Source organism: Enhydra lutris, unplaced genomic scaffold, assembly GCF_002288905.1.
Source record: "Enhydra lutris kenyoni isolate GAN:26980312 unplaced genomic scaffold, ASM228890v2 scaffoldscaffold2, whole genome shotgun sequence".
Lineage (NCBI taxonomy): Eukaryota > Metazoa > Chordata > Mammalia > Carnivora > Mustelidae > Enhydra > Enhydra lutris.
The window spans coordinates 88882037-88954125 of NW_019154086.1; the positions used below are offsets into that span (position 1 = coordinate 88882037).

The 72089-nt window shown below is 39.7% G+C and overlaps 2 protein-coding genes across 3 annotated transcripts in view; one reads left to right on the forward strand and one right to left on the reverse strand.

The window, feature by feature from the left end:
• The first annotated feature begins 12985 nt into the window (after window positions 1-12985).
• Window positions 12986-52558, forward strand: LOC111149410 (CXADR, Ig-like cell adhesion molecule). The gene is made up of 7 exons (XM_022506451.1): window positions 12986-13142; window positions 36446-36612; window positions 40721-40925; window positions 47532-47687; window positions 49183-49305; window positions 49849-49987; window positions 51069-52558. Exons 1-7 carry the CDS (start codon window positions 13100-13102, stop codon window positions 51331-51333), a joined length of 1098 nt encoding a protein of 365 aa, XP_022362159.1. The 5' UTR covers window positions 12986-13099; the 3' UTR covers window positions 51334-52558.
• Window positions 52559-70632: 18074 nt separating this feature from the next.
• The window catches only part of LOC111150024 (BTG anti-proliferation factor 3), a 19655-nt gene continuing 18198 nt past the window's right edge, over window positions 70633-72089 (reverse strand). For both annotated transcript variants that reach the window (XM_022507344.1, XM_022507350.1), the window contains exon 5: window positions 70633-71304. In XM_022507344.1, coding sequence (XP_022363052.1) covers window positions 71065-71304 — 240 coding nt within the window. In that variant the 3' untranslated portion in view covers window positions 70633-71064. The remainder of the gene's footprint in view (window positions 71305-72089) is intronic.

Sequence of the window (72089 nt, forward strand, 5' to 3'; positions counted from 1 at the left end):
CATAATGTTCAGTGACAAGAATGCTTTTTAATGATGGAACTTCTTCAATCTTTTAAGTGCTTTTGAATCAGGAATGAGTAACAGACTTTTTAAACATATAAAAGTAAGGGCAGGTAAGATTACCTTGATAGCAAGTAACCATCTACACAATAGTAAAATTCTTCCTTTATTGAAAATTTACAAGTTTCCTAGTCCTTTAGAGCTTGAGTTTTGAATTGGGATATGTTTGCACTACTAGCGATCTGAAATTAGAAACATCCAATGTACCTGTGAAAGGCTGTCCTAGACAGGGAGTCACCTGGTAGCCCAAAGAATACCCTTTCCTCGCCCACTGCCACTGCCCCTGGGGACCCCCTCAATTTCATCCTCCTTCTCTTCTTCACCACTGATTAGCAAAATGCATGGCTGATAAAGGTTCTGCTCCCCAATTTTTTTTAAAAGATGATTTCTTTACTTTCTAGTTTTTTTTTAATGTTAATCTCTACTCTCAAGATTAAGAATCACATGTTCTGACTGAGCCAGCAAGTCACCCCTTCTGTTCCCCAATTTAAATGTGTGTATGGGGGAGTGGTTCTATACCATGAAACAATTCTCCAACACCAGCAGGTGTCCTACAATTCAGCCTAATTCTGACTCCCTCTACCCAGAGACTGCATCAGATTCCACAGGTTGAGGGCTCAGTTCTACACTCCTCCCCCACCTTATCATCTATGCTCTGACCAACTAGCTATAGATTGGGGGTTCCAATAACTTCCTCCTTGGGCTTAATTTACTAGCGTGGACCTCTGACACCAGGTTTTGAGTCCAGGTTGTCATCTGTGCTTCTGACTAGACAGCTATAGACCAGAGGTTCCCACAACTCCCTCTTTGGGTTCGATTAATTTGCTAGAGCTGCTCACAGAACTCAGGAAACCCATGTATCCACTCGAGTAGGAGTATATTACAAAAGATATTAAAGGATAGAGATCAATAGGCAGATGAAGAGATACAGAGGGCAAGGACACAAACAAAGGGGTCATTGTGGAACAAGGGGCCCGGCATGGTGGCACATGGAAGCGTTCTGGTTCACCAACAAGGAAGCTCTCTGATCCTACCTTTTGGATTTTTATGAAGGTCATTACATAGGCATGACTGACTGAAGCACTGGCCACTAGTGACTGAGTCAACACCCAGCTCCTCTCCCCTCCCCCAAAATCAGAGGGTGGAACTGAAAACTCAGGTTAGTTCTCTTGGCAACAAACCCCCCAAAGTTAGGGAATTTCCAAAAATTACCTCATTAACAAACCTAGTGGTGATGGAAAGGGGTTGGTTATAACAAAACATCCATTTCATCTTTATGGCTCTGTAGCATTTTTGTGAAACGAAAAGACCAAATATTATAACAAAAGAAGTTCCCATTGCTCTTATTGCTCTAGAAATTCCAAGAGTTTTGGCAGCTATGGGCCAGGAACTATACATGAAGATCAAATATATATGAGAAATATTTCTCATATATATTTTGTCATTCAGATGAACAAAATACATATTTTTTAAAGCCTTTATTCATTTGACAGAGAGAGGGAGAGAGAGTATGCACAAGCAGGGAGAGCAGCAGGCAGGAGAGGGAGAAGCTTGATCAATGCTTGATCTTAGAACTGTGGGATCAGGACCTGAGCTTAACTGCTTAACTGACTGAGCCACCTAGGTGCCCCTAAAATATCTTTTTTTCCCAAATGACCAAATACATATATATATATGTATATGTGTATATTTATATCACACATCTTATAAATCACAATATCACAGCTGATACCTTCCCAAACTTATTAGTAAGGTTGCCAAAGTTATCTGGGATCTGTGGTCCAAGATTTCTTTCTTGTTGATTCAGCACATCTGCTACTCACTCACTCTTTCAACTCTAACCAGGGTCCTTTATTCCAAATTTTCCACTGTATCCCCACCAGCATCTATCTAGATCACTGAATAATCTACCAATTCTCCCCTTCACTTCTTGTATACTCCCTTCTCTCTAAAACTATAAACAATATTAGTCCTGTACCCCAAATATATACAACTTGCCCTCCAACATTCTGTGCTCCATTGTTCCTGGGAAAAGAATAAGGTTTGGCAAAGAAGTCTTGGCTCCCAATCTCTGTCTGATGGACAGAAGTTGCTTTACTGGAGTGCAGAGCTGGCCTTGTGAAGGCAAGTCCCTAAAGAAACATTCTTATGAAGGACATTTCATCATGTTGTCAGGAAGCCCATAGGCTACAGGTGTTTGTCTGCTTCCTTGGGAAATATACATTTACAGCATGGCTGCTATGAGATTTGCAACTGATACAAAAAACAAACTAATTCCTCAAAGGAGTGTAATCTAGGTTCCAAAATCTGGCTCTCCAGCCAGGTTGTCTCTCTTTCTGGCATCTTCACTTGGATGTCCCCAGGTGCCAAAAACCTAACATTTATACTCCACTAAACCTGCTTGTCCTCTATTCCCTATTTAGTTAATAGCACCCTTATCCACTGATTGCCCAAACCTAGAAACCTGAGCCGGCTTTGTTTCCTGTTCTTCACAGCCCACATCCAACTGGGCTCAAATCCTCCTAGTCTGGTCTCTAAAATGTCTACGATTCCTTCACCACAACTGGAGTTCAGACCCCATCAGTTTTTATTGTAACTATGACAATAACTGTCATATCAATTGTCAGGTCAATGATCTCCCCCCTTGTTTCTTCCTACTCTCTTCAGATCTAGCTTTGTACTGCCTCTAGAATTTCTTTCCAAAACAAAGACAGAACTATGAAAAGCCCTCTTTATTTTTTTTATTGTGTTATGTTAGTCAACATAAATACATCATTAGTTTTTGAAGCAGTGTTCCAAGATTCACTGTTTATGTACAACACCCAGCGCTCCACGCAATACATACCCTCCTTTATACCCACCACCAGCTCACCCATCCCCCCACCCCTCTCCTCTCTAAAACCCTGTTTGTTTCAGAGTCCACAGTCTCTCATGGTTCGTCTCCCCCCTCCAATTTCCCCGATTCACTTTTCCTTTCCTTCTTCTAATGCCCTCCATGTTATTCCTTATGTTCCACAAGTAAGTGAAAACATATAATTGATTCTCTCAGTTTGACTTATTTCACTCGGCATAATCTCCTCCAGTCCTGTCCATGTTGATGCAAAAGTTGCGTATTCATCCTTTCTGATGGCTGAGTACTATTGAAAGGCCCTCTTTAAAACACAACAAAATAACAACAACCAACACATACACACACCCACCTCTTGGATTGCTCTTCCTGCTAAATCAGAAAAATCTAACTTCAAAAGAAGAGAGATTATGGCCTACTGGGTGTTACACTCAAGCAACTGGTCAGTACATCTCAGGCTTCTGCCAGCAGGAATTCTACAAGTCTCACACGTGAGCACTTCTGTAAGGCCCGGGAAGAGACAACCTGAATACAGCTGTTCTTCTATCAGTCTTCATCCTCAGGTGTCCTAGAAAAATCTACAGTCAGCCCCTCCTAACGACTCAGATTAACATGTGAAGATGACTGGAAGCTAAAGAGAAATAGAGAAGTCCATTTTCTCAAGTTCAAGTGGGGACTCTTGCTATAGAAAAAGTCCATGGGCTTTCTGTCTAATCTCAGACTTCCAAATTCCAGAGAAAAATTCTGTTTCAAATTGTGGTAGCTCCCCCTAATCACATCTCTAATGAGCACCTGGCATTTCCCCATTTTCCTAATTGGTCTCTTGTCATCGTACTAGTTTAATAGTTTTAGCCTGAATTAAGTTGTTGAGGCATTCTAAGTATTTTCCTATTCAAACACTAGAATAGTCTATTTTTTTAATTAAAGATTTTATTTATTTATTTGACAGAGAGAGAGACAGGGAGAGAGGGAACACAAGCAGGGGGAGTGGGAGAGGGAGAAGCAGGTTTCCCATTGAGCAGGGAGCCCGATGTGGGGCTTGATCCCAGGACCCTGGAATCATGACCTGACCTGAAGGCAGATGCTTAATGACTGAGCTAGCAACCAAGGTGCCCCTAAATATTAGAAAAATAGTTTAGAATGCGAATTATTTCCTTACTGATTATAATTCCAAACCAAAGTTTCAGGATCTGGGTTCAAATTTTGAAAGAACACTTCTCCTAAAATCTAAAGTAATTCAGTCGGGGCACCTGGGTGGCTCAGCGGGTTGGGCCGCTGCCTTCGGCTCAGGTCATGATCTCAGGGTTCTGGGATCGAGCCCCGCATCGGGCTCTCTGCTCGGCAGGGAGCCTGCTTCCTCCTCTCTCTCTGCCTGCCTCTCTGCCAATTTGTGATCTCTGTCAAATAAATAAATAAAATCTTTAAAAAAAAAAAAAGGAAAGAAAAATAGTTTAGAATGCGAATTATTTCCTTACTGATTATAATTCCAAACCAAAGTTTCAGGATCTGGGTTCAAATTCTGAAAGAACACTTCTCCTAAAATCTAAAGTAATTCAGTTACCAAATATATTTTGAGCCCATATTTAGCACAAGCACTAAACTAAGTGTTGGGGCTAAAATAGTTCAGAAGAAACGGACATGTTCCCTGTGCTCATGGAGCCTACAGCTGCATGAGTGGGATAGGTATCAATCAATCAAATAATTTACACATTTAAGTATACAATCATAACTATGGCAAGTGCTCTAAAGGGGCGGTGCTTGGTAGTTTGGGAAACTATTTTTCTGGAATTTCATTTAATCAGGGGGTCTTTTTAGGAGGAGACACTTAACTCTAAAATGGGAATGATGACTAGGGGCTACTTGATAGGTCAGATGTTCTGGTTACAGTGACAGTATCGCAGAGTGGCTACAGCTATGGGAGGGGTCTAGGAAGGGTAGGGATAAGGAGATGAGCTTGGAGAAGGAAGTAAGTAAGATCTAAAATCTTCACAGTTGAGAAGTATTATCTCTAAAAAAAGGAAGTATTATCTTTACCATAAATACAACTGAAGTCCTTGTAGAGCTTACCTTTATGGGGATGGAATGTTAAGGTCTAATCAAAGAAAGGGGGACTTACCTGAATTCTATCTCTGACTCCTGAAACAACTTGTTAACACGTTCATGCCTCCATGACTCTAGTTTCTTTATCTCAGTAATCAGTGTACCTCAAAGCATGTCATCTCAAGTTTTGTAGCCATATTTTAAGGAACAATGAATCATAATTGCTGAGTTCTTTGAACTCCTTGGATGAAAGATGTTATATGGTCTATAAATGTAAAGCATTGCTATTATCTATCAGACAGAGAGCTGTCTCCAGCCAAAAAGAAACCGGCAAAATACAAAGTATGAGTCTCCGTCCACTTCTGTCAGAGTTAAATATAGAATCTGGGTATAAATTAAATGGGCTTAATGCTGGGTAAGCTCAGCATCTTTGATCTAAAATGCCCAGAGCATTGTGTAAACATTAAGTCATCTGTTCTCAAAATGCCCCATGTACATGTCATAAACACCAGCCATTAGACTTCTTCCTAGGATTATGATAGAGTTCACAAAGTTTAATTTTCTTCCCAAAGGTCACTAGCAAAGTTAGTGTAAAATCCCAGAAAGAGGATGTAAGCTCCTGATTTATTCTGCCAGTCCTACTTATTTTTACCCAAACAAGCAAACAAACATAAACACCTCAAAGCCAAAATATAAACTACAGAACATGGAGATGCATAAAGAGCTTAAATAAAACAAGCAACATATTTTTATTCTTAGGTAAATATTGTATCTCTTTCTTATCTTTAGCACAGGACAAATTTAGTACTTGGTGGATTGTTTTGGCATAGAAAAAGTAGAGAAAAGGGACTGAAGATTAAGACACTTTAAGGGACTTTCGGCAAGAGATGAAAAGAGACAGGGATGGGGCACCTGAGTGGCTCAGTTGGTTAAGCATCTACCTTCAGCTCAGGTCATGATCCCAGGGTCCTGGAATCAAGTCCCATATCAGGCTCCCTGCTCAGTGGGAAGCCTGCTTCTCCCTCTCCTCCCCGCGGGTGCTTTCTCTCTCTTACTCTCTCTTTCAAATAAATAAATAAAATCTAAAAAAAAAAAAAAAAAAAAAGAATGCTTTAAAAAAAAAAGAGACAGGGATGAGAGGAAAATGTGTAAGTTCACCCTTTTCCTTCCCTTTCCCATTAAATCTTTAATATTACTGGTACAAAACAGGGGAATTGTGAGGGAGAGACAAGCAATGCTCAGATCTAGTTTATCTAGGGTCTTTTTTTTTTTTTTTAAAGATTTTATTTATTTATTTGACTGAGATCATAAGTAGGCAGAGAGGCAGGCAGAGAGGCAGACAGAGAGCGGGAAGCAGGCTCCCTACTGAGCAGAGAACCCGATGTGGGGTTCGATCCCAGGACCCTGAGACCATGACTACCCAAGCGGAAGGCAGAGGCTTTAATCCGCTGAGCCACCCAGGAACCCCTATCCAGTGTCTTTAAAAATATTGTCATTTCTTTTAAAATCAGATGAAATAATGCCACAATCCAGGCTGGATTAAATGTCTTTATACCACCAGAGTTGTAAAAGATAATTTTTATTTTTTAAATTCTTTTTTATTTTAAGTTTTTATTTAAATTCTAGTTAATATATATGGTAAAATTGGTTTCAGGTGTAGAAAAGACAATTTTAATGATCTTTTATGGTGGGAGGGACCCACAAAGACAAAAATAAAAAAGCACACCCAGGGCCCCTGATGGTCAGAATGTGGCCCTGGAAACTTGGATATTTTGAGGAAAACCTGCTGAGGAAATGCTTGATTTGTTTACTCCACCCGGACAGTAGAGAATCTTGCAGAAGCAACTAAATAGAATGTTTTTCAAGTGATTCAACAAACTGACCTGGAGCAAGCTAAATGAAAAACCCTGGGGGGCTATCAACACAGGAAGACGTGGTTTGATTTCTTCATATAGCCCGCCATCTATAGAGCACAGAAATGTTGTTTTATTTAAAAGGACTAATGAAGATTTGAGAATGATGAGCCTCCTCTGAGCATTTATAATGACTAGTATCCTCTCATGCTGGTTTCTGATCCAAATTTATATTAACTGTGTCATTTGGGAACTTAATCCCAAAAATTATTTTTAAAGTCTTCCTGTATTGGTAGTGCCCCTGGATCCTGGCAGAAGCTAATACAAACTGTCTCTCAAGGAAAATACTTAAAAGTCTCAAATACTTCGCACAGAGAAAGTTCCACAAAATGCACTTGCAATTAAAAAATAGTCATAAAACATGAAAAAGGAAACCTAATGTTAAGAATCTGTATAAACGACAAAACACAAAATATGAGGGGTGCCTGGGTGGCTTTGTTGACTGAATGACTAAATACTGGTTTCAGCTCAGGTCATGATCTCAGGGTCCTGGGATCAAATCCTAAGGGAACTCTGCACAAAGCCAGAAATGAGCTTGGAATTCTGCCTCTGCCTCTGCCCCTCCCCTGGCTCGCATAAGCAGTCACTCACTCTCTCAAATAAATAAATCAGGGTTTGATAGCATCAGGCATATCTGAGAATGGATGAGGGGAACCAAAACAGGGTGATTGGTTCAAAGTTAGTTTAAGAAAAAGTTAAAAACTGAGATTCCCACCTTCACCCCTTCTGCTAGCTGGCCTAAGACTGGGTGAGTAAAAATGGATCTTTGGAGAGGGGGTATCAAACAGATATACTAAACTGTAGTTATATATGAAAGTTGATGCCCTCCGTGCTATTCCAGTCATCCTTCCAGAAAGCTGGCCCAGGGGTGCCTGGCGGGCTCAGTGAGTAGGGCATGCGACTCTGGATCTCAGAGTTGTGAGATGAAGCCTCACGTTGGGCCTGGGGCCAGTTTTAATTTAAAAAGAGAAGAAGGGGGCACCTGGGTGGCTCAGTGGGTTAAAGCCTCTGCCTTCTGCTCAGGTCATGATCCCAGAGTTCTGGGATCCAGCCCCACATTGGACTCTCTGCTCAGCAGGGAGCCTGCTTCCCCCTTTCTCTGGGCCTGCCTCTCTGTCTACTTGTGATCTCTGTCTGTCAAATAAATAAATAAAATCTTAAAAAAAAAATGTTTAAAAAAAAAAAGAAAAGAAAAAAAGCTGATCCACCATGTGTTTACACTCAAGTGCTAGATAGCAGGTTGATTGGTTTGTTTGTTTCTAAAAGTAGGGGCGCCTGGGTGTCTCAGGCAGTTAAGTGTCCAACTTTGGCTCAGGTCATAATCTCAGGGTCCTAGGATCACGCCCTGCAAAAGGCTCCCTGCTCGGCAAGGAGTCTGCTTCTCCCTCTTCTTCTGCCCCCCAACCACTTGTGCACACTCATGACCTCTCTCACTCTCAAATAAAATCTCTAAAAAGAAAAGCAATTATATACTGGTGATCGCCTGTGACTGACCCAATCACCAGCAAGCCCAGAACTTTCAATATGCTTCTTTTTCTCAGCCCAATTTTAACCTTTGAGCAGAAAACAACGAACTAGCAGAAATCGGAGGAAAGCAAATAGTATGAAGTGACAGAGACGAAAACAAAGAAACAATCAGAACAAATACAGACTGCTCTTGGATAAAAAAGCTAAAAGGCCATCAATAAAATCTTCAGTTTTGGCCTGTATAAACTATTCATTTTTTAAAAGATTTTATTTTATTTTTTTTAAGATTTTATTTATTTGACAGAGAGAGATCACAAGTAGGTAGAGAGGCAGGCAGAGAGATGGGGAAGCAGGCTCCCCTCTGAGCAGAGCCTGGTGCCTGGCTTGATCCCAGGACCCTTAGATCATGACCTGAGCCCAAGGCAGAGGCTAAACCATGAGCCACCCAGGGGCCCCTAAGATTTTATTTTTAAGTCATTTCTACACGCAATGTGGGGACTGAACCCACGATGCTGAGAGCAAGTCGCCAGCTCCACTGACTGAGCCAGCCAGGCACCCCTAAACTTATCACTTTTGTGTATTCATTCTGGAATCACATTATTAGCGATAAAGGATAATTGGAAGGAAGGCAGACAGGGACAAAGTGCCACCCCCACAACCAAGATGAAGCCACCCTTAAAAGATTTTTACACCACCCTGGAAGGTGCCCTCCAACCTATTCCATGTGATAGATGACGAAAACCTGATTGGATGACAGGCAAAGGAAGGGTTAGATTAAAACAGCCCTTCAACAAACCCATAAAATTCCCTAGATATAGAAACCCGATGGTAACCCTCTACAGTCCCCTCCTTCCTTGGGAGCCTTGTACTATCACTTTACTATCACTCAGTAAACCTTGCTTTGCTGCCCACCACTCTTTCTGGTCTACCTCTTCATTCTTCAAAGTGGCGTGACCAAGAACCATGGGCACTGGCGGAGAAAAAAATCCTATAATATTAGGAATCTAAAAAAATTCTAGGTCACTGCCTGAGAGTTGATTCTAAATATTATATACACGGCATAAAACTAAAGTACTTATAAAATCACTTGCACAGGAGTAAATAGATGACTTCGATGGTATTAACCCATGAAACCCATGCTCTTGGTATTGTAAGTAGAATACATTGTGAGAAACCTTCTTCTTCCCTTCCCTACTTTTAAGTAGGCTCCATGCCCAACATGGGGCTTGAACTCATGACCCTGAGATCAAGAGTCACATGCTCTACTGACTAAGCCAGGCAGGCACCCCAGAAACTGTCATTTCTTTCTTTTTTTTTTTTTTTTAAAGATTTTATTTATTTATTTGACAGAGAGAGATCACAAGTAGATGGAGAGGCAGGCAGAGAGAGAGAGAGAGGGAAGCAGGCTCTCTGCTGAGCAGAGAGCCCGATGGGGACTCGATCCCAGGGACCTGAGATCATGACCTGAGCCGAAGGCAGCGGCTTAACCCACTGAGCCACCCAGGCGCCCGAAACTGTCATTTCTTAAGAACAGCATTATCATTTTCCAGAAAGTATAAAAATCAGCAGCGTCACCTATGGAAAAAAGCTTCCTGCTTTACATGCCTTTATATGCCAGGCTGTGAAGAGGTAAAAATCCTTTAATTTTTAAGAATTCTTGAGAATAAGTCAATCTCTGAATGTGATCACAAGATTTTAATCATCTCTTGGTGTATTAACAAATTCATTACTGCTGAGAAATCCTTGTAAGAACAAATGCTATATTAACCATTGTTGTTCGTGTCTCTAAGAGTATCACCTTCCTGACAGACCAAGATCACCTTTCTGCTAGTTTAGAAGCTATACAATGTGGAGTGCTTGATGCTTTACTAAGATAGGACAATTCATTTAAAGGCTGTGTACTGGGGCACCTGGGTGGCTCAGTGGGTTAAGCCTCTGCCTTCGGCTCAGGTCATGATCCCAGGGTCCTGGGATCGAGCCCCACATCGGGCTCTCTGCTCAGCGGGGAGTCTGCTTCCTCCTCTCTCTCTGCCTGCCTCTCTGCCTACTTGTGATCTCTCTCTCTGTGAAATAAATAAATAAAATATTAAAAAAAAAATAAAGGCTGTGTACTACTGTTAGCTTGGTTTGAAAATATCAATCAATTTGCAGGATCCAGAATTAATGGGATTATTTCATTACAGCTTTCAGGAGACTTAATTTCCAAGCTAACTATAGTCACAAAGGCTTTTTAAGGTATCATTAAGGAGTTTCAGAAATTTGCATAATTTTAGCTGCTGTTTATACGAAATAATGTAGTTACAAACCAAAATCTAAAGATGACTCCATTTATTTTTTTTCCTTTTTCCCCCAGCTTTAATAAACCAAAATCTAACTTTAATATAACTATATAAAGAATTACTTTCCTGAAGAAGATAAATTGCTCCTTTCAAAGTTACTTAAATCTTGGAGATGATACAGTTGGAAAAATTTGTGTTCGGTAATCTAATGAAGTATAAAACATTAATTTTGTAAAATTTACATTTTTAAAAGTATATCCTAAAGAGATATACCAAGATGCAATGATTTGTTATTGTATACATATTAGATGCTTTTTAGTAATATGTCAATATATCAATATATGAATTGAATATATTCAGTTCAACAAATACTAGAGAACCTACTAAAGTTGGTTTCCAAGAGTGATGAAGAGACATAATGTGCCTTTTTGGCCTTCCAGAAATATTGAGAGTAAGGTAAGTGATTGATAGGTATGAAAATGCCTACCACAGAAGGAAGCAAAAGCTAAGGATTGCAAAAAAAAAAAAGTGCTACAAGCAAAGGGATTAAGATAAAAATCCTTTTGAATAATTTCAAAAGATTTCCTCTAGTAAGTGGTTGAGATAATCCATGAAGGTTGAGTTTAATATCTCCTAGAGGAGACACTTACAATAAATGTGTGCTGCTTTTAAGTGATTAATAGTAGAAAAATATTATGTAACAGTCTGAAATACATATGAATAACTTTAATACTTACTTTTGTCTAATTTGATGAGTTGAGTAAAAATTTAAGTTCTAAATATTTTATACCTTAAGTTATATCCGGGAGAATTTTTGTTTCCTTAATAGGAAATACCTAGCATTACTCTGGACCCTCCTTAGATCAGTCAGGATTCCATTGGAGACAAGTTAAATCAGGATTCCTGGGGTGGGGGTTCAGATACTGATATTTTGCAAAAGTCCTCTAGATAATTTTAATTTTTTAGAAAGATTTTAAGTAATCTTTATACCCAAGATGGGGCTCAAACTCCCACCCAGATATCAACAGTCCGACCCTCCACTGACTGAGCCAACAAGGCACCCCTCTAGGTAATTTTAAGGTGCGGTCAGGATAGCAGACCACCAGGCTAAATTTCAGTTGAGAGACTTTGGTCTTACTAATAACCGATTTACTTTCCTTTGCTGGTTCAATAAATAATAAGAATATTCCCAGTAACACTCTTTTATTAGCTACCACTCAACTGAGTATTTACTATGCGCCAGGCACAGTGCCAAACATTCTTTTGTGCATTATCTTATCTAGTTTTCACAGCAAGGTGTATTTCCAAATTACTTGCCCAGTTAACTGTCCCATTCCGGGACCCAAGAACTTACCCACTGCACCACACTGCTGCTCTCCTCTAATTCACTCCTGATATGGAACTGTCGAGAACACCAAAGTCTATCAGCAGTTATAAATAAATGTTATCTGCAAAGAGCGACCAAGAATGCAAATGACACAAGAACGAGTATGGAGGATACCAGGAAGTGACACTGTAGGCTGATCAGGCGATCCAAAATCTCTAATTCCCAGGTCCTCCGAACACCTCTTCCAGCCTTCAACCACCCCTAAACCCCACTTTTAAAGCTCACTGGTCCTTGATGGCCAATTTTAGGGCGAGAATAACCTTTGAATACAAAGGGTCAAAAAGGCAGCCCAGGCATTTCCCAAATCCGAAGCAGCAGTCTAGGGGTTCAGTCATTACTGGTGATGGGGAAAAGCCTTCTGGAGCCTTCCACAGCAGCCCACCGACTTAATGAAAAGGGAGGAAATATGGGGTGCGGGGAGGAGGATGGAGCGGGGGGCGGGGGGCATGGAGCGGAGGAGGCGCTGATCAGTTCGCTTTCCCCAGAGCCTTAGGTGGGACACCTCGCAGCAAACCGCCGAAGGTGGGACGCCTGGCTGGAAACTAACCACCCATTCCCCCGCCCGCATTCTCTACTACCGCGAGGGGAGAGCCGGGTGAGTGCCCGCCAGTCCCAACCATATTCGCCGCGCTTCAGAATCCCAGGGCAGGCGGGCGAGTATTGTCCTGTGCCGCACCCTGGAGCAAGGGCGCGACCGCGGTGTCAGTTGTTTGGGGAGAGGGGCTGGCCCGACCCTAGTGCACAAACCCCGATTTGACTGAAGGCACTGAAACAGGGACCCCGGCTCTTGCTTGGGGCGAAGGGCTGCCCGCTCACCCCAACGCGGAGCGCAGCTGGCGCGGGAGCTTCCTACTCGGGAGGATCCCTAGGGCAGCCCGAGCTGGTTGCCTTGGCAACCCCACGCTCCTGGCGGAGCCGGCGCGCGCCGCGGGGCTCAGTCACTACCGGAAGTGACGTGTTTCACCTGCCAAGCGAGGGTGGGGTGGGACGGGGGTGCTGAGGTGCCGCCGCCGCCAGCCAGTCGGGAGCGCGCAGGCACCGGCTGACTGAGACCCCGGGTGAGAGCCGCCTACCTTCAGTCACCGCCCACGGCCGGGCCGCCACCATGGCGCTTCTGCTGCGCTTGGTCCTCTTGTGCGGAGTCGCGGGTGAGTAGGGGGCAATTTGGTTCCAAGGGTTCCTATTGCCGGCACCGCCTTGGGGCGCTCTCTGCCTGCGGCCACCCGGGAACAATGAGGCGTGGGGGAGGGGACGGGTGCGATTTGGGGGCGCTGCGGCAGTGGTGGCTGTGCGGGCGGTATTGCACCGGGGTGGTTTTGCGGAGCCGCGCGTGCGAGCCGGGAAGGTGGAACGGCTCGGAATGGAGCCGTGCGGGGGCGTGAGGTGCGGGGGCGGGGGCAGCTGGGGGTAGTAGGGACCGATCCCCGAGATAGGGGGCGGCGGTGGAGGGGCTCCCCGGGGGGGGGGGGGGGGGGCGCGGCGTGCCGGGTGCGCCTGGCGTCTTTCCCAGACCATTCTTTGCGGCGGGTGCGAGCTTTGCTTTATTTGCTCTTGCCCTTTCTCTTGTTAGCTCGTGTCGTGTCCGCGCGGGCTTACTCGATTTCAGAAGCCTAGGGCTGCGAGTTTCCAGGTGTTGAGCAGTCCAGGCGGGGAGGCTGAATTACAAACGCCATGATTAAATAGACACTGAGCTTTTCAGTGCCGCCGTGCGTCCAGGCGATCTCTAGGAAAGAGGCGCTGAAGGAACAGTAGCTTGAGCATTCTTGGTCTCGTAGAAGAGGCGAGCCCAAGCGCGAGACGAACAGTAGTAGCTTGAGCATTCTTCATCTCGAAAGAGGCGAGCCCAAGCACGAGCTATTAACTAGACGGTAGCTCGACGAAGTAGACGGTTGGAAATCCAAACTAGGTTCCTGCAAAAATGCGGTCATATAATTTCTGCAGTCCCGGAGCAAAGTGCAAAGAGGAAATCGTAAGCTCGGTTTGCGTTTATGATGAGTTAATTCATTTTGAAGATAAGAGGGGATGACTTATACAGGGCAATTCCTGAAGGATTCGCCAAGTACATTTTTTGACTGCGCCTCTCTCAGGAGGGGAAAAAAGGCATTTAAAAAATGTGTGGACCATTAGAAGGCATAATCATTTGACGCTTTAAAAAATTGGTCAGTTTTTATGGCAGTGTTTTAACTAACTGATCTTGTTTGTCAGGATAGGCATATGGCACGTTTAGAACCAAATGGCTAATTTTTAAAAATCCAACGGCGCGACCCTCAGGAGGCACACTTTGTGTAGTCTCTGGAAGGACTTATTTTTTTTTTTTTTTAAGTGTTGGAAAGGAGCTTTTTTTTTTTTTTTTTTTTTAAGTGTTGGAAGGGAGCGGGTGGCCCTTTTTGTTGGGATGGCTCTCTGCTTCCTGTTGAAATGTTAATTTCATTGTTGATGCCACATCTGTGAGCATTACTCCCGGGATCAACATTCTATTAACAAGTCTAATCTTCGGTATATAGCACCACCTCCACCTTTTTGATACATATCATTTAGACTTGGGTGAAATTTCCAAAGTAATGCTTCTGGAAAGGACGAAGGGTCAGTAACCAGTTTACATGGTACATTCCCACCTTTGTTTTGTCAAAGACTAAACTGAAGTTGAAGTGGGTAACGCATGTGCTCTCTGGGAAAAATATTTTAAGCTACATCTAGAGCAGAAAAGTGGAATAACATAATGCCAACCCCCACCCCGGGGATGTCCAGATAATTGTATGGATTTCATTTTTTTATGGACACCTCACTTTGTTAGGAACAATCTCAACAGGATATTTTTGATAGAGTCATTCTACTCATATACGGTATACTAGGATAGTGAACTTCTCATGAAAGCACTGTTGTACTATTTTTAGGTACAGTTTTCCAGCCTAGGGAACAACTCAAAAAGCTATGTAATTGATCTATGGCTTTGAGTATTTCTTCAGATAACTCTTGCCATTTTAGGCATTCATTCCTATGAGTTTGATTTGAGTGGTAACATGATCGGCTTCTACATTTGGCAAAACAAAGTAGAGGAGGCTTACATATTAAAAATTGCAGTGCAATTTTTTTCTCTAGATCTGTTTCCATATGGGTTGTGAAGAGATTTGTCATATTTGCTAGTGGAAGTCCTTTTGATGTATTTTATTATCTGTCCAGTCAGTTTCAAGTCACACTACCAGTAGCAAAAGTGGCTGTAGTAGAACAGCTGTAGCAATGGTAGTAATATTAAAGCCTTGATTGAATAGTTATTAAATGCCAGGGCACTGTTAAGGGCTTTATATATACTCCATCTATCTAGCAATCCTGGAGGGTATGTATTGTAATGATCCCTGTTGCACATGTGAGGAAACTGAGGCACAGAGTAGTTATATAACTTAATTTGCTAAGGTCACAGATTTCCTCCTTAATCCTTGCTCTTACCACTTGCTATTTTTGCCTCTAAAACAGCCATTTTCCTCTTTGATTATCTCTAATTGACCTCCTTAATTTCTGTCACTGGTTATCTGTCACGTACGTAGTAATAACCTGCTATTGGTTTGACTATGTGCCAAATACTGAAGACTTTCATTTTAGCCCTTTATTTTCTTATCTTAGTTCATGCTCTCAGACACTATTAACAATAACACAAGGAACCAGGGCTTAGGCGGGTGTTACAAACTCATGTGGCCTGTGTATCAGCACCAGCATCACCTGAGGATCTTGTTAAAGTTTGGGGTGCTGTTGTTTCTCACACACTGTCAACATGAGTGAAGCTAGCCTCTGCCTTCAGCTCAGGTCATGATCCCAGGGTCCTGGGATGGAGCCCCGCACCGGGCTCTCTGCTCAGCTGGGAGCCTGCTTCCTCCTCTCTCTCCCTGCCTGCCTCTCTGACTAGTTGGAATCTCTGTCTATCAAATAAATAAATAAAGTCTTTAAAAAAAAAAAAAGTACTTGTCTTCCCACCACTTGTTAGCCATTTGATGGCTACAAGCCTCTGTCCTTTCTGTGTGCCTCAGTTGCTTTGTGTGTCAAGAATAGGGTTCCTACCATCTCAGAGTCATTACGGAGCAGAGTGAAATGTTTTATCATTTTGCTTGCCTGGAGTCTTCCTTTGCATAAAAAAATATGAAGATTAAATGTGAACTTGATCCCCTCCATATACCTCTCTTACTGTCTACATTTTTTATATTATACCAACCACCTAAAAAAAAGTTGCCCCTCCTCCAAGGCAAGCCACTTTTTTTTTTTTTAAGATTTTTTTATTTCTTTATTTGACAGACAAAGATCACAAGTAGGCAGAGAGGCAGGCAGAGAGAGAGGAGGAAGCAGGCTCCCTGCCAAGCAGAGAGCCCCGGTGCGGGGCTCGATCCCAGGACCCTGGGATCATGACCTGAGCTGAAGGCAGAGGCTTTAACCCACTGAGCCACCCAGGTGCCCCCAAGGCAAGCCACTTTACAATGGCTTCATACCCTGTTTGTTGTGGGGTGTCCATCAGTTACTCAGTTTATCTCATTGCACGAGGGGCATTGAGGGGCATTACTTGTGTTCTTATTATAGTCCCAGTGTTAGCTTATGGTATGTGGCAAAGAGCAAATGTTCGGCAAATGTCTTATGACTGAAGGTTTGCAGCCTTTTTAATCACTAGGCCCGTGTATATGCTGTAGCTCTCATCAGTTCCAGCTCTCTCTCCCTTCTCATCAAATAAAGACGGTCCTTGGTAGTGGTCATTCCAGTTGCCTTGTCTCATTCAGTTGTTAGTCTAAAGAAGTTCTAAGCTTTTGCTTTATCTTTGATCTAATTGTTCTATTCCACTTCAGTTGCCAGAGAGAACAGTAACCTTTTGGCAAATCCATTTATCTTTTCGGAGCTCCTTGATACCTGTTTTGGTTCTTTCCCACCCTGCTAACCCGCTCTTCATCAAATTCATAGTAGGTCCCTTAAATACCAGCCTTCCCTATGATTTGTCCCATAGTCTTCTTCTCTCAATCTTAAATGTGGGTAGACTCATTTATCCATTACTATAACCTCCAAATAGTTGCTCGTGACTTAAAAGTAGTGCCAGCTCAGCCCACCTGTCCTTTGAATCCTTCGCCACTATTTCCAGCTGCCTAACATTCACATTCATCTGAATGCACTTTAGTACCTCAGATCCTGCATGTGTGGAGCCAAATTCATCCATTAATTAATTGATTACATGATTTAGTCATTCAGGTATTTATTGCTTACTATGTTCTGTGCTGTGCTAGGTACCCTTACAGTAGTATAGAACTTCGCAAGGTGCAAATTTTGATAGGACACATCCAACAGATGATACAGGTTTTGCAAAGGCATGGAGATCTGAAAGGGTAGAATGTGTCTTGGGAGGTGAGAAATTCAGTTCATTAAAGCACCTAACCAGCACTTCTCAAACTTCTGATGTGTATCTGAATCATTCTCGTAAGAAAGTTGGGTGAGGCCCAAGATTCTGCTTTTTAGCAAGTTCCTCATCATGTCACTGCTGACCACACTCTGGGTGAGTGAAGCTCTAAGGCTGTGCCAAGAGCTTAGTAGGAGATGAAAGATGACTGACATTTGTCAAGTTATACTACTCTCCGTAGTGGCACTGAGAAGCTTGTGGAGCCATTAAAGAAGTGAGATTATACGCTGAGATTATTCGCTTAAATGATGAAATCGGCAGCAGTCCTGGAGGCAGGTGGAAACAATGGGTCTAACCTAACACAGGAAGCTATCTGGGATGGTGTACACAGAAGCAGCCCCTATGGAAAAACAGTGGTGTTGGGCCTCCTCTCTGATCTAAAAAGTTGTTTTGAGAGAAATGCACTGAAGCCTGATACCTGGTTGGTTGCAAGAATTAGTTGGAGAGGAGCAGTAGGATTCCTGGCTTTGAGTGAATGGGGAAGTCACTGACCTACAGAGGAAAATAAGAGGAACATGTTTTAGAGGGAAAAACCAGCGAGCTTGAGTTTGGACAGGTGGTGTTCGAGGCATCTGAGGGATGGAAGTAAAAAAAAAAAATGTCTAGTAGGAAGATTGAAACAAAGGTCAGGATCTTGGGAAAGACAGATTGGTGGTAGAGAATTGAGAATCGCTGCTGAGAAGTACCATCTATGTCGGGTTAACCAGGACAAGCTGGTGGGACTAGGAGAGATGGTACAAGGTGATGTTGGAGCACACCATCTAGTAAGTACACAGCAGGTGAACAGTGGGAAGTGTGGGGGATGTAAGACAACTGTGGGATGAGGGTGTCCCAGAAACTGGTGCAAAAATGAAGTCAATAGGACTTACTGTTAGGAAATTACTGGGAACATTCAGGAAGTTCTTGATTCCACAGGGAGGATGGTTTCTGTAGTGCGTAAAGCTAGATTTTCATAGATTAAAAAGAGTGGGCATCAGGTAAGTAAAGAAAGAAAAACATACCAGCATTTGCAGTTGGCTTGACAGTGAAGCGTTGCATATATGACTTTCGTCCCAAGGTACAGTAGCAGACCGAGGGGATAAAGGTAGAAGCCAGCAGATAGGGACTCCTGTAACTCACAGCCACCAGACCCAGAACCTTACTTTCCATTTTTCTTTGTGTACCCAGTTCCTCCTTGCACCTTAAATGTTGGGGTTCCTCAAGTTATGCTTCAGTTAGCATTTATGTCTTGACAGCTTCCAGTCTATTTCTAGTCTGTCTACCAAGCTTCTCCCCATCATTTGAAACTCCCACTTAGCATCCCCTGCTTATACTTCCCACAGGCACCTCCAGTTGAACCTGTCTACGTAACCACTGCTCCCTCTCCCATTAGGTGGCTTTTCAGCCATCAAAATGCCCAGGCAGAAATATGGGGACCCTACTTTCCTATTCCTCTCATCTTCTTACATCCAGTCAGTTTCTGAGTCGTTTGTATCCCTCCAGCCACCACCTAGAGCCCAGGTTGTGCCAGCATCTCTTAAGATGGTTGAAATAGCTTTGTTGGCATCTGGTAAGTGAATTTTCCCTGCTCTGAACATATTACATTACTGGAGCGTGTTCTAACGGTTATCAAGTGGGCCTTTATTATAGTTGTTTTTCCTCAATAGGCTGTACATTTCATGATGTATCAGGGATTAACTGTTTATTCCTTATTTTGTTCGCAGTGTGTGCACAGTGCCTGTTAATGATATAAAGGGGGAAAGTGTTCCAGACAGGAATTGATGTATATTGACTTGAGAAAAAGACCCAGAGGGAAAGAGCATTTGAAGGTCAAGACTAGGTATATCACAACAGCAACAAAAAAGAATAGGTACATTATGGAAGAGGTGAGCAGGGCTGGGCTCAGTATTCTGCCCAGGCCAGCTTGGTGTTTGGTGTTTGTCAGCTTTGCTCTGCATTCAGTAATGGAGTGCATTTGTGTTAACAGTCAGTCTCATTTTAATTTCCTGTCACAGCCTGTTCTCCCAGTCCCCTTGTTTCTGTCTTTCCTCTCTTACATACAAATCATTATCAGGTGTAATTAAATAAAGGCAAGAATTGTTACTGGGAACTTTTAATTTGGTTCATTTGTTCATTCAGTGGCCAGCAGGGAATGGATGTGGACTTTAAAATGATAAAGTAACCCAGACATAATTAAAAATTATCTAAGGAAAATGAACTTATGACTTTATCCTATTGTTTTTCCATCCATCTACTATTTTTTTTTTAAGAAAACTAATATTCTAGAATAATTGTTAGATTGGTATTGAAATTAGACTGGTTTCTATTAAGAGTGTGCTATGTATCAGTAAAAAGCAGTAACCTTTTCTGTTGCTGGTTCCCTATCTTATTTTCTACCCAACTCTTTTGGGGGGCTGAAATGACGAATTGTGGAATGGGGGGGAGTTGGGAAAACGTCACCCTGGCATGATGAAGTGATCTGTTGCAGAAGCTGGTTCAAAGTTCATGGTTTGGTTTGGTGATCTCTTGGGGCTCCATTATTGGTATTGTTTTGTGGTCTGTTTGCTCTGTTGAATCCATCACTGTCTCTGTGTAAAAATGTAAAGGAAGCTGAAAATGTTTTTACATTCAGTGGTGAAATGGTGACTTAAAAAGACAGTTTCTCTTTTTTGCTTTCCCACAGGCCTTTTCATTTTTTTTTAACTTTTTTTTTTTTTTAAAGATTTTATTTATTTGACAGAGAAAGAGAGAGAGAGCACAAGCAGGGGGAGCAGTAGAGGGAGAAGGAGAAGCAGGCTCCCCGCCAAGCAGGAGCCCGACGTGACTCGATCCCAGGACCCTACCCTAGGATCATGACCTGAGCTGAAAGCAGAGGCTTAACCATCTGAGCCACCCAGGCGCCCTCCCACCGGCCTTTTCTGTCACCTTTCTTCCCTCACCTCATTGACTCACTCTTCCAGGTTTCTAATAAAGAGTTAGCCAATTAGAGTTTAAGCATTAAAGGCTTTAACTTTGACTCAGGAGTATTTGCAATGTATTTTAATTAGCAGTGTGCTGTAGAAGAGAAGACTGTGGCCTGTCCTGTTGACAAAGAGAAGGTAGGCTAAGGGAGGAAGATAATAACAGTCTATTTTTAGGGTAGGTGTGAGATCAATGGCATGGTTTAGTATGTCTTTTGATAGTTGGTGAGAAAAAGATTAACAGTCAAATTAACCAGTGTTAATTGGTTAACTGAGACAATGCAAATTTCCTTTGAAACTATTAAATCACTTTCATATTTCAAAGGCATTTTACAAGTTGGAATGGGAATGACTTTGATTTCATTTACTTCCAAAAAATAAAAACAAACTTCGATTACAGGTAACTAATTATGGTTACTTTTTCACCATCCCATAGTATAAATGTATGTTCTGAGTGAGTTTTAAATGTTTCTCCAGAGGACTGGTAGTTTGGCTGCACAGATCACATGCTCTCAAGGAATCTCAAGAAACACTCAGAGTGAACCAAATTCAGCCACATCTCTGTTGAATTGTTAGAGTGACTGTAGCTGACCTTTCAGTCTCACTTGGATTCCCCAGTGAACGGAGCTTTGAACTCTTGAATACCAGATGATTCCCATGGGGGTTTTTTCTGATGGGTCAGACAAAAACTTTTGAGAGTTGGTGCCCTGGGTTGTTGTACAGTAAGGATTGAGAGGAATTACTTGGTTGTACAATGTGAAATCTGATACTTTTAGAATGAACCTGGTAACTCTTGGCTAGAAAAGTGAATTGTACCTTTTTCCCCCTTAACATATATATATATAATATATATATATATATATTATATATATATATCCCCCTTAACATATATATAACATATATGTATAGTTTCAAAAAACTCAAGAACATTATACAAGTTTTAAATTTATATTTTGCCAAAAGTATCAATATATGCATTATTTATATAACTTCATCAGCGATGGAATTTGAATCATACTATAAACATGTTGCAGTCACTAAATCTAGATCATCACAGTGAACCAAAATGCACAGTTGTTACGATGTAATTTGCATGGGGTGGAGGGGGAAGCCCTCAAGTGGTGGGAGACTAGCCAAGGGACAAGCCAACTTCCCTGCTGAGATCATGATGGTAGCTGAAACCAACAGTCAGATGCTTAATAGACTGAGCCATGCAGGTGCCCCGATGTAACTTATTTTTTAAGGTAATTTTATAATTGCCTCATTTGAATCTGCTCTTCTGACAACCTCTGGGTAGGAAGGAGATTTTGTATTATTATCATTTATAGGAATTAGGGAACACAAGCACGGGCAGTGGAAGAGGGTGAAGCAGGCTTCCTGCCAAGCAGAGAGCCCAGTGTGGGGCTCGATCCCAGGACCTACGCCAAAAGCAGGTATTTAACCACTGAGCCACCCAGGCACCCCCGGGGTGATGGGATTTGATGGAATTGGAGATCTTGGGCTCCTCCGCCCCTTGTAGAAATATTTGAGTCTAGAGTTGTGAGACATTATAGTTCTTAAAGAGTATATATATATATATATATATATATATATATATATATATATATATTTTAAAGATTTTATTTATTTATTTGACAGAGAGAGATCACAAGCAGACAGAGAGGCAGGCAGAGAGAGAGGGAGGGAAGCAGGCTCCCTGCTGAGCAGAGAGCCTGATGTGGGACTCTATCCCAGGACCCTGAGATCATGACCTGAGCTGAAGGCAGCAGCTTAACCCACTGAGCCACTCAGGCGCCCAAGAGTATATTTTGTTTAGCCCAGTATATACAAAATATCATTTCTACATGTGATCAAATTAAACATTAATAAGATTAAATTTTTTCCCTCATACTAAGTCTGATTAGCCATGTTAAGTGCTCAGTAACCATGTGTGGCTGCAGCTAACCTTTTGGTCAGCAGAAGTCTAGAAATTGGAGCTTTAGTTGCAGTCACCTTCTAACATACCTAGTCTCTGAACATCCTACTAACTTAAAAAGTCATGAGTGTGATGTGCTCACGAGATAATTATAATTATTTGTATTACACAGTATTCCTGTTGGTAACAAGTTAAATAAGGTCTCTTGTTTCTTGGTTTCTTGAATTATCAGATCATTTGTTATTATGTACAAAATTATATCAGTTGCCTTTATACAAGCTCTATACATTTACATTTTAGGTGTGAGGGAGAAAAAAGAAATAGATGCACAAAAAGTCACATTTTTAACTTGCCTCTGAGGGAGATAAATGCATTTATGGGAAGGTAGAAAATAAGGACAGGGGCACCTGGGTGGCTCAGTGGATTAAGCTGCTGCCTTCGGCTCAGGTCATGATCTCAGGGTCCTGGGATCGAGTCCCGCATCGGGCTCTCTGCTCAGCGGGGTGCCTGCTTCCCTCTCTCTCTCTGCCTGCCTCTCCGTCTACTTGTGATCTCTCTCTGTCAAATGAATAAATAAAATCTTTAAAAAAAAAAAAAAGAAAATAAGGACAGACTGGTTCCTGTTGATGGTTGCTAGGGAAATTTGAATTCACTTTGGGATATTAGAAAGAAATTATTGGGAGATTGAGGCAGTCAGGTTAGACATGCTTACAACAGGGGTGATTTTCTTATTGTAATTAACCCTTTCTTTATTACCTTCAGGATTTTCCATAAGGAGGTTATATTTACTCATTTTGCTCTTATATCTATTTCTTTGCTTTCTAATTTTCTGTGATCTCATCTTTATAAGACACTTTACCTGAGTTTTGTTTTGTGTATGTGTGTTAGCTTTGCTTTTTGCCGGTTACTTTTACTATTCCATGTTAATTAAAGGAAGAGAACCTGAGGTTTTTATGAGCAAGGACCTTTGGGCCTCACCACCCTCTACCCCTCTTCTGGTTACTTTAAAACCAGAATTTCTTCTGTAATCCAGGGTTCCCTGGTCAGAGCTCAGTTCTGTTTCTGACATGGATTTATCTTACAGGCCAGTTTCTTTGCTCCTGCTCATGGACTGTGGTGTACAACTATGTACATTGGGGAGACTTTATTGTCGCAAATGTGGCTAGACTTTTTTTTTTTTTTCTTTGTAAAGTCCATTTATAAAACATTGGGACATTATATATATATTTTTTAAAGATTTTATTTATTTGTTAGAGAGAGAGAGAGCACGTGGGAGCAGAGGCAGACAGAGTGTCAGGCAGAGGCAGAGGGAGAAGCAGGCTCCCTGCCAAGCAAGGAGCCCAATGTGAGACTTGATCCCAGGACCCTGGGATCATGACCTGAGCCGAAGGCAGCTGCTTAACCAACTGAGCCACCCAGGTGTCCCGGGACATTATATTTTTAACAAAAACAGAAGTAACCTTTGTCTCTAACTGCTTCAGCTCTTTCACATTTCTTTGAAAGTAAACCTCTTAGGAGCACCTGGCTGGTTCAGTGGGTAGAGCATGCAACTCTTGATCTTAGGGTCATGAGTTTGAGCCCTAGTTTGTGGGTAGAGTTTACTTCAAAAAATTTAAGAATTAAAGAAAAGTAAACCTTTTCTCTGAAGTATGACATATTTAGAGAAGCACAAAGTTTAAAGCGTTATTTACAAGTAAACAGGTAAGAGAGTTTTCACAAAGCAGAAACATCTGTTTAATCTCACCCTGATCAGGAAATAGAATATATTCCACATTTCTCATTTGAAAACAATCCTTCAGGGGCACCTGGGTGGCTCAGTTGGTTAAGTGGCTGCCTTCGGCTTAGGTTGTGGTCCTGGGATTGAGCCCCACATCCCCACATTGGGCTCTCTGCTCCCTCACTCTACCTGCCTGCTCCCCTTGCTTGTGCACACTCTCTCTTTGTCAAATAAATAAGTGAAATCTTTAAACAAACAAAACAACCCTTCCTTGACCACACTTCACTCTTACTACTTTCCTTCTACCCTTGAGACCCAAGTTCCTCAAAACAATGGTCACTTCTGTTTCTCCTCACACATCTCAAGTTCACAGCCTTTCCTAGCTACTTCCCAACTCTCTTCTGATTTCTAACTATGTAGATTCATGTTAACACTATATAAATGGAATTATACAGTCTGTGTTTTTTGTCTTTCACTTACCACATCAGAAAGATTACTGATTTTGTGTAGCTGTAGTCTATTCATTTGCATTGCTATATGGGATTCTGTTGTGTGACTCTATCACAATTGATTTACCCATCTTACTACTAATGGACTTTTTTTTCAATTTTTTGCTATTGTGAAAAATGCTGCTTTGTCATTCTCATTCTTGTGTTTCATTGCAAATACGTACACATTTCCCTACCTATGAATGGGGTCCCAAAGGTAATACCTATGTTTAGCTTTAGTTGAAATTGCCCAGCAGGTTTCCAAAATTGGTGGTGCCAGTTGATACTCCCACCAATAGAGTATGAGAGTTTCAGTTATTCCACATCCTCCTCAGGGTCTTTTTTCATTTTGGCTGTTCTGATGGGTGTGTAGTGCCATATCATTTTTTTTTTAAACATCCTAATTATGGAAGTTTTCAAATATATAAAATGAAAAATGGTACGATAAAGCTCAGCTTCATCAACTATGAACTTGGATCGTTTGGATTCATGATCCCATTCTGTAATCCTCCACTTTCTTTCCCATTCGTCTTCACAGATATTTCAGACTTGAAACTGTCTCCAGAAACCCCCTACCTATGTTTTTTCTGCCTCTTTTATTCCAAGTAAATGTTGTATGCCTCCTTTGCCAGAGAAGAAAAATAGAGGCTATCAGTTACAAATTCCCTTAATTTCTTGTACCTCAGGATATAAGCTTATTCATAATTGTACCAGTCTCTCGTGTCCTTTCCTTCATTCTTATCTATTAATTAGTTAGTTTATTAATTTATTTTATGGTTCACTTATTTATTTATTTTGGAGAGAGAGAGAAAGCACATTTGCACATGAGCTGGGGGAGGAGCAGAGGGAGGAGAAGAGAGAGAATCTCCCGCAGACTCTCCCATGAGTGTTGAGTCCCATGCGGGGATCCATCTCACAACCCTGAGATCATTCATGACCTGAGCCAAAATTGAGTCTGACACATAACTGACTGAGCCACCCAGGCACCCCTCTCTATTCTTTTTTTTTTTTTTTTTTTTTAAGATTTTATTTTATTTTACTTATTTATTTGACAGACAGAGATCACAAGTAGGCAGAGAGGCAGGCAGAGAGAGAGGGGGAAGCAGGCTCCCCACCAAGCAGACAGCCCGATGCGGGGGCTCAATCCCAGGACCCTGAGATCACAACCAGAGCTGAAGGCAGAGGCTTAACCCACTAAGCCACCCAGGCACCCCATGGTACTAACTTTTAATTAAAACATTTGTGGGCTATTCATATCCAGTTACACCCCCACCCCCCTCTATTCTTATTTAAAGTTGTCTTGTTTCCTATTTTCTAGGCACCTTTCTTTTGTGGGATGTTGATCCTTCAGTCTCTTGAGTTTTTTGCTGTGGTTATTTTTAAACCTCTTTCACTCTATTTGCTCTTTCCCTTTGACTCATATAAACATGTGCTACATTTCTTATTTCAAAACAACCTTTCCTTGACCCCCAACCACACTGTACCACTTTCCTCCTATACCCTTGAGAGCCAAGTTCCTCAAAACAGTAGTAGCTTCTGTCTCTACTCACACATCTCAACTCTGTAGATAGATACATACCATTGCAACTCCCCAGGGCCATCACTAAATCAGATTTGACCTAGGTCACTAGTTGTGCTCTTTTTTCAAACATGGTAGATACATTTCAGAGTCATTTGTTTACGTAACATATTTTGAGTTTTTCTTGTATGGAAGGCACTGCTAAATGTGAGGGATAAAAGATTAAAAAATACCTTCTCAACAGTCAGAGCTTATGTTCTAGTAGAAGTGATAAGCTTGTAAGAGGACAGTGAATTGCCATGTTAGATACTGTTCATTGAAAGATGATACCGAGGGGCACCTGGATGGCTCAGTGGGTTAAGCCCCTGCCTTCGGCTCAGGTCATGATCCTGGGGTCCTGGGATCGAGCCCCGCATAGGGCTGTCTGCTTGGTGGGGAGCCTGCTTCGCTCTCTCTCTCTGCCTGCCTCTCTGCCTACTTGTGATCTCTGTCTGTCAAATAAATAAATAAAATCTTTAAAAAAAAAGAAAGAAAGATGATACCGAGTTGTGTTGGAACTGTTCTAAAGGCTTTTCATACATTCTTTTATTTAATTCTTACAATGGAGTAGGCATTATTACTGTTAATATTAGGAGAAAAACACTGATTTTAAAAGGCTGGAAATTTGCCTATAGCCAAGCAGTTAGTAAGCTCAATATGAATTTGAACCCAGATCTGACTTTGGAGCCCATGCTATTAATGGATAGAACTGCTTCCATAATTCAATATGCTAATGTGTCAGAAATGAATGTCTGCACGTGTAAGTGAGCTCCAGGAACTGCTGCTTACTGCCCTTGAGTTGTGGAAGAAGGGGAGGAGATGGACATCAGGGAAAGACTTCTTGTTGGTTGATTGTCTAAAATTAGGACTTACTTAGATCTGAAATAGATATTTTAGTTCAGCACCCTTAATTTATGTGTGAGCCCTAAAGTAGCAACAGCATGTCCAAAATGAGAGTGGGTTTTGTTGTTGTTGTTTGTGACAGATGACAGATTCCTAGTCTGGTACTTATTTTCCTGTTAAAAAAAGTTCGCCCAGGGGCACTTGTCTGGTTCCATCCGTAGAGCGATGCTGCAGCTCTTGCTCTTGGAGTTGTAAATTCAAGCCCCACATTGGATGTAGAGATGACCTAAAAATAAAGTTAAAAAACAAAACAAAAACAGATAAAGATTCACCCAAATTCCTGAACCATGTGCTACCTAAAATTCCTTCTCCTTAGAAGTTTAGTATAGCAGAGGAAAAGTGTGTATTCCAAACCCTCCTCCACCCACGGTGATTGGAGTAGAGTCTAAAACCTCCTGGTGATTCATAGTGCCATTTATTTATTTATTTAAAATTTTTATTTATTTATTTGTCAGAGAGAGAGTGCACAAGCTGGGAGAGCAGCAGGCAGAGGGAGAAGCAAGCTCCTCCCTACTGAGCAAGGACCCTGATATACTGGCCTAGATCCCAGGAGCTGGGATGGTGACCTGAGCAGAAGGCAGCTGCTTAACCGACTGAGCCAGGTGTCCCCATAGTGATTTTTAAAACAAGATCTCTGTGTTCAAGGGTGTTTACTGGTGAACTTCTACTTACAGGATCAATGTGGCTTGGCAGTCTTGTATCTTGCTCCCCATAGTGGCTTAGACACCTCTCAGTATCTCTTTCTTCATTGTAAAATGGGTTAATGGTCATACCTCCTTCAGAGTTACGAGAATTTAGAGTTAATATATATATACACTTTGGAAAAGTGCCTGACACATAATAAGCACCCAGTCACTGTTACTGTTTGTTGTTAAGATAATGATTTCCCCGTTTCCATCTCTGTTTACTTCCTGGACACCTGTGGGGTGTGGGGAGCTTGGAATTTGCATTTAAAAAACTGCATAGAAAAGCATAGAAGTCCACTTAATGTCATTTCTCATTCTTATTAACTTACCTAACTATAAGTATTATTTTCTTAGCTCTGAGTACATATTAACCGACTGTACTGGGTACCCCACATGGGAATTAAGCAAAACCTCTAAAGCAAAGGGCATAATTTCTACCTTCCTCTAAGTGTTTTTCATCTCTCTCCCAGCAATATTGAAAAGCCTAGTTGGAGTACTTAACTATAACATTAACATATTTAAAATGTTTTTTTTTTTCTTTTTCCTTTCTAGAAACACTCACTATTTAGGTGACTTTTATAAATTGCTAATCCCAAAGCAATTGGTGAGAAGGAAAGTTGTCTCAGGTCGAAGGGAGGGTCCAGGAAATGATCTAAATAGCATGGCAGTTGCATTTTTTAAAAGCATTTCTATTTCTATTATTTTTATTTTTTAAAGTAAACTCTGCACCCAGTAGGAGGCTCAAATTCAGACTCTGAGATCAAGAGTCACTTAACTCTACTGACTGAGCAGCCAGGTGCTCTGGCAGTTGCATTTTTGCAGTTATTGGAATATCCTAAAGACTTGATGGCTAACACAGGCATCTGTAGTATTTGTTATCAGATACACACAACAGAATTACACTTGTCCTGATCAACATGTCCCTTAAACGGATCAGTTCCTGATTTACCCAGTTTGTTTCTTAACATTAAAATATTAATTCTTATGACACTCTTTGACATTTCTCAAAAGGAATTAGTAGTAAGTAAATTATAACCACTGATGATTAAGGTTATCATAATGTAGCCCTTCCCAAGAAATCAAAGAAATATGTAAGACTTTTGGAATGTAAACTTAAATTATTTTTTTTCCCTAGTCTTTCCCCCCTTTTTTGTTAATATCTTTGGAATGACTCCAGATATTTTGAGAAACCATGCATCAGTATGTAGTATTTTTTAATTTTTGTTTCGTGTTTTCAGGGTAGATGAAAAAATAGGACAAGTAAATTTTCTTCAGCTACAGTTGTGATTTCAGAATGTTTACAAATAGGTTTCTTTTTAAATTTTTCTTGATGTCCAGTTTCTCTCATTTTAATGTAACTATATGTAAAGTTGTTTACATGTTAATTTCTTAATTAGATTTGCTAATATTTCTTGTAATGTGAGTATTAAATTAATAAACATCAGTCTTTGGTCCTATCAGTACATGATCAGGTTTGTTCAGCTTTTTCTGAGCTCTATATCCTGTATGGGATCATTGTTCCATTCCTTTGCTCTCCTGGATTCATGGTCTCCTGTGGCCCTCCTTCTTAACACTTTTCCCACAAGGACTGATGGCTTTGTGTCCCATTAATCACCACCTCTTTCATACAGTTCCTTCATCTTCCCTCTACTCTGAGCTCTGCTCTCCACTTAAAGTTTATCAGTTTTGGCCAATGCCAGGTCTAGGGTTTTTTTTGTTGTTGTTGTTTTATTTTTAATATTTTAATAAATTTAATTATTTCTTATTTTAGAGAGAGAGCGGAAGAAAGTGTGAGCAGAGGGAGGGGCAGAGGGAGAGGGAGAAAAGTTTCTAGCAAACTGCCGGCTGAGTGCAGAGCCTGCCTCTGAGGACCCTGAGATTATGACCTGAGCCAAATCAGGAGTTGGGCTATTAACCAACTGAGCCACCCAGGCTTCCCTCCAGGGGTTTATTGAATGAGGCTTGGGACATAACCCTCCAGAGATGAAGCCCTGAGACACTGACAATGGAGTGAAAGTGTGGGTGCTTAGGATGAGGCCCCATAAACATCTCCCAACAATAGAGGAACATCTTGTGCAACGGGGAGGAGGCAATTAACACTGCCTATGAAGAAAGGGGAAGCTTCACAGAGGAGGTGACAGGTAAGAGGTACTTTGAAAAGTGGCTAGAGTTGCTCTCAGTCGGAGAAAGTGGAGCAGGGGAAGAAGTGGGCAGCTGCACAAACGCAAGTACTCCACTAGCAGGACTTAAAACCTTTTTCTCCTCAGCACTTCCTCTCATTTCTTCGATTTCCTATGTTTGATTGGCTCTAGATGCTTTGTTGTAGTTCTGTCCTTTTTTTTTTTTTTAAACATTTTATTTATTTATTTGTCAGAGACACGTGAGAGAGGGAATAAATACAAGCAGGGGAGAGGGAGAAGCAGGCTTCCTGCAGAGCAAGGAGCCTGGAGCTCCATATGGGACTCGATCCCAAGACCCTGGTATCATGACCTGAGCTGAAGGCAGATGCTTAATGGCTGAGCCACCCAGGCGCCCCTTCAGTTTCATCTTTAATAGAGAAAGGTCTCAAGTGATTTTCACCTACTTTTAGCTGCATTAAAACTTGTTAATTTTTGGGACGCCTGGGTGGCTCAGTTGGTTGGACGACTGCCTTCAGCTCAGGTCATGATCCTGGAGTCCCGGGATCGAGTCCCGCGTCGGGCTCCCAGCTCCGCGGGGAGTCTGCTTCTCTCTCTGACCTTCTCCTCGCTCATGCTCTCTCTCACTGTCTCTCTCTCAAATAAATAAATAAAATCTTTAAAAAAAAAAACTTGTTAATTTTTCTCTGTTTTGAAATAGACCATCTTGCATCTGTTTTCCTTCTCTGATAAGAAGGTACTTGTGCCTATGAGTTGTGGTTTTTTTTTTTCTTTTCTTTCTCTCCTTCCTTCTGTCCTTTTTTAGCTGAGTCTTTGACTTTGAAATCAAATGTGAAATGTTCACAGGAGGTACAGAGTAGGAAGGACTCACGGTAAAGCAGGAACTTCAGTAAAGCAGGAAAAGTGCTTATGATGGAGTCCTCATCAGCTGCACGAGGTGTACATGGAGGACATCTAATTCAATTTGGGGCATGAGGAATTAATCCATGTTTGGGCACAAAGAATGGCTACCAGAAGAAGTGCCTGGACTCAGGATCTTTAAAATCCCTGTGCATATGCCGTCACTGGTCAGACTTCACATTTAGTACCTTTTGTTAGAGGTAAAAACATGAAAATAAGTTCGAGCTATTCTGTTTTGTTTCGCAAGTGATAGAACAACAGAAAACCTTCCTCTTCTCAGCAAGTTTGTTAAAAGATAGCTTCTGGTTTTCTGACCTAATACAGTTAAATTTGTGGTTTTTTTCCTCCCTAGCTTTGATGTTCTCTATTTTTAAGACTTTACTTACTCAAAACATAATTGAAACTTCTCACATTTACTTTTTTCTCTAAGTCAGCCATAAAGTTTCATGAGCACTTTCTATTTTCCAGTGATTTTAAGATTGCAAGGAGGAAAAGATACCTGAAGACCATCCAGGTCAATGGGTAACTTAAACTTAAAGGAATCTGTTAGAGAGATCAAAGCAGGTCTTCAGTTCAAAACGTTGCCTTCCTGCTAGAGGAATATAGTCTTCAGTTATCTTCATTTCTTCGTCGTTCTTAGGGCACAAACAGATCTTCCATATTTGGTAGGAGATGACAACATCAAGGCTAAAAACATACTTTGATGAGCTGATGTCATTTTGATGCTCCAGTAGAAGTCAGACTGGGCAGAAGAGAAACTCTGAAGATTCAAGTGTTTGAAATGTGAAGATTAAAAAAAAGCAAGCAGAAAACTGGGAGATGTTATTTCACTCACTGCCAAAATTAGTTGTGATTCAGTGTGTTTACTTGCATAATCCAGTGCTGAGCACTTATTAACTGGATTTTGCAGACTGGGAGTTCATGATGGTCTACATATTTTATCATACTGAATATAAGTTTAAATGAAATTATAAGATTTGTTATTTGATTTAGTTTTCAGGCCATGTTTGAACCTGCAAGTAGTTTGCAGTTTAAATTATCACTTAATTTGCTGCATAAATAAAATTGGGCAGCACCTATTAGGAAAGAATCCTCCGAGACACTGCATGGGACTGAGTGTCAGCCTTTTGTCTCCTATAATTTGTGACTGTTGCTTACTTCAACACTTGAAAAACTATGCCTCTGTGCAAAGAGCCCCTTCGGTGTTGCTAGGAAACCCAATAACTGTTTTGTATAATCTTGAGATTTTAATTCATTTCTAGTGCAACACTTTGAAGAGTAGTTGAATGTTTTAAACATTTTTTTAAAAAAAGAAATGTTGAAAGCCATTTAAAATTCCGTTTATTTATTATTATTATTATTTTTTTTTTTTAGCAGCGCACACATTAAGAAAATATCAGTATAAAGCAGAAATGGGCAGTCACCTTTCTTAAAATCTCAGTTCTCAAAAACTAACTGCTCTCAACAGTTTGGGATATAACTTTGCAGATCATTTTTATACATATGTAACTGTTTCTAAGGTAGTGTTTTAAGATAAAAGTAATTTTTATGTGTCAAGAAAGAATGAAAGATACTATCATGAAAATTGAATTGCATTTTATTCTAATGACTGTGCAGTAGAAGTACAGAGAGCCTGGTTAGGAGTAATTGAATATGTACACATTTAGATACTTGGTGTCATTTAACTTTTTTTATTTTATAAAATAAAAACCCAAAAAGCACAGAGGAACCAGAAAGTTCTAAAAATTTTTTTAATTAAATTTCATTTTCTTGTATATTCTGGCTTGATATTTTTGAGCTATGTCTTCATTCATTTTGGAATGGAATTTTCATTCTGGGGTGTACTCAGATTATTCTTACCTTAATACATAAAATATCAATACCCAGACAAATTAAATGGAAGTAACAACTTGTAGTAGCCATGGAAAGGAGGTCTTCAAGTAGCAGGAACAACTTCTGGTAGATTGATACTCTTTTTCAACCTTTATAAAACTGATCAAATTTATAATCTAGTCACCAGTTCTTTTCTACTAATGTGCAAGGAACTACAACAGGAGATAGAGGTAGCCACAAAAATTTTCAAGCCCCTTTGGAGCTAATGATTTAAATCAGGACATGGAATTTTAAAATTTACTTAAAAATACAAGGTATGGGAAGAAGATAAGCTCATCCACATCTAGAACACATGACAACACCTTGGAGGCTACCTAAGTTAACTTCACAATAAAGCTTATAAAGTAAAACAAACCCAAGATAGTATATACGAAATAAATGCCAAATGGGTGATCGGGTAGCAGAAAGTAAAGTACTGTGAATATTTGTAGGAAAACAGAAACAAAAATCACTGTAGGCTAGAGAGGTAGGAGAATGCCTAAGTGAATGAGGTAGGAATTGGAACTGAGTTTATCAGAAATGATAGAAAGTATTTATTCAGAGGATTAAATATTAATTCAGGAGAAACACTTGAGATTATACACATAAATACCAAATTATAATTTTAAATAGAATTGTGGACATAAAATGGAGATTGGAATAGTAATGGACCTTTTTTTAGGATATTAAATAGTCCATTTGGGCTGAATCAGTGGGTTTGGATGGTCTGTCGTCAGTCTTTGCTGTGTAACAAACCAACCCAAACTCTAGAGGCTTAAAGCAAAAAATTATGTGTTGCTTTGTGATCCTTTGGGTCCCAGTTTAGGCCAGGCTGAGATGAGAAGTTTAGGCCAGGCTGAGATGAGAAGTTCTGGTAGCTCATGGGGCTGTAGGCATCTGGTCTAGAACTGGGGCTGGAGATTCTAGGGTAGCTGTTGAACACCTCCCTCCTGTTTGGTTTGGTCACTCTGTGGCAGGGGTCTGGAGAGGGCGAGGGTGGGAGCAGCTCGGTCACTTGAGGTCTCACCTCGGAACTCAGACAGCAGCACTCAGACTATATTCTCTTGGTCAGAGTTAGCCAGCCTCTGATTTAAGGGAGCAGTCTTGTGTCCAGTTTCGATCTGCTATTTGAGAAGTGCACTTAAATGTGATTAAAAGCTCATAATGGTGCTTGAATTATAAATGGTTTGAATGTAACTTCTTTCATTCTCAATCTATTGGCTTCAACTTTATTAACATTTCATTACAAGTGACAATATGTATTACGCTTTCTTGGGGATAATGAAAGGATCTTGGGATGGCTAATCATTTAATTCTTCATTTTGGTTTGGTCTGTTGGGATTTATTATTTGAAAAACAACCTCAAAATCATCATTATGGAGAATTAGGACTTGATTTACTTACTCTTAATTTTTCTGTAAGATGTTAGTATTTTGGTGGCAGCAGGGGAAGGAAAGGGGAGAGAGGCAAGTCCTCAGTACCATAGTCTCAGTGCTTAGGGCCTCTTCCAGGTCATCCTCTGGCTCTGCAAGGCAGTGTTGGGTGATGGGGAGGACCAAGTAAATGACCATTTGAGACTAAGGTTCTGCATACAGAAAATGTTGGATTATCTCAAGGAAAACGGATGTGGCAAACTAGTGCTATGCAAACCTTCTAGTGTAAATAGTTTAAAAAAAAAGTTTTGTGTGGTAGTTTATTTACATACTAAATTTACATTTTATATCAAATTGTTGACTTTTTCAAACTTTGATCTTATAAGATATACATAGTAAACCTATTTTTATATGTGAATTGATATGAACAGAATTGCTTTTCTCTTGAAAAACAAAATGTGAAAGGATTATAAACTAAGTATTTTTTCTCTGATATATCCAGAAACTACCATTATGCTTGTACCCTACTTTTACCTTTTTTTGCATGTAAATGATACTAGTTTTGTTAAAGTAAACCATTAGCGGCAGAGAGGAGGCTTATTGTTCAGTTCTTATAAAGATACAGTGGATTTAAACCATCTTTAATAGACTCAATCAGAAGAGTCTTGGAATTTTTGGGCCTCAGGACATCTTATTTTGGTTTTTATATACTTTTCAAATATTACCATGATTCAGCATTTATTCTCTGTGATCTAAGTAGAAATTTTATAGAATACAGATTCCAGAATAAGTAACAGAATTTTAAGATGTCTTTTTAATAATAATATGATGGACTTTTTCAGAAGAGAGATTGGAAGGGATGAACAGTAAGAAAAGTCTTAAAGATAATAATTAAAGTCAACTATTTGATAAATTCAAAAATACCTAAATTGATGGCATTTCTTCTCTTTGAGTTGTCATCAGATTTATTGCTTAGATCTATTGTTTAACCAACTGGGTAGCTCAGTTGGTTAAGCGTTTGACTCTTAAAAAAAAAAAAAAAAAAAGGCATCTGACTTTTGATTTCATCTCAGGTCATGATCTCAGGGTTCTGAGATTGAGAAGATAAGTCCCAGGTCAGGCACTGGGCCTGAAGCCTGAGTCTGTCTCTCCCTCTTCCCCTCCCCATCGCTCAGTACTCTCTCAAAAAAAAAAAAAAAAAAAAAAAAAAGTATTTTTAAGCATTCAGTAAAAATTATAGAATCTAATAAAGATTTATTTAACGTAAGCTCTTTGCTCAGTGTAGGACTTGAACTCATGACTCTGAGATGAAGAGCCCATGCTCTATTGACTGAGCCAGCTGGGCCCCTCTAATTTAATAAAAATTTAGAATTAAAGAAACCTTGGTAGAAAACCCATCTAGATTCCAGATGAATGGATAAAGATGGTGTGGTGTACACAAACACACACACACACACACACACACATACATACATACATACATATATCTATACAGTTTGCAACGACATGGATGGAACTAGAGGGTATTATGCTAAACGAAATTAGTCAATCAGAGATAGACAGTTATCATATGATCTCACTGATCTGTGCAATTTGAGAAATAAGGCAGAGGATCATAAGGGAAAGAGAGGGAAAAATGAAACAAGATGAAACCAGAGAGGGAGACATTCTTTTTTTTTTTTTTTTTTCCCCAAAAGATTTTATTTATTTATTTATTTGACAGAGAGAGAGAGAGAGAGAGAGAGAGAGAGAGAGAGAGAGCACAAGCAGGTAGAGAGGCAGGCAGAGGCAGAGAGAGAAGCAGGCTCCCCACTGAGCAAGGAGCCCGATGTGGGGCTCGATCCCAGGACTCTGAGATCATGACCTGAGCCGAAGGCAGCGGCTTAACCCACTGAGCCACCCAGGCGCCCATGAGAGGGAGACATTCTTAATCTCAGGAAACAAATTGAGGGTTTCTGCAGTGGAGGGGTGTGGGATGGGTGGGTGGGTGGGTGATGGACATTGGGGAGGGTATGTGTTGTGATGAGCACGGTGAATTGTGTAAAACAGATGAATCACCCACCTGCACCCCTGAAACAAATAATACATTATATGTTAATAATAAAAAAAAGAAAGACAGCCTGTCAAAATCCATCAGCATGTGCCCCAGCAGAAAGAGTTACCAGTGTGTCTGGCACTATGACAAGTAGGAATTAATGTAGCCCCGAGTTAGTACAATATAACTGACCTTTTAGAGACTCTAGCTAAGTTCAGTTTTAAACATCTGCTTGGATATAGGATACCCTCTACTAATAGAAACTTGTATCTCATATGATGTTGGGAGATTCACAATGCTCTTAAAGGAAATTGTATCAAATAAGATGATACTAATATTGGCATTCCATTTCTACAAAGGCACAAACTGAAAACTGGGGACCACTGAGCTTGAACCTCATCACTCTGGACACAAATCACATCCTGTTCTATTGAACAGCTGGGGTGCGGTGAGTGTGCTGCCAGCCTAACAGCGGATGCTTAGTCCCTATGCGTGTTTCTTTCTCCAGATTTCACCAGCAGTTTGAGTATCACCACTCCTGATCAGATGATTGAAAAGGCCAAAGGAGAAACTGCTTATTTGCCGTGCAAATTTACCCTTAGTCCAGAAGACCAGGGACCACTGGACATCGAGTGGCTGCTATCACCAGCTGATAATCAGAAGGTGGATCAAGTGGTAAGTTCGCTAAATGTTTGCTCACTTAGTAGATGTCCATTGAACTTCTTAGGTGTCCGTCACTGTAGACTATGTAGAAAGCCCCAGGCTTCTCTGGCTTGTGGTCTGGGTGAGGAAGGCAATCACTGTGATGGAAAGTGAGGACATGCGTGTAATGGATGAAATGGTTAAGTGGCCTAAGATTTTTTTTTTTTTTAAGATTTTATTTATTTATTTGACAGACATCACAAGTAGGCAGAGAGGCAGGCAGAGAGAGAGGAAGGGAAGCAGTCTCCCCACTGAGCAGAGAGCCCGATGTGGGGCTTGATCCCGGGACCCTGGGATCATGACCTGAACCGAAGGCAGAGGCTTTAACCCACTGAGCCACCCAGGCGCCCCTGGCCTAAGATTTCTTACTGAGGGCTTTAAGGAAGAAGAGGAGCTTAGGAATGTTCTGAAAATCTGGAGTTGGATATGTGAGTCAGGGAGTGGTAGGAGGAGGGTATGTGGAGAAGGCTTGATAGATAGCATGGTAGGAATATGCATAATGTGTTAGGGGACAGCAAGTAAACGAGACTTTGTGAAGAATTAGAATTCAACTTTGTGTTTTTTGTTTTACTTTTTAATTTTTTTTTTATTATTATTCATTTATTTGACACAGAGAGAGAGAGAGAGAGAGAGAGAGAGAGATCACAAGTAGGCAGAGAGGCAGGCAGAGAGAGGGGGAAGCAGGCTCACTACTGAGCAGATAGCCCCATGCGGGGCTCGATCCCAGGACCCTGAGATCATGACCTGAGCCGAAGGCAGCGGCTTAACCCACTGAGCCACCCAGGCGCCCCACTTTTAATTTTTTTTTAAAGAATTCATTTTTTTTTTTTTAAAGATTTTATTTATTTATTTGACAGAGATCACAAGTAGACAGAGAGGCAGGCAGAGAGAGAGAGGGAAGCAGGCTCCCTGCTGAGCAGAGAGCCCGACGCGGGACTCGATCCCAGGACCCTGAGATCATGACCTGAGCCGAAGGCCCTGGCTTAACCCACTGAGCCACCCAAGCGCCCAAGAATTCATTTTTTAACACAAGGATTCTCTTACCAGTATAAGAGTCATCGAGTGTAACAGTGTAATGCAAATACATATTTACAGCAGTCTGTTTTCCATATTCTTCAAGTTAAATATCCTGAATAATTTCTTAAAAAGCAAAACAAAATCTTCATAGCAAAACAATTTATAAAGTATTTAATCTAAAAAACGAAATTGCAAAATACTGTTACAGAAATTTTCCTAATTATGAAGTATTAAGTTTTATTAAGTATTATTTTAATTTAGTTTAATTTAGTTAAACTAATAGTTGACTAGCAGGGGCCTGGGCTGGAGAAGTTAGCCGTCCTTGCTCCCTGTGTGATCTCTTTAGTCAGCAAACAGTGACCATGTGCTATGCATTTAACGTATGCTGGGAAGTGTTTTATAGATTTTAATTATATATTGTTCTTTAAGCCTTAAAACACCCTAAAATGAGAATTTTTATGCATGTGAAGAAGAGGAAATGGAGGCCCAGGGTCACACAGCTGGCAACAGATGCAGATGGGGTTTGAGCTGAGGTCTCTCGTCTCCTACTGCACTTTATGATCCCTGGCTCCATCCCATGCTGCCTCCTGTGTTTCGTACGCCTCTGTCTTCCTGTAGAACAGGAAAAAGACACCTACCTCTCATGGTTGTGATGAGAATGCATAAGGATTTTATAAGCTTAAAAGTCCTGTAAAAATTAATTCAGTGCCAAGTCCATAAACATACCAAGTCAAATAGATGTGGTTTGCATCTTAGCTGTGGGACTTTGCAAAAGTTGGTGTGTGAGAGCCACTGCTGCTCTCAGCTTCAGGGTTAAATGTGGATGGCGCCACACCATCCTTGCAGTGTTGTGAAGAGGAATCAGAATTGCCTGGTGGATGTTAGTTCTCTGTCGCATGACCGCATTTGTGGTACTGTTTTCATGGGAAAATACTAAGAGAGTTTACAAAATAACTAACAGTGAGGACGCATCTTGTCAGACTCATTAAAAAGCTGCTAAAGTGTGTTTATAGCACAATGAGGGATTGAGTATAGTAGACTGAACAAGGGAGTCACTAGTTCAGTGCGGAGGAGGATAGGACAGCCTCGTTTGAGTCAGCTCTGGACCTTTCAAATGCTGCTTTTATTTACTTAGCAAACTGGTATTGAGTGCAGACATTTAATATATAAATTTTAAAATCTAGTGGACAAAGGGTGGGATTAGCATCACAAGGGGTGATGATACCGAAAAGAACCCAAGTCCCTGCCATCAAGAAATTCCTGCAGAGGACACTGATATTCCGGTTATACTGCCCATAATTAACATCTTAGATAAAAATTACTTGCAGGATATAGACTAGTCGTGTTCTCTGATTATTACTTTAGTTTGGTGCCGCTGCTCTTTGACCCTTAGGTCAAAGACGACCAGATGACCAGAATGAAGGATTTCGTTAGCAAGTGTGAAAAAATTATCAAGTATGTTAATTTGGGTGATAGAGATGACTATTGTAATTCTCCTCCTAGCCAAGTTTAACACAGAATTTTATTTTCCCTCTAAATCTAGCCTTTAGTTATTTCCATTAAAGCTTATAACAGTGGCCCAGAAAACTCAGTGGAATTAAAAAGGGGTCTTTGCTTTTTGTCTCAGAATACTAGTTGAAAGGTCCTGTTACCCTGGGCACATATATCCTAAGAGGTTTAAAACTTTGTCTTTTAGTATCTAGAACCCTCAAGTGCCTCTGACTTTGTATTAAGATAAAAAAAAATGTTGTCTTTTTTGTTGTTGTTAGAGTCCACCCGTAAATTATCACAAGCATTTTTTGGGGAATAAGGGTGGTGGTATTTACCTGATTTTATACCTTTGATTGACATACTGTAAGCTCTGAGACTGCTGAAAAGCAGCGTGCATAGGAATTCACACATCTGTGTTCTTGTCCGGTCTAACTAAATTACTCTCTTATGTACGGCTGTATTACTTACGTTGGGTCTTGGCTTTCCTATTTATTTATTAAATTTTTCTTGTGAATTTGTTTTTATTGGAATATAAGGGATGGGTTGGGAAGTGTCACGGGGGTTAGGCCTTACCGGGTAAATGTCCACTCTGATCTGCTTGGGAGAACTTTTGGAGCTTTTTCTTTTTGGAGCTGCTGCTTTTGCTGCCGGCAGCCTCTTCCGGTCCACTGGTGAGTGGCTCCTGGTTTTCCATTTGAAATGAAAGTGTGTGACCATACTCAAGGATTCCACTGATCTCTGTTTTCTTTCTTTTTCTTTCTCCTTCTTTCTTCCTTTCCTCCTTTCTTTCTTTCTTTCTTTTTTTTCTTTCTTTTCTGAGATTTTATTTATTACTATTTTTAAAATTACTTTCTTGAGAGAGAGAGTGCAAGTGGGTTGAGGGACAGGGGGAGGAGAGAGAGAATCTCAAGCAGACTTCATGCTCAGTGTAGAGCCTGATGTGAGGCTCAGTCTCAGGACTCTAAGATCGTGACGAGTAAAATCAAGAGTCAGATGCTTAAGTGACTGAGCCACCCAGGGCTCCAAGATTTGATTTGATTTGATTTTTTTTAAAGATTTATTTATTAAAAACACATTATTTGAGAGAGACAGTGAGAGCACAATCCAGGGTGGGGGGACACACAAGTGCAGTCTCCACACAAGCAGAAATGGGGGGACAGAGGGAGAGGGAAAAGGAGGCTTCCTGCTGAGCAGAGAGCCTGACACAGTGCTTGATCCCAGGACTTTGGGATCATGACCTCAGTTGAAGGCAGACGCTTAACTGACTGAGCCCCTCTAGTGCACACCCTCCCCATGATTTCATCTTTAAGTAATCTTTACACCCATAATGGGATTCAAACTTAGAACCCTGAGATCAAGAATCGTATGTTCTACTGACTGAGCCAGTCAGGCACCTTGTGATGTCTTGTTTTCTTAATACATGATTTGAATAATTGTAGTTTTCCTGATGATACTGTGTTTTTATTCTTTTTTGGATCCTACAGAAAGTACCATGGTGTATCCACAGCTCCTTTAATGAGACACAGGGCTTGCTTATTTGTTTTTTCCCTGTCTTATTTTGGTTTTCTTTCAGATTATTTTATATTCTGGAGACAAAATTTATGACGACTACTATCAAGATCTGAAAGGACGAGTACATTTTACAAGTAGTGACCTCAAATCTGGTGATGCATCAATAAATGTAACAAATTTACGGTTGTCGGATATTGGCACATATCAGTGCAAAGTGAAAAAAGCTCCTGGTGTTGGAAATAAGAAGATTCAGCTGACAGTTCTTGGTAAATTGTTTGTATTAATGTTACTTGTTACCAGAATAATACAACACGGTTCTGTAGTAGCAGCATTTGAAGTGATCCTAATGTCCTCAAATAACATAAAACCAGCACCATTTTTTGGATTAAAAATGTAAGAGGTGATCACCTTCTTTGTGAAATTCATAAAAGAGTTTAAAGGCAAATGAAAGAGTTTTGTGATATGGAAGAAGAACCCCAAGCCAGGCTTTAGGAAATCCAGGTTTTGTTTTTTGTTTTTTTTTTTTTCCCTTTTTGGTATTTTTCTTAGATTTGCCTTGGCCTCAGCCTGCCTTTTGAAACACAAAAAGATTTAATTATCCTTAAATCTCTATCCTGTTCCATTCAGTTCAGAAGTGGTTGTTATGGGCACTTCAAGCTTTTTTCAAACTATGTAACTTTAATAAATGCGATTTCTATGATGAATACTTGGAGTATTTAGAACAGAGAAGATGGAATATAGTAGAACAAATATTAAAAGGATAAGGCCACTAGACATCAGATAATCATTTATATTTTTTTTATTTTTTATTTTTTTTAAAGATTTTATTTATTTGATAGACAGGGAGAGAGGGAACATAAGCAGAGGGAGTGGGAGAGGCAGAAGCAGGCTTCCCGCTGAGTGGGGAGCCTGTTGCAGGGCTCGGTCCCACTACCCTGGGATCATGACCTGAGCCGAAGGCAGTGGCTTAACCACTGAGTCACCCAGGCGCCCCATCAGATAATTATTTTAACCTCTCTGAACATCACTGTTTTTCATCCTTAAGGTAAAGGGATTAGACAAATGATCACTAGGCTGTCTTGTTTTCTCTATGACAGTTAAGAAGGAGATGAATAAACTGGCAAAGACTGCAATGTTCTATCTTCTCTAGATTCTGTGGTTGTACACAAGCAGTCTTAATTCCTTCAAACTGAGAAACTGAAAGGTTATAAAGTATACTTCTAAAGTCTTAACATGGTAGACTTTACCCAGAAGTACAATGGCTGCCATGTAGAAAAACACAATTGTCTAGCTCTGTTTTATGATAGGAAATTCCCCCGTTTTGTGACTTAAGGTGTTCTGTTTTGGGTTATACTTGGAGACCCATTTTTGGAAGGAAATTTGGGTCTCTGGAACTGCCTGGCATACCTCTAAAAGTAACCAATCAAGGCAGTTCTCCCCCCACATCCACTCTACCTCATTCCTTTTGTTTTAGAGAACTGATTGGTGGTAGGGAGGGTGAAAAAGTTAGAGGTGTTGGATTCCAGACTCCTTTAAAACATGACCGTTTTCTAAAGAATGAGTGTAAGAGCTGGTGGAGACTAGGAGCAAGAATGTGGATTTTTGTGCACTCCAGTGGCAACTTCAGGGGTTGTCTTTGGTAAGACTGCCTTCCACTGACAGCATTGTTGAGTGTGTACACAAGGAAGTCCTGGTAAAAGGCACTTCGTCCTGAATGGCCCTGGTTCATAGTATTTCCTATGGTATGAAAGCCACTGAACCTGAATAGAGAACCAGGAGAGAGAATATGGTAACATTGGGAATTCTAGCTTCTGTGTCTTCATTTAATAAACATGGAGTTACCTTTCTTTCTCATAAATGTGAAAGCAGGTAACATTTTAATAACTTGTCTGAACTCTTATCTCAGGCCCAGGCATACCTGGCATTATAACTCTGTGAATCTTCTTTTATTTATAACAGACTCTCCAGGAAATATTGAATTGAGATAGAGATGGAATTTTAACTGGTCCGTAATGTACCAGACTATACCTATTATCAGAATTATTTGTTGTGGACCTTGCAGTGGGCAGGTACATTGGGAAGAATGCAGTTGGCTCACATTCCCAAAAATGGTGTGAATAAGCACAGTATGTGTGGCCGTGTGTATGCTCCCATGGGACCAGGTTCTGTATTGAATTTGCAGGTCCCGACTGAAGGGATCACTACAGCACAAGGCAGCTCATTTCGCAGAAGGAACCTGAGTCAGTAATAACGGTTGGCACATAATGTGGCTAAGCACACTCATGACAGCAGTCATGACCGCCATGCAGGAGAGATGTCCCATTTTCATTAAGCCTCACAACCCAGCATTTCATACCTCAGGATGGATAAGGGAGAAGCACTGATAGTAACTCGTTTTGTTATGTCTGTGGGGGATCACCATGGCCTCACAAGCTGTGAATCCAAACCAGGAAGGGAGGAGGGGTGAAGTGGAGGGTAAGAGGAGAAAGGGAAGTGATTACTGAGGGCCAGTGGGGATGACTAATACTCTGATTTGGCAAGTTGTGTCAGAGCTGGAGGAGAATTTCCTGTAGTGCTCTCTTCCATGTTCTCCGATGAGTCATGGCTGCTGCTGGGAGACACTCCCAGAATTTTCTCTTGCAAGTGACTGTTGAATGGAAGCTTATCTGTTAGCTCTACCTGAGACATCTGCTTGGATAGTCTAGAGGAAAAACAAAACGAAGTGCCCTCTAGGGACCAGACCCAGTGTTAGTCCAGTGAAACTCAGTTCACTTGGAGGCCTTGCCTAATACCTTCATTCGCTTCTGGGGAATCTGGAGGAGATGCCACCAAGGCGTTCAGAGAGTAATGATGCTTATTCATTGAGCCCCGTGTGCTGTGTGGACATGACCTGGGATGTCTGTTAGCTGCCTGGGTGTGAGGGTGAAGTGTTACTATAGCTTGCCCCATTGCGAGAGCCTGTCCTACTCTTCAGATAGGCCAAAAGTTCATGTGGATGCAACTCAGTAACACAGGGAATTGATTGAGGGTTAATATGTGGCCAAACATCACTAGCACCTTCTGCCCCTTGACCTCTGAAGGGGCATATGATTGAGACCTTTTGATATAAACAGATTATGTTTTCTTGATGAGTAGAACAACAATTAATTGTTTTCCTGGTTGTATACAGCCCAGTCGCATGTGAGGTAGCTCAGTGAACACTGGCCCTGAGGGATTTGTAAGCCATCGGTAAAGAACAAGGCATTTTTTTCCCTATTTTTTATTTTGAAATAGTTTCAAAATAAAATAGAAAAGTTTCTCTAATTGAACATGACTGTTTTCCTCTCTATGAGTGCAAAAAAAGAAAAATATCTTAGGACCCACTTTGAGACTATGCAATATCTTGTTTCTCCTCAAACTTTTGCCCGTGATTTCTGTGCATGACTTCACTTGGAGACAGGGTATTTTGTTGTTCCATAACTTAGCCCATTTATTATAGGCTAGTGGTGTTTTAAATGGTGGAGCTTCTACTGGTCTTTCAGCTCCTTTAGTCACTTTTCTGTGATGGCAGAAGTGCTGTTTATCCAGGCACTCTTGGTTACTATTTTCATGTAGGAGCCACAATGCCAGATCCCCATAGCTCGTCTTCATCTTGGTTTTGCCACAGAAGGAGCATGTGTACTGGGCGTGCTGGCTCCTGTCAATCTTCTGCACCATTTTCCTGAGGGAGGCACCATAACAGGTCCCATATTTGGCAACGATTCCGACCTTCTTGATGCATTTAGCTGTGTTGCTGCAAACTAGTTCTGAGCCCAGAGCACGGTGTTTTCAACCAAGCAAAAATAGCAATTCTGGGTGGATGATGTGATGTCCCTTATTGGAATTTAGAGTGTTTCTCCCACAGACTGATGCAGGCCATTAGTGTGGAGGGGTGATGGTAGGGTACGTGTATGGAATACAGCGTTACTACACTGCTGGAACGCTGCCCGGGTACAAGTTTGGTGGACACGCACCTTTTCTTGAGAAGGACTGTTGGCTGTGCTAATAATGATCGTGAAAGCAAATGTTCTGGGGACAATGGCCAGGTATCCTGGAACCCCAGGCCAAAGAAACATTAGAAAATAAGACTTTTGTATCTGTAAGTCTTCCTTTGTGGTTTTTATCTTTCTTTCAGTATATGCAAGTGCCATGAATTACGAGTTATCTTCCTGTGGTATAATGGTTGGGGTTGGCATGTGAAAGACTTGCACTGTCTCCTCCCAATGGAAAGCAGGCCCCTCCAGAGTGACACCCAGAAGCCAGGGTTGGTAACCTCTTGTTCTGTTATAGGCAGAGTGTGTATCTCAAGCTCAGTGGGGCCTTGAATTTTTTTCAGCAGCCACTTTAAGTTAACTGCCCATTATTGGATGTATTTGGTTTATGGGAAAGGGATATTTTGTTAGAAAAGATGAAGGTTAGGGACTCCTGGGTGGCTCAGTTGGTTTAGCAGCTGCCTTCGGCTCAGGTCATGATCCCAGCGTCCTGGGATCGAGTCCCACATCGGGCTCCTTGTTCTGTGGGGAGCCTGCTTCTCCCTCTGCCTCTGCCTGCCACTCTGTCTGCCTGTGCTCGCTCTCTCTCTCTCTCTCTCTGACAAATAAATAAATAAAATTTAAAAGAAAAAGAAAAGATGAAGGTTAGGGTTAGAACACTGTATTACCAATAGATTTTTTTTTTTTTAAAGATTATTTATTTATTTATTTTTTTGACAGACAGAGACCACAAGTAGGCAGAGAGGCAGGCAGAGAGAGAGGAGGAAGCAGGCTCCCTGCTGGGCAGAGAGCCCGATGCGGGGCTCAATCCCAGGACCCTGAGATCATGACCCGAGCCGAAGGCAGAGGCTTTAACCTACTGAACCACCCAGGCGCCCCACCAATAGATTTTTGATGTATGAAGCAATGCTTTAATATCTCACAATATCTGCTAATTTATGTAGTAAAGGATATATTTGGTAGTTTGAAAAAATGAAGAAAAGAGCTCATTTCTTTGAAGATTCACAGGATGAAATAATTTGCAAAACTGATGTAAAGTTTTTCATTGATGTAGTTCCCCAGGGCAACTGATCAATCTGAAAAAGGAACATATTTGCTTAGGAAAGTAAACAGTGCAATTAAATGCTGTGTCCACCCTTGTTAAAAGGTACAGGCAGTAAGAAGAGTGGAGAAATGAAATCAAATTTAAGTATTATCAAAGAATGTGTAAAGATGTGAGATCATGAATGGCAACCTTTGTTAAAAATGCTCCGCAGTAATTCTTTTGGTCAACTTTGGAAAACAGTTCGAGTGTTTCTTATGGAGTTAAACATGCACTTACTAGATGTGATCCAGGAATTACCAAGAAAAAGGAAAATGTGTGAATATTTACGTAGTGTTGAAGCAGCATTTCTAATGGCACAAAACTGTAGAACCCATTTACATTTTCATAGCAGTGAAACAATAAAAGCCCATCTCCAGGACTGAAAGAATAAAAATTAGCTCCGACTGAAAAAGAAGCAAGCAGACCTGCTATTTACCAGACTGGGAAGACGTGCAGTAAAACCCGCCGTTCATAGGGAGCGCTGTTCCTCCCAAGGTTGTGGAGTGGAGGTAAACTAGAAACTGCTGTTGCTTCCCCATTCTTGCCCCCACTTTACTCATCTTTTCCTGGGGTCCTCTGTTGCTAAATGTCCCTCATCTCCAGCGTAATCCCTGCTTCTCCTAATCTTGCCTTGGAAGTAGCCTCTGATTTAGAACGGGTCCACACCGCTCTTAGCCCGTACTCAGAATCTTTCAGGATTTTTCCTCTAATGGTGAGAGGCTACACATCTTTTCCCGTGGAGTTTAGCTGATTGAGCTTTAACATGAGTCCTAAAACTGGAAACCATGTTTGCTGGTGGATGAATGGGGAAGCAAATCTGTGTTCTAGTCCCTTGATAGAATACAGCTCAGCATTAAAAAAGAGTGATCTAGCGACTGCATGGATCAGCATCAAAAGACAGTGAATAAAAGGAGTAAGACTGAAAAAAAAAAAGTAAATGGGTATTATTCCATTTATATGATTCTAGGAGCAGTAGAACAAATCTAGTGTGTGCTAGAAATTTGATATGTGGCTGCCTGGGACCAGGGTTGTGGCATCAGATCTCAGCATGAGGGAAATTACTTGGGAGAGGTTAAGCCGTGCTTGATGGTGGTACTTACACATTTGTTCAAAATGATCCCCCCAGAAGATGCAGTTGTGTTGGTTTTATTGTATGTACATTGTGTCGTAAATTCAGCAGAAGAGTATGAAATGCCAAGGTGTTATTCCAGTGTTTGGAATGAGTTACAAGGAAGGGGTTTAGCAGCGGCTCTAAACAGTTTCCCAGAGAGACCTGGAGTATACCGTCAGGTTGACCTTTTTATAACAATGCTCTCTGGATGGTTTGGGGTTAATGTAAATGCAGAGTGTTAATTGGTCCTGTTATCAGCATTATTTGTTATAAATCCCCCAAATGGTAAGATAACAGCACTCAGAGGGATATGACATGCCACAGACTCCCAGAGTGCTACCTTCATGTCAGGCACTGAGTAGAAGAACAGGTAAGGATTGGAGGGAAGTGGAAGCCGCCTGTACCACCTTCTTTTTTCGGATGCGCCCCTTGGAATGAAGGAGCCCAGAGCCCCTGCCTGAGAGGCCTGAGCTCATTCGTGCCTGCTTCATGTTGCGTAGTTGGGTAAACTGGTGCTGATGACTTCTTACTGTCTTTTGGTCTTGTCACCTCGGAACTCAGGACCACATGATAATGAGCCAGTGGTTGTGCAATGTACTGTGTGTTTAATCCTTGCAAACATAAGTTCTGTTGTCTTGTGTAAAGTTACCATTTACTCTTTTCTCAGTTAAGCCGTCAGGTATAAGATGTTACGTTGATGGATCAGAAGAAATTGGAAATGACTTCAAACTAAAATGTGAACCTAAGGAAGGTTCGCTTCCGTTACAGTATGAATGGCAGAAGTTGTCCAACTCACAGAAACTGCCCACTTTATGGTTACCAGGTACTGGTGATATTACAGATTGTACTATATGCTATCAGTTTGGACTTCATCTAGCAGTGGTGCGTGTGTGTGTGTGTGTGTGTGTGTGTGTGTGTGTGTGTGTATTTTGAAATTCCCAGATACCTCTCCTTTTCTGTACAAAACAATCAGGATTCCATGAGAATTATTCAGTGTTTTACAATGACAACTTAGTGTCTAAATCGTGTTAATGATAATATTTTTATAATCTCACTGCTTAGGATATTATAGTTTCTTTGTTGTATATTTTTTTTTGTTTTTTTTTTGTTGTTGTATATTTTTTAATTGATAGTAATACTGGTGGAAAATACAATCAATGTAGACAATGGCTTACTTATAATAAGAGTAGGATCTTGAATGCTTTGCCTAGATTTATGATGAAGTAGGATTTCTCTCCACCTCTTCGTTTTCTCAAACGAAGAGGCCAAAACTATATGACCCCTTCTGACTCTGAAACATCTTTCTTCTATCTGCAGGGATAAAATAGGTTTTGAAATCCTTTGCACCAAAGAGCCTTTGTGGGGTGGAATTTTTGGTTTTGTTTTTTAAAGTAATCTCTAGGCCCAGTGTGGGGCTAAACTCCTCACCACCCTGAGATCAGGAGTTGCATGTTCTACCAGTTGGGTCAGCCAGGCGCCCCACTGCTTTTTAGAATCAGTGTGCCTCTGCTTCAGCTGAGGCTGTATGTGGCTAAGGCAGTCGTGGATTCTCTGGCTTGTGATACAAACGAACTAGAGGGCAGTAACAGCTGGTCCTTGAACAACACAGGTTTGAACCATGGAGGTCCATTTATACGTGGATTTTTTTACAGAGCGTACTGTAAATGTATTTTCCTTACCATTTTCTTAGTAGCATTTTCTTCCCAGCTTACTCATTGTAAGAATGCAGTATATAACACAGATACAATGTAAAACATGCCCCTCGGCTGTTTATGCTATTGTAAGATTTCCAGTCAAGAGTAGGCTCATTATAGTTACATTCCAGGGACACATGGGTGGCTCTGCTGATTGAGCGTCGGACTCTTGATTTCCACTCAGGTGCTTATCTCAGAGTCGCGAGATGGAGCCTGTGTCACGCTCCGGGCTCAGTGCAGAGTCAGTTTGAGATTCTCTCTCCCCCTCTCCGCCCCCTGCTCGTGTGTGCACTATCTTGCTCGAAATAAATAATAAAATCCTTTTAAAAATTACAGTTACATTTTGGGGGAGTCAAAAGTTATACCCTGATCGTTAACTGTGCAGGAAATCAGAATCCTTACACGCCTGCCCACGCCCCCCTCCCCTGCCATTGTTTGAGAGTCAGCCGTGTCTGCGTTCTGGAGGCGTTCACATGTTTCCATAGACATTTGTTCATACCCAGCTTCCGTTCGTCTCACTTTTACCTGGATTGTCAAGCTTAATATGGTTTGCCTTTACTAAAAACTTAGCAATACAACATTGTAAAGATGGGTTATGCCGTATACTTCCTTTTTTCCCCATAGACATGAAGTCACCTGTTATATCTGTAAAAAATGCCTCTACTGAGTACTCTGGGACGTACAGTTGTACAGTCACAAACAGAGTAGGCTCCGATCAGTGCCAGCTACGCCTGAATGTTGTTCCACGTAAGTACTTTCTTTCTGTCTGTTGTGATGACGTCTGTTTGCATTGTCTTCATATAGCTTCCTTTGGTTCAGTCAGCAAGTGTGTATTGAGGGCAATGGGATGTTAACTTGGCAAAGCACTCTGTGACTTGGTTATTTGCTATTCTAAGTCATGGGAAGGGGAAAAAATATATAGCCTTTATTATTGAAATGACATTAAGAAGGTAAGAGTTGTCAAATTGACTGTTGTATTTAGACATTAGAAGTATAAGCTATTTAGAACATTCTTCTATGCCAACCAAGATAGCTATGATATTAAAATCTTTTAGTCTAGTTACATGATTTTTATGCTTGAAATAGATTATATAGTCCAGAAGAAAGTTATTCCAGTGGGTCTTTCCACTGGACCAAAAACTAATAAATGTGTTCCTTAAAGTTAGTATATGCAATATGTGCAATGAAATCAGTCCATTGCTATGTACCCTTAACCTTCAATATGACTAGATACGGATACAGATTTTTTTTTTTACTATTAATTATTTTCTTATTAACATCTTATTCTAGCTTCAAATAGAGCTGGAACAATTGCAGGAGCTGTTGTAGGAATTTTGCTTGCTCTAGTGCTCATTGGTCTTATCGTCTTTTGCTGTCGTAAAAAGCGCAGAGAAGAAAAATATGAAAAGGAGGTTCATCATGATATCAGGTAATTGACATAAGAGTTGACTGATAGAAATTAAATTTTTTATGTCTCTAAAGCATTAATTCTCTTAACCATCTGAAGCATTTACCCCGCTAGAACTGGATAAAAGCTCTTTCCCTCAATACATTTGAAAGCGTTTACTTTCAGTTTCAAGTGCGCGGAACCGACCAACCTCTGTTGTGCCCTGCCTCCGGCCCTTATTTTGAATCCTATTTTAAGAGCTACTGCAAATGCTTATCTTAAGACTGTCTGCCTTCTCCCAATAAAGTGCAGGCATGAAGTTTTTCAAAAAATGAGCAGATGTTGAGGTTTAGAAAGAAAGACCTGATAGTATCAAGTCACATTGGTAATTTATAGAACTGTTAGTAACTGTGATTTTATTTTTTAATATTCTAAACTAGTAGATCTTAACTAGAAGTGTGCATTGCGTTTTAGAACTTTAAAAGAATAACATACGACTTAAATAACATCCAGCAGGTAAATTGACATTTGCTAGGTCTGGCTTGGGGTCTGAACACTTGTCTTTTTAAACTACACCAGAGGTAACTCTGGTGCATATTCTTTGTCATTGCTTGGTATGAAAATTCTTATGCGTAGATTCTGAGTTTTTGTAAATTTTGAATCTGCTAAGTTTTCAGCTAAGGTCTTAGAGAAGTAATTTCCATAACAAAAAAAAATTTTTTTGTGGGGGGGAGAAATATTTCTATAGATGTTAATGCCTTACCAATTACAATGTGTTGGCGTGTTGGCCAACTATAACTATTGATTGTCTTATCAGTGATAGTAGAGTATGAAGAAATTCAAGTTTGTTCCTTATAAGACAGCATTATAGAATCAAATTTTTGTAAAACTTACATTTTATTATGTATGAAGGAATACACTCTGTAAATGATAGATTTGGGACGAATACACAGTTCATAACATTGTACCTTATTGCAGTTGCCTTTTTGTGTGTTATGCACTCTTTTATATACACGATACTTAGAGGCTCTTTCTTCACCCATATCCATTTTTCATAGCTTATGTAATTGTGGGTTTTTAGAAACTTGTTCTTTGAACTTGTGTTGGGATCTTTGCTTTCTAGGGAAGACGTGCCTCCTCCAAAGAGCCGTGCGTCCACCGCCCGGAGCTACATCGGCAGCAATCATTCGTCCCTGGGCTCCATGTCTCCTTCCAACATGGAAGGGTATGCCAAGACTCAGTATAACCAGGTACCAAGTGAAGACTTCGAACGTACTCCTCAGAGCCCTACTCTCCCACCTGCTAAGGTAGCTGCCCCTAATCTAAGTAGGATGGGAGCAGTGCCTGTGATGATTCCAGCACAGAGCAAGGACGGGTCCATAGTGTAGAGCCTCTGCACTTCCATCTGTGCTTTCCAGGTTTCTTTTCTCCTCTTCGGGTAGGAAGACTGTTCCGTTCTAAATTCTGCTACCGGCCTCAACATATATCAAGAACTTAACCAGAACCTGAAAATTATGCTTTAAAAAGTTTTGTTTGGTTACTGAAATAGTAAAGTTGAACTGAAGTCACTAAACACAGATTGACCAACTGAAAAATATTTCCTTTAAGAGATTGATTTGATAGATTTCTAAATATCAACACTTAAAAGATATAGCACTTTGAATATGAAATCCTAGGTGAAGAAATTGGTGAACTTATATGCACCCTAAGTTGATACTTGAATCATGTGCAAGTGGTACTTCCTATTTTCTACCATTTATTTTTAGGTTGCCTTTCTCAATTAATTTGTGATCTGGAATCCCCTCCAAATTGGTAAAGAAACATCCATGGCAAAAATACTTACGACACATCTATGTTTGTTCTTTTTGAAACTTCTTTGGAAGCTCATTTAAATATGAGTTTGAAACAGCTCTAATAACATAGAAAACACTACAGTGTTCTAGAAATTACTAGTTTTACTTCCGAATCATTTATAGACCTTGTCTATGAAATGATTTCTAACTATTTAATTGATAGACTGCTATAGGCAACAAGGACATAGTAAGCTCCTTTACATTCTAAAATAAAGGAGCATCTCTCTGATTCATTTAGATGCTAGTTAGCGGTGCGGTAGTGAATATGGGTTTTGTTGATGAGTGATCTGATGCCTTGAGGCCTGTGGCCGTCTTCAGAGCAATGACCAGTCAGAACAAGGATGGAACATTTTGCAGTTCCCAACTAACTACTAGCCCTTGAGCTGATATTTTTCTAATAAGAAAAATTATGACTCATTATTTGACAATTACAGTTTGAAATTCCCCAGTCATTGGTTCCAAATTTAAAAACATTTTTTCAGTGTTTTAGGGGGGGTGGATTATGTTGGTGTTGCACAATATATGTTTTAGAAACATGTAATCCTACATTTACCACTTGAATGTGGTTCCTGGAGGTTATTTTCTTCATAGACTCAGAATGATGAAATACATTTTCAGCTAGGAGGTGTCCTCCATCGATTCTGTATTTCAGACTTAGGAGGATGTATAGCTCTTTTATGGCCAACATGTCCTTGTATAGTTGCAGAAAATCAAGGTGAGCTTTGAAAAGAGTGAGTCTTAGTTTTGTGAAAGTGATTTATTCTTTAAAAAAAAAAAAAGGAGAGAGAGAAATAAAAGGAAAAGGAGTAAAAGGTATACTCCTAACTGCCAAACGTGTTAAATACTATTGTAGTAGAAGAAAGTGAGTTTATTGTATTTCCCTTAAGATTGTGAGGGAGTGTGGATTTAGTAAAATGAGCCAACAGTTTCTTTATAGTAAATAAGGTTTGCAATAAATTATTTCACTAGCTCTAAAACCTTTTCCCTAGATTTTGATAGGGAGTCGGTTTCTGTTGATCTCTTCGGGTGCTGTGGTGGTAAATGCTACATTATAAATTAATATTCGTATGAATTTAAGATTAGGCAGAGTATTGTGTATACTTTTTAATGCTGAACTTAAGCTGAATGTCTGTGTAATGGATTAGTGTATAGTTTTATATATTTGGAAGCATTTTTTAGTAGGTTTTTAACCCTATATATTATTGCTTTTATACTTGCGTTAACATTTTCATCTGTGCCTTTGGGTAATTTTAATTTTTATTATGAATTTCTGGTGCCTATGAGCTAGCTATCACCTGAAAGGTGCTTAGAGGTGAAGGTACTGTTAAAAACACATCACTGTGACACCTTTCTCTTTTCATACTTTGAATCTTGCCTCCTCTTCCCTCTTCTTTTTGGGTGCAACTTAACCGATTGTGTTATTCATAAAGATTCTCAAATTTCAACATCCCCAGCACTCTTTGACTGTGTATGATTTTGTAAAAGTAGCTATTTTTGAATGCCAGATGTTTGGCCTGTTTTATATAATAAATTTATAAGATAGTGTAAGAATAAATAACAGATCACAGACTTGGATAATAAAAGCATTTGATCCTTCCCATCCCCAGTTTTCGTACAGTGACGATTACTCTGTCAATCTAAGTAGGAACTACGGTAAAAGGTGGACGTGTCCGCCTCTCTAAGATGTGGCTCTGAGTAATCAGACTCTCCCAGAAGCGCTTTCAGGTCCACACCGCTTACAGCCTGAGAACAGAGCTTGTAAAACGTCACTTGTGTGACCTGAGAAGACCGGCTGGGTAGGATTAAGTTTTGAGGACAGAGTTCAGTTTTAGACTTAACTTCTCCAGCTGTTCTCATTATAAATTTCAGTTGATCCAAAAGTCAGATCGGTCAGGTACTGATAACTTCCCAAATAATTCTCAGCAATCGTTCAGTTGAGCTGGAAGTATTTCTTCTAGAATAACTTAGTAATCATCAAGCAATTCAACCAAACCTGGCTATTCAAAGCATTACCATGAGAAAGCCAATCCAGGCTGCTCCAGAACGGCCCCGCATCTTTGAGGAGAATCCATTTGATTCTGTTTGACACCTGAGACTTGACACTGTCTTTTTGAGTTACACAGGATCATTTGGAAAGAAATGGTACTGGCAAGGATGAGTTCTGTGCTTAGAATATGTAGTTCACTGGTGTTCTTTCTCTTATTGGCAGTCTTACCAGTATTCCCCTCTTTGAGAACCCCCCAAATTTCTTATCAATTTTACTGATGACCAGTTTATTCAGACAAATAACTTTCTTTAAATTTGGGCTATCTGCCATGGAGTGGTTACTTTGGAAACACAGTCTGAGTGTGTCTTGGGAGGGTTTAGTTGAAGAAATGCAGTTAGATTATGGATATGAAGAAATACCTGATTTTGTTAAAATGCTAATTTTTAAGATTGAGTTCTGGAAATTTGGAGCAAGTGAAGGGGCAAGTAAGCATTTTGATTAAATATAGAAAGAACTCATTGCATGAAGTTGGATATTCAATTCTGTAACGTATGGCTTCTTAAAATAACTACTCTGTCTTTCTGTGTGCGTGGGGCATGTAAATTTGAAGTTCTATGAATGTTTAAGGTTTTTTCCTAATCTGTTCATCTCCACAGTGTTTAGGGCTGTCAGATGCCTTATTCCAGTGTGAACAGAAAAAACAAACATTTTATGTAGTTAATGCTTTGATGTGTCACATAAGGAGTAGTTTGTAGAAAATGTTGGCACAACTTTAACTTTTTAGTGGCTTGTGACATTATATATATGTATATATAGCTTCATAAAATTCTTGTGTTTGGTAGTATAAATGTTCTGGGCAAGTTTTAATATATCAAATGCCTTTAGATAGTCTTGCGATAGGGGCAACACATTCTGCAGGTAGAGTTTTTACTCATTTGCCTATTTTGACACCAAAAAAGGTCCATAACTGAGCACAAATTCTACAATGTTACAGAAGTAAGGAAAGATAATGAATAAACTTGTAAATTGTGGTTCTGTTTGTCTTATATAGGGTGACATCACTAAACAATTTCTTCATCTAATCTCTTACTATTATTTAAAATCAAGCTTTTATAAAAATACCCTATTTTTTAATTTTAAAAGTATGATGAATATCAGTTGGATTTGGTTGTGAACACTAAAAGCTCCAATCAAGGAAGAACTCTGGGTTTTCTGCTAACTTAATGCCGTAAGTGTTAAGAGAACCACAATTTATTCACTTATTCTCATTCCTAACTGTGAACTTTTGTGATAAATACACTTGTACTATTAAGAAAAAATATTTTGACACTTGACATATGCAAGTAGAGAATTGATAAGTGTCAGTTTCAAAAATGATTTTGTATTTAAAGTTTCTGGCTTACGTATCCAATGGTGCACATTCTGAAATTTGTAAGAACAAAATTTGTTTTAAAAAAATGAAAAACTTGCTCTAGTTTTGTGACCTTGTGTACTTTTGAAATAAAATCAAGAAAGCAGTTTTCTGCCTCATGGTGTGGCTTTATTGTGCCTTTTTTAAAATGTTTACTTTATAAAACTTTAGTATGCTATTCCTCAGGGTTTCCTTTTTTCTCCCCTTCTTGCATCCTTTTAAACAGAATAAAGATCAAACTGTCACACATCAATGAAAACATGCCAGACATTCTTATATTTCCCCACTCCTGTGCATTTATGTGACACCAAATAACATAGTATTTGGGGTTGAAGCCTCCACAAAGTTGTGTGATCTGTTTACAATTTATAGCGTTAACTCAAATTTGAGTTCTTTTTTTTTTTTTTTAAAGATTTTATTTATTTATTTGACAGACAGAGATCACAAGTTGGCAGAGAGGCAGGCAGAGAGAGAGGAGGAAGCAGGCTCCCCGCTGAGCAGAGAGCCCGATGTGGGGCTCGATCCCAGGACCCTGAGATCATGACCTGAGCCGAAGGCAGAGGATTTAACCCACTGAGCCACCCAGGCGCCCCTCAAATTTGAGTTCTTAAAGAGTAGCCTTGAATGCATAAATATCTAGTTGTGGTTTCAAGTTTTCTTGCTGATTCTAAACAATGATCTCAGAAAAGAAAACGATGAGGTCCTAATACTTTTGTAAGAAGACATTTTTAGGGATGTTTTGTTACGATAGAGTTTTTCAGGGTTAGCACCTTTAGAGCCTTTGGGCTAGATAGTCCTTTATTGTGAGGGACTGTCCTTTGCCCTGTAGCATGTTGAGCAGCAGGCCTGGCCTCTTTCTTCCTCCCCGAGATGCGACAATCAAAGTGTCTCCAAATATTGCCACGTGTCCATCGGGGTGGAGGGCAAAATTACTCCAGTTGAGAACCCCTGGTTTATACTGAGGTGAAATTTTCACCCCAGAGATGAGGATAGGCCTTGCCATCAGACTTGTCTAAATTCTGCTTATGACTAAGTGCTTTCCTTAGCTTCACTTTCCTGGTGTTCAAAATGGGGATAAAAATACTATATCCTGGGGGATGCTGGATGGTTCTAAGAGTGAAACTACCGAGTAAAATTCAATGCCTTTAATTTAGAACATATTTTAACCCTGTAGCTCTAAAGGCCAGATCATATTTCTGGTTAAATAAGTTCCAGATGGCAAAACTGATGAAATAGAGATAAGATTGAATATAAAATAATTTGTTTTTAGTTAAAAATGGTCTAGCTTTAAGCCTAAGGTGTAATCAAATGTAATTTCTAAATGTAATAAAGGCAGCAGTGAAAGGATCATGAAGCCAGTCCTAGGAACTCAGATCAGTTTTTCATTCATGCTGGTGTTTCTGAAATCGAAATCAAGTGTGATGTGTTGTTTTGTTACTTAAGTGATTTTTCTAAATTTGATAACTATTTATAGAAAAAGTTGTTGCAGGAAAAAAAAAAAAAAAACTCTAGAGTGATTGAAGAACCAAGAAATAAATTTCAGGAAAAGGTCCTTGATGCATCAGTTTGCTTCTTGTTTTACTAGTGAGCTGTGAAAATTCTAACTAATGGAGAATGAGAAAGGGGGGAGAAGATGCAGGAAATTAGAAGTAAAAACCAATCCTCTTGACCTGATGTGAAAGATCTTTCCAGGTCCATTCCATGTCTCTGTGTTTTATTTTCTCCATGCCTTCAGGTGTGCCTTTATGCCGTACCCGTGCTCGATAGCTAAGGGGCCACAGTTCCATACCTTTGTCAGTGTGTAATTTGTTAAGCCAGAGAACAGCCCCACCCTGCTTACCTGCCCTGCGAGTGTAAGTTCAGTCGTTTTTCCTGATTTCCACCCCTGCCCCTCACTTATAAATTAGGGGTGCATCTGAGTCCTCAACATCCCCAGTAAAGTCTTTTAGGGCCCAAATCCTTTGCATTCCAGTTGTTTAACCTGCTTAATACGCCCGTTTACAAGTTTGAAGTGGATTTACTCCCCTCTATCCTCAGTGCCTAACTCTCACTTGCATATTGCTCAATAAATGTTGAGTGAAGTTTTAAAAAGGAAACTGAGCCCTTGAGGCAGGTCCATTGATTTCATATGTCTCCTACGTTCCACAAGACGGCTGCCCTGGTCGCTTCCAAAAAGACCATGTCTGGAGAGAAAGGTGGAGTGAGTATGTGTGGGGAGAGGAATGTACACGCGGCTCAAAAAGTTAACTTGCACGGGGGTGCCTGAGTGGCTCTGTTGGTTACGCGTCAGACTCTTGGTTTCAGCTCAGGTCATGATCTCACAGCTGTCGTGGGATCGAGCCCCATGCCAGGCTCTATGCTCAGTGCAGAGTCTGCTTCAGATTCTCTCTCCCCCCTCCCTGCTCCTCCCACTCTAGGAAATAAATAAAATCTTTAAAATACAATTAACTTGCACAAACACAGAATGGGGTGACCTGATCGAATAGGAGCAAACCTGGAGAAGTAGAGAAGCATTTTAGAAGGAAACTTGTAAAACCCTGCTGAGAGATGCTGAGTAGTCTGGAATGAAGTTAGTGACCATTTTCTCTCCAAGGTTATTTTGATAATTACTTATGGGAACCTCTGAATTGTCAGGAAACCCTTTGCAGATGACTGGTTTCCATGCTAAGTCATTAATGGTGGTATGGTTTTTTTCTTGGGTTTCTCAAACTTCCAGAAATATTGGAGTATGCCTTTAGAGAGGCCAAAAAACTTACATGCTTATTATCATTGCCTACTTGTGGTATATTAATATTTCTTGGTATCAGAATTCAGGGAGATCTACTTAGATAACTAAGTTACCATTTCTTAGAAGATTTTAAGACCCCCACCCCCACCTCAAAAAACGAATGTCAACTCTTCAGGTCTTTTAAAATAGTCCTCTGAAATGACTAGTCATTTATCATTAATTTCTGTGTATGATTGTATTAGTTTGCTAGGGCTGCCCATAACAAAGTAGCACAGACTGGGTTAAACAAATTTTATTGTCTCACGTCCTGAAGGCTAGATGTCCAAGATTTGGGTGTTGGCAAGATTGACCACTTCTGCTTTCAGGGGAAGATCTGTCCAGGTCACTGTCCTTAGTTTGTAAGGACACGTTGGCTGTCTTCTCTTGGTGTCTCTTTACATCCTTTCCGCTACACCCACCCTGTTGACCTGATTTTAACTAACTGTAACTACAAGGATCTATTTCCAAATAAAGTTATATTCTAGGGTGCTGGGGACTAGGACTGCAACCTAGTTTTGGGGGCACACAATTCAACCCACATCAGTAATAATGATTGGAAATTACAAAGAAGAACAAATAAAATAGTGAAAGTGGGCATGGAACACATGCCCAGAGAGTTTCTTTGCTTAATTTTTAGTGGTATAATAAAAATATCAGCACCTAAATAACCATGCCACCAGTTATTTAATGCTTGTCCGTCTCCCCTCTCACCTTCCCCAGAAGTGTACTATTTCAAATCTGTATACAGATATGTATCTGTATCAAATATGGAGTGACCATATGTGCTGTTAACCTCATATCTTTTTTTTTTTTTTTTTGTCAAGGGAAAAAGTAGTTGATGACATGGTTATGGATTTGGCTTTTCTTATGAATCTTGCTGACAAGATGAAACTATTTTTCTGGGGAAATAGTTTTTAACCTCAGGAAGACGTGAGGAGGTGATATGGACCACTTTGGCAGGGGACCGGGTGGGGGGATGGGGCGTGGAGAATCTACGTTATTGTGGAAGCAGATTCATGGTCATGGCTCTACACTCACCCATGATCTAGACAAGAGTTGAATAAAACTCTTCATTTCTAGGTGAATTTTCTTAAAGCATTTTGGCCTCACTCTCTTGCTCAAAAGCTTTTTGATTTTGTTTTGTTTTGTTTTTTAAATAAAGTTTTATATGAAATTTTTATTTTATTTTATTTTTTTTAAGATTTTATTTATTTGACAAAGTCAGAGATAGCGAGAGAGAGAAAGCAGGAACAGGAAGGAGAGGGAGAAGCAGACTCCCCACTGAGCAGGGAGCCCCATGTGGGGCACTTGATCCCAGGACCCTGAGATCTTGATGTGAGCCGAAGGTAGCCACCCAACCAGCTGCCCAGGTGCCCCTGTATGAAATTTTTAATTTTAACAGATCCTCTCAGATTATTCTGCCTCTTTTTATCTTTTGTGTATCTACCTACCAAGGAACCCTAGTCTTCAAAACTATATGTTGCATCGTAGTGATACACTGTAACTTAACCAGTCTCCAACTGAGGACCATTTAAATCGATACCATCCTTTTGATATAAGGAGTAAAATTATAAGCAGTATATTTGTATATACATTGTTTTGCAGTGTATGATTCTATCCTTAAGGTAAATGTCTAGAGGAGGAGATGCTGAGTAAAAAATATTCTGTTAGCTATTACTAAAATACCTTCTTGTTACAGCAGCTTATGCTTGCAACAAATGAGAGTGCTTATCTTGGCCCAAATCCTCACTCATACTCTTAATCTAATTTTTTGATCTTCTTGATTTCTGAGAAGAAAATCATCTCATGGTTTAAAATTTTATTTCTATTTATTCACTTGATTATCTTTTCCTATGTTTAAAAGCCCTCTGTACTTTGGAGAACTGTGTTCATATGCTTTGCTCATTTTTCTTTTGTATTATTTTGCTAATTTGGCAGAGTTCTTAAATATTGAATATTAATAAAATTAGCCCTTGGTGATACGATTTTTGGGGGGCGGGGGCCAGGTTACCCTTTGTCTTTCACTCTGTTTATGGTCTTACCCTTTTCTGATCATGTAATCCTAACCCTTCCTAAACCATCCTCCCTAAACCATTCTCCTGGTTCAACCTGACTTCTCCCTGAGCCGAGGGTCCCTTGTCTTTCCACGTTTATCTCCTCTCCTTAAGCAGATGTCGGGCCTTTCAGAGGTGGAACATCTTTACATCCAAATGATCAACACATAGATTCTTGGTAATCTCTGTTGATGAGGATAATTACAGCAGCTCTGGGTATGTTCGCATCAAGTCATTGCCACACATACTCCATCACAGTGTGGTTTTTTCTCAGTTTATCTGTGTTTCTTCAAGTTGCTGGTGTTTGGGCTCACAGCAGTTTCATGGTGTCAGCACAAAACTACATTCATGAAGAAAATGAGTTATCTGGCACTTGGAAAGAAGAGTTGTCTAGGCCCTGGGTTAGGTCAGCTCTCGCACACTATTCCAAGTTGAATGTTGGCTACTGGCACTGTGCTCTTTTAATGTTGCTAAGTAGGACATTTTCCCTGTCATGTAGTCCCAGAACTGTCAACAGTGAGAACCTTTCTAGGGAACAGTAGAATGACCTTGCAATTTTCTTTTTAAAGATTTATGTATTCATTTTAGAGAGAGCACGAGGTGGGGAGACTAGAGGAAGCAGGAAGCCTGATGCGGGACTCGACCTCACAACCCTGAGGTCATGACCTGAACAGAAATCAAGAGTCAGACCCTTAACTGACTGAGCCACCCAGGCGCCCTGACCTGGCAAGTCTAAGAGGAGAGTGTGGTTACAGAAGATGCGAATGACTGACCCAGAACCTGTTGGAAAAATTACAGTCCTCTGACATTCAGCCTCCACTAGTCTTTTGATCTAACAAGAAGGGGACCTTTTATGTGTTCACAGAAACACAGAACACAAAGTAAAATAATTACATGGAAAATAATCTACTTTGCCAATTTAAAGATACTACGTGCCATGCCCAGGACGGGGTAGAGATATACACTGGATAGTAGCCAACAGGGCTGGTAGCATGTTTATGTAGGTTTGATTTAAACTTTTTGCAATATGGGCAAAAGATGAGTGATTTAGTTACGAAAATTGACATGGCAGTTTGTTTTGTAAAAACAGAACAACCCAAAATATCCATAGGCTATATTATCTAGTTCAGCATTATTTTATGAAAAAGAAAAAAAAAAAAAACGAGATTCAGAAAGGTTTCAATTCCCCCAAGTCACGTAGTTAGGAACAAAATCCAGGTCTCCTGACTCCTGGTCTAGTATTTTTCTAAGAACCTCCGGTGCTTGGCAGTCTGGGCCCTGTGAGAACCATATGAAAGGAAAGAAAATGGAAGAGTGTGTGGCTCTCTCTCATCCCTCACTACTCCCAGCAACATCAAGTAGGCAGAAGGCCAGTGGAAAAGAGCAGACTCTGGCCTAACGAGGGCTTTCTGTCCCTTCCTAAACATGGTCGCCAGTGCCCAGGGCACACTGAGCATTGACAGATGCACTCTTCTTCCAGATGGAGTGAGGCTCCTGCTGGGGGTTACGACTGGAGGGCACATTGTTCGTACCAAGCCCATTTATGCTAATGTTACATTGCTGATTACATAATTGAAGTAAATTGTACATATCAGCTGTACTAGATATGGTGGAGACAACTTATTTAAGGAGATGATTCTGTTGGCACATAGCTTCAAACTGTGTTTTCTTTCAACTACAGAGAAACTAGACTTTCAATTAGGGTCAGTATATTATAGATGTAGGTTATAGGAGAAAGAAAACATAACTCCTAGCAATAGACCCATGGGTATATTTTTTTAAGATTGTATTTGAGAGATAGCATGAGTGGGGGTGGGGCTGGAGGGAGAGGTGCAGAGGGAGAGGGAGAAGCAAGCTCCTCACTGAGCAAGGAGCCCAACGTGGTGGGGGAAGGGTGGAGGGATGGGGGGCTTCATTGCAGGACTCTGGGATCATGACCTGAGTGGAGGTCAGATGCTTAACCCACTGAGCCATCCAGGTGCCCAAAAAACCCATATTCTAAGAAAAATTCCTAACTACATAAATTTGGTGACAAAGTATATTTATATATTTTAAGCATTTTAAAATATATAAGGGATACACTATTTTTAATGGTTTTCCACTTAAAACTTTTTGATTGGCACTCCTAATTGTGTCAAGGGAGAGAGATTTTGTTGTAAATCTGAATGCCAAATCCCTGTCAGATCCTGTATTTTAACTTTTTGTGTATTCCCTCTCAGATTTCACAGTATCAAGCATCACAAATGGTATCTTCAAAATTTTTAAACTCTTACTCTCAATATCAGATTTTAAATATAGTCTGTCTTATCACTGGGAAACATGAAATAGACTTCACTTAGGTGACAAAACTAAATTTCACATTTTTCATGTTCCAGTAATTTTAGACAAATTACAAAAATTTTAAATACTTTCATTTTTAATCAGTAAATTTAATTTCACTTTTTTAAAAAATATTTTATTTATTTATTTGACAGACAGAGATCACAAGTAGGCAGAGAGGCAGGAAGAGAGAGAGGAGGAAGCAGGCTCCCTGCTGAGCAGAGAGCCCGATGCGTGATCCCAGGGTCCTGGGATCGGGGCTCGATGCGGGCCTTAATCCCAGGACCCTGGGATCATGACCTGAGCCTGAGGCAGAGGCTTTAACACACTGAGCCACACAGGCGCCCCTAATTTCACTTCTTTAGTAGAAGTGCTTGATGGATGATTTATAAGATGCAGAAACATTTTTTTCTACTGAACTTAGGGAAACAATCACAGGCTTATTACTTATTAACTCTAAAAAATTATCATCTATCCACTTCCTATATGAATTCAAAAAATTAGCAGTCCTGGCACATGATCAAATTAATTTAAGCTCTAGGCCAAAGGTGGGGGTTGAACTCAGCACCTGGAGATAAGAGTCAGAGGATCCAACAACTGAGCCAGCCAGGTGCCCTTCAACTTGTCCATTTATTCCTAAACTTGAAAGGAATACTCTGCTACACCAAAGCCCACTCCAACAAAGCTGGTATATATTTAGATATATGACTGAAGACATTTCCAAAAGAGATCTGTAGTTTAACATCTAATGATAAAGATCGGTTGAGTCACATACATGTGAATACCATGAAACCACTAAAAATCGTGTTTTAGAAAAAAAATACATAAGAAAATGTTTCACATTTTCAAATTGTGTGACCATAAAATGAATATATTTCATAATACAACAGTATTGGAGTATGCAAAGTAAAAGCTCCTTTTTTTAAACATCCCCATCTATTAAAATATTAATATTGGTTAACTCTGTGGGAGGATTATAGGTGATTAATGCTCTTTCTCTGTGCTTTTAGGCATTTTTTTTCTTAAATGTTTATTACTTTTGTTAACAGAAAAATAATTGTAATAAAGAAATGTATGAATAAGTATGGCATTCTTAGAAGTCTCCATTAGCAATGACAATTCTACATGAGGATCCATAGGAAAAGTAGTGGTTTAACTTGAAAAAACTTAAAAACTTTAAAAACTTATAATAATTAAAAAACTAAACTAGGCCGTAGCGCTTTTCACAGAAAAGGGAGATGAACTACAAATACAGCCTTCCACTTCTAAGTTGGAAAAGAATATCTGATGCCCTCTTGTGGCCAATAATTTTAATAAGGTAGTTTTTTCTTCTTCATTCAAATCAGTCTAAGAGAATAACACCAAAATGTCTATTCAGTTGCTTTCTAAATGACAAATAATGCTCACATACTATTCTTAACAACTTAAAGTCTATTTTCCCAACATGGGTCCTGGAGTTATACTACCAGGATTTGGAGCCCTGATAATTTAGGTCACCTGGGGCAACATACTTGAATACTCTCAAGACAGTTTCCTCATGTGTAAGATGAGAATAGTAAAACATACGTAGGTTTATCCTAGAATGGACTGGTAGTACCTGTCAGATAATATGGTGAACATCTACCCACGAGTAGACACAAATCGTTCTCTTACTGGTCTCATGTCTTTCCGTGGTCTGAATGAACTATCATCTTTTATTATGGCAAATGCTGCTTACTGCATCAATTGTACATTTTTATACATTTGCAAAAGTATTTCCATAGGTTATCTTCTATGTATGTAGAGTTTGAATTATGGGGTTAAGAGAATATATGCATTAAAAAACATTGACAGTATCAAATTGTCTTCTACAAAGAATGCAAATCACAGTCTTTACTGTGTTTGTCTACGTGTTAGCCGAAAAATGGTATTTCATGGATTCAACTTGTTTCCCTTGTCATTAGTGTGCCATTAGCACATTTTCTGGTTTTAGCCATTTGCATTTCTTTATATTTACTTAGCTCTGCTAGATAATTATATGTAGGGGCACCTGAGTGGCTCAGTTGGTTGGGTGACTTCGGCTCAGGTCATGATCCTGGAGCCCTGGGATTGAGTCCCGCAGCGGCCTCCCTGCTCACAGGGAGTCTGCTTCTCCTGACCTTCCCCTTCTCATGCTCTCTCTCTCTCGTTCTCTCCCTCTCAAATAAATAAAATCTTTAAAAATAATTATTTAATTAATTATATGTAGGAGCTTTTCATATTCTCAGAATAGTAATTCATTTTCTTTTAAACGTGCTGTAGGGGGCGCCTGGGTGGCTCAGTGGCTTAAGCCTCTGCCTTCAGCTCCGGTCATGATCCCAAGCTCCTGGGATCGAGCCCCGCATCGGGCTCTCTGCTCAGCAGGGAGCCTGCTTCCCGCCCCCCCTCCTCCTGCCTCTGCCTACTTGTGATCTCTCTGTCAAATAAATAAATAAAATCTTTAAAAATATAAAGAAAAATAAACATGCTATGGAAATTTTCTCTTTGGAGTTACTTTTAGTTTTATGATGCCTTTTATATGCAGCTTACTTTTCAATTCCAAACCACCAACATTCCTGTTAAAATTGGGAAAAGTTTCATAAGCTAAAATTAGTAAATATTTATATTTATATTACTTTATATTTATATTACTACTTTTACAGTTTCATAATTAACATTTTATCTTTAACCTATCTGGAATGTATTTTTATAGCTTAGGGTAGGAATTTAGTTTTTAAAAAATGCATACAGGGGTGTCTGGCTGGCTCAGTCAGAGAAACATGTGACTCTTGATCCTGGGTTGTGAGTTTGAGCCCCATGGGTGTAGAGATTATTTAAAAAAAAAAACTTTGAGGTGCCTGGGTGGCTCAGTCAGTTAAGCCTCCGCCTTCAGCTCAGGTCCTGATCCCACGATCCTGGGATCTAGCCCTGTGTCTGGCTCCGTGCTCCACCATGAGTCTGCTTGTCCCTCGCCCTCTGCTCTGCTCATGTTCTCTATCCTCTCTCTCAAATAAATAAAATCTTAAAAAAAAAAAAAAAGTTTTGACACTAAAAAATTCTTTTAAATGCATAGCCAAACAATTCACTATTAATTTTGTATTAGTGAATTATTTTCAATTTGAAAAGTCACATTCACCATATATTAAATTTTGTTCCTGGTTGTGCTCTTCTAATTGTTTCACTGTTCATTGTTCAGTTTTATGTTACACTTTTGACTATTTTTGAGAATTATTCTTCCATGTAAACTTAAAATCAGGGTTTTGTGTTTGATTACAATTTTATCAGACTTTTAATTATGATCTATATTGACTTTACATATTAACTTGAAAAGTGAAGTTTCCATAATGTTGAGTCAATTTAGAAATACAGAATATTCTTCTCGTTGGTTTTCTTTTTGTAAATTTTTATAAATTCTCCGTTTGACTCCTTTCTGTTGTTAATTTCCAGGTATTTATTCTTAATTACAGAGGTTTTCTTCAACAAAGCAGTATTTTAAATTTTTCTTATGAAATTAGTATTAGTTACATATAACTGGGAACAGTGGAGGAAAAGTATATAAAACTACCACTCTATTACAAGCATTTATTATTTTGGAATATTTCCAAAATAGACGCAGTATGATCGACAAACAAAATTTTTAACCACACTGCAATCCTTTAATTCAGAAATGTAATAGACTGCCCATGAAACATACATGCAATTTGGTTATCAATATATTTGTATTTGCTAAAAATAAATCCACCAAACTTAAATTAAGTATTCATAAAAATGTTTTGTCTCTCTGCCTCTCTAGTTTCAAAGTAATAATGCTCAGTATAAAAGCCTTTTTTAAAAGATTTTATTTATTTTATTTGACTGACAGAGATCACAAGTAGGCAGAGAGGCAGGCAGAGAGGGGGGGGGGAAGCAGGCTCCCTGCTGAGCAGAGAGCCCAATGCGGGACCCATCCCAGGACCCCGGGATCATGACCTGAGCCGAAGGCAGAGGCTTTAACCCACTGAGCCAGCCGGGCGCCCTCAGTATAAAAGTCTAAAGACTGATATGTACAACCTAGAAAAATAAAGTTCTCTGTATCTGACCCTTTGCCCTGCCACTGAGATCACTAGCTACTGTCAATTTGGTATTTTTTTCTAGATAGTTTTTGGCACCATCATAGAACTATTTTTCTTCCCCAATTTGCAGTTATTTCCCGTTTTCAACATTTTATTCTCTGTCATTACAATTTTTTTAATAGCTACATGGTATTTTCCACAGTATTTTCTTGGATAGATGTTCAGATTTTACTTAACTGTTTACTTGTTGGCTGCTTGGAGTTCGTTGTTTTGGCCACTCACAATTTTGCAATAAATACTTTTACGTAAGTAATGGCCCCCTTGTTTGAGTATTTCTGAAGACCGATTCCTAGAAGTACAGTTTCTTGGTCAAAAGATACGCACATTTACATTTTTAACTGCCCTTCAAAAATGGTGGCACTTAAAAGCCAAGTTATGGATGTCTACATCATAATCCTTGGCATTTTCAAGACCTGTGAAATTTAAGCAAGGCTCCAATTAGTAACTTAAGGGAGTCATTTCTGTAACAAGTCACTCCTTTGAGGGTAAAAACAATGAAGTTTAGCACTTCTATCTATGCTGATCATGTGCTTTAAGGAAAAACATCAAACCACCCTGATTGCAGTGGTGTTTTTTGTTACAAGTACTCATGGTGAATTTGCTTCTGACAAGGATTAGATGGGGTTTTCATGTCATTCCTTATGTTATCCTTTAAATTATGTGAAAGAACAAAGGAATCTGGAAGGTGCCTAATGCTATAAAATTGGGAGACAGACTATACTTTCTGTGGTGAATAAAGTGTGTACATTTTTAACAGGAATCACCTAAGCCTTTTCTTGAATTAGTGCTTGCATGACAACGTCCCAGTATAATAAGCCGATGCTCCATCAGTAATGTAGGGATATTGTGTTTCCTTTCAGACCTCAGTATTACTGCCTTTCACAACTGGAATACAGACTCCCAAGAGTATTATGAGAACACTGAATTCCATGTTAACTCACCAAATACTTGATAACTAAAAGAAGCTAAAGCCTGTGATAAACTTGGGCCTCAATAATACCATTACTTCTCTATGAGTGATCTTTCCCCTGGATCTGTCATTGGTACAGTTCGCTTTGTCATCTCAGTCCTGTCAAGTGCACTGTATTTCCTATTGCAATTTGATTTATAGTTCAAGCAAATAAAATGTTATTAGTCCCTTTTCAGAAACATCTGAATAGTTTGTAAGAAGAACTTTGTCAAGGCTTTATTGCTAATCAGCAGATATTTTAATGTCTTATATCCTCACTTGCTTAATCTAATCTTTGCATGTTACTCTTTTTCAAATCTTGGCTTGATACTAAAACTTCTCACAGTATTTGAAGTAATGAACTGAACCAACGTACCATCAACCAGGGGCTTTACAAAACCCAGGTTGGTTTGAGTCAAGATTTCATTTCTTAGCTTTCTGTTGTCTTGGGCATTTTTAAACTCCTCTGAGAGTCCTTACCTAAATTGGGGTAATAATGGTACCTACCTCATGGGGTTATGAGGATTAAATAAGTTATTGGCACATAGATGTGAAAATTTTTATAACTTATTTAACGTTATCTGTAAAATGGAGAGAATGGCTGCTCTGGCAAAGGAAATGTAAACACATAATAGTGTTTAAGTTTTGCTTCTTTCCAATCATCAAATAAGAAATCACTTTCACAGTAATAGTTGAGTAGAAATCAACATAAATACTTTATTAATCTTGGATTGAAATCATTAAGTTTGCTTAAAAGTTAAATATATTAAGATAAATATTACACTGAAAAACTGGAAATAAGCACTTTAGTATTGATATGGTAGAACTTACCAAAAGAATTTGTATTTTTTTTTTAAACATTTTATTTATTTATTTGACAGACAAAGATCACAAGTAGGCAGAGAGGCAGGCAGAGAGAGAGGGGGAGGCAGGCTCCCTGCTGAGCAGAGAGCCCGATGTGGGGCTCGATCCCAGGACCCTGAGATCATGACCTGAGCCAAAGGCAGAGTCTTAACCCACTGAGCCACCCAGGTGCCCCAGAATTTGTATTTTTTAACTATTAAAATTTTCATGTCCAAGTTTAATCTCTGAATTCAGAGCTTTGCAGTTATACTACAAATATAAGATGGAGAATTAAAACAAATTATCATCATTCAGTCACAAATCAGTTCTGTTTGAAACAGCCTGAAAAGGAACCTGAAATTATGCAGCAATATTGTCTTCATTAGGGCGCCTGGGTGGCTCAGTGGGTTAAGGCCTCTGCCTTTGGCTCGGGTCGTGATCTCAGGGTCCTGGGATCGAGCCCCGCATCTGGCTCTCTGCTCAGCGGGGAACCTGCTTCCCTTCCTCTCTCCACCTGCCTCTCTGCCTACTTGTGATTTCTCTGTCAAACAAATAAAATCTTAAAAAAAAAAAAATTGTCTTCATTAGAGCAGCCCTACATTGTTTAAGGGAGACAGACTTGGAGATGTCCTAGAATCTTAAATACCATTAAGAGTTTGACAAATGGGGTGCCTGGGTGGCTCAGTCATTAACCATCTGCCTTTGGCTCAGGTCATGATCCCAGGGTCCTGAGATGGAGCCCCACATTGGGCTCCCTGCTCGGCAGGAAGCCCGCTTCTCCCTCTTCCACTCCCCTTGTGTTCCCTCTCTCGCTGTGTCTCCCTCTGTCAAATGAATAAATAAAGCCTTAAAAAAAAGTTTGGCAAAATTTACCCCATGCTTACTAGACTTAATTTAGGACTGATAGAAAGATGGCTTTTATCATTAGGAATGGATTGGAAAATCTTTATCGATGAGTTTTCTTTTGCTTTAAATAACTTTTCTAACCTCCCACCTCTAACAAGGTGGGAGGCTGGATAGTCAATCAAAGGGCAAAATCTACAGGTACTATGTCTAATACACAGTCAAATGCGAAATTAGTCTTTTTCCCAAGGCACTCAGCCATTTAGCTGTCAGCACTACTGAATAAGAGATTTAGGTTTTATAGTAATCAAATGTGGAAAGAAAAATCTGGTTACTAGATGTGTGCCAAAAATACTTCCCCTTCTTGACAGTATGGCTATTATGCTTCTAATTTTTCCAGCTTCTAACTACAACATGAGCAAACTAAAAGAACAAATGCTGACTCCATGATAAAAATACTTGAAACCTGCCACCTTTACAACTGCACACAATCTGTCATCACACTAAACTCTCAACATGTTAAAAACATTTTCAAACTTAAATAAAATTAATCTTCCTGTGATGCCAGTTACCCCTAGAAAAATATGCTTGTTTGAATAGGCATTCATTATATATTTCAAGAAAAAGGATTATCATGGTTGGAAATATATTAAAAGATACATGTAGTTTATCAAAGATAATATTAAAACTAGAAAAAAATTATTAAAACTAGAAAAAAAGTCTATAAGGTTTAAAAAGTTTCCTACTGAGGTTGCAGAATTTAAATTCCACATATTCTCAAACCTTTGGGCTATATGCATCCTTATAATTTGTGCACTTCTCTGGTACTCTATACTTAAATAGAATTTATCAGAAAAAATGACAACAGGAATACTTGGAATAGCCAAGGCCTTCTAATGACTTATTAGGGAGCTGTGATTTTTCTGACAAGTCAAATAACTTATGACTAGAAATAAAGATATGGGTAACAGGAAAAAAAGTATTTATCTTCTTTTTTAAAAAATTTAATTTGGGGGGAAAAATCTAAATTCTTTTATCTCTTTCTCTCTTTTTGTAGTTCAAGTATGCTTACAAGACTGACGGCATTACGGTGGTATAAATATGAAGGACTACTGAAGAATCTGAATGAAGTACTGTACTATTTGGCTTTATTTCAGACATTAAAGACTTCTCATGTTGGAAAAAAAGCTCAAGAATAGAAATGTAAGAACATGCTTTATGCAGTGGCATTAGGATTATAAGTCAGATGCCATATCAAAATTGATACAGGCTAAATTCTTAGGAAAATCCTATCTATAGCAACTTTGATGGCTGAAAAATGTTTTATTGTATTTACATTTTCAATTAGTACTACTAATAAACTGTAGATTTTTATATGCACATTTTTGATACGGCTGACTTGGGGAAAGTTATGGTTAATAAAAAGCTGATTTTTTTAAAGAAAAGTTTGAATTTTTTTTTCTTTGCTTAGTATTCAAACACATTAAAGTGAAGTAATTCCCTTTGCTATTTCTCCCTTTTTTTATGCACAGAAAAGAAGCACACATTGTCATGCCTCAAACTACTTTTTATTTGCAACTACATGATTTCACGCAATTCTTCTAAACAATGACATAAAATAGATTTCCTGTGTATAAATAACTTACATACTCTCCATAAAGTAAATGCTCAAAGGTGCTAGAACAGATCGTCTGCTGCTACAGTGTTCTCGTATCCAACAGAGTTGATGCACAATATATAAATACTCAAGTCCAATATTAAAAACTCAGGCACTTGACTAATAAAGTTTCTCAAACTATATCAATATATCTAAAGTGCATATATATTTTTTAAGAAAGATTATTATCAATAACTTTTCTATAAAAATAAGTTTGACGGTTTGGCCCATCTAACTTTACTACTATGAGTATGAACTTTTAACTTTTAATGTGGTCAGCCTTATTCTACCTTCTCTCAACACTGACACCAAGAGAATCAAAAGCAGCTAGTGAGGTGCTAACATGTGAGGATTAATCCAGTGATTCCGGTCACAATGCATTCCAGGAGGAGGTACCCATGTTACTGGAATTGGGCGATACGGTTTATTCTTTCTTCCCTGATTTGGATAACCAAATGGAATAGGAGGAGGATAGTGATTCTGATGACCATTCCCTCGGTACATTCCTGGCTTTTTTCTGGGCAAAGGGTGCCACAATGGAAGAGGTGGGAACATCAATTCTGAAATCTGCATGAAAGAGAAAACAGTTAAGTTATTAATTCAAAGGAAAAATTAGTCACATTATATATAAAAACAAGGTGAATTTCCAGATTACCATTAAAGAAAAACAAAATCACTCAGCCATATCCTTAAGAGTAGATCTAAGTGACATTCCTATGGTTAGATCTAAGTATATTAAAAACTTCGTATGTAGTAAGTGACCGATTAGTTTTCTGAATGAATGAAAATGAATAAACTCAAAACAACCAGAAAAGATCAAAACAGAAATGAATGGAAGCTTGAAAGGACACATCATGCTTTCTTTTTTTTTTTACTATTATTTTTTTAGGACACATGTTTTAGACCAGTAGTTTCCACAGCTGGCTGGTTAATAAGGAGACACCTAAAAGGCTTTTAAAACACAGAATATTCATGCCCTAGCCCTGGTCTACTGAACAGTAAGAATAACAAAAATTTTAAAAACAGAGGCCAAGTATTCTGACCACAGTGTAGATGGTGATTCTGATGTAGCCAGTTTGTGTTTGGGAACAACAGTCTTAGATTATCCCCTAAGTCTCATGGGACATAAGTTCACATTATTCAAAAAGTTATCAGCAGTTTTGGACACCTTGCTCAGAATGCTATACCATGTGACTATGAGTTTCTGAATTCTCTGATTTCTAATCTGCTCTTTTTAGTACAGGTATTTTAAAATTTGTATTTTATATAAAACTGTATTCATATCATAGAAAATACAAAAGGTATATAAAAGTATATACAGTAAAAAGTCCCCTTTATCTGATTACCAGCTA

Bases quoted from the DNA above. Each gene is read 5' to 3' on its own strand.
- LOC111149410 (XM_022506451.1), top strand. From the start codon at position 13,100: ATGGCGCTTCTGCTGCGCTTGGTCCTCTTGTGCGGAGTCGCGG. The intron at 36,613-40,720 runs GTAAGTTCGCTA...GTTTTCTTTCAG, and splicing joins ATCAGAAGGTGGATCAAGTG to ATTATTTTATATTCTGGAGA. The intron at 47,688-49,182 runs GTACTGGTGATA...TTTTCCCCATAG, and splicing joins GCCCACTTTATGGTTACCAG to ACATGAAGTCACCTGTTATA.